The sequence below is a fragment of the Emydura macquarii genome, unplaced genomic scaffold (assembly GCF_026122565.2).
Source record: "Emydura macquarii macquarii isolate MOO-44397 ecotype Brisbane River unplaced genomic scaffold, CSIRO-AGI_Emac_v2 contig_1477, whole genome shotgun sequence".
Classification (NCBI taxonomy): Eukaryota; Metazoa; Chordata; order Testudines; family Chelidae; genus Emydura; species Emydura macquarii.
Genome location: NW_027131614.1, coordinates 5,751,245 through 5,822,703, shown reverse-complemented (window position 1 = coordinate 5,822,703; position 71,459 = coordinate 5,751,245). Strand labels below are relative to the sequence as shown.

Here is a 71,459-nt window from a genome sequence, read left to right as displayed (position 1 = left end):
AATGTTAAAAAGACAAAGGGCTTTCATATTTTCCCAAGCATGGGAACATATGTTATCAACCCAAAAGATAAATGGGGATTAGGTGATGAATTAATTGATTATATTCAACCTGGTGAGTCTGAAAGATATCTAGGTGCAAGAATAGATCCATGGGTGGGAGTGGCTAATAATTCCCCTAAGGAAAAATTAATTGATTGGTGTGAAAGTTTATGTAAGGCTCCGTTAAAACCTGCGCAGAAATTGATAATTTTAAAAGTTTACATTTTAACGAGAGTTTTTTATGAATTACTTTTAATCGAGCCGCCACTTTATATGTTAAATGAATTAGATGTTTTAGTTAGGAACACTCTTAAAAAGATTTTACATCTTCCCCAGTGTACAACTGACGGGCTGTTCTATGCTAGAACTAGAGATGGGGGTTTAGCAGTTACAAAATTTAGTACCCAAATTCCAAACATGTTAATTCGTAAATGGAGGAGACATATTGTCTCCAAAGATGATTGGATAGATTTCTCGTTTTTATATGCTGGGGAAAATTTAGTGGAGAAAATTTTAATATATAGTGCTAAAACGGCTAATCCTAAAACGTGGAGAGATGAAGAGTTTTTAAAATGGAGTAATTTAAGATGTCAGGGAATTGGTATTAAATATTTTAAAAATGATGGTATTAGTAATTCGTTTTTAAAATATCCTTGCTTGGCCAAGTCCTCCTCTCTGATTGCGGCATTGCAAACGAGAGCGAATGTTTTTCCCACCAGGGAAGCTCTAGCAAGAGGACGGAAGATGGAGGAAGGGTTATGTAGATGGTGTGGTAAGGTCAAAGAGACAATTCCTCATATCTCTGGTCAGTGCATAAAAATGAAAGAAGCAAGAATTAAAAGACATAATAGGATAGTTAAAGCACTAATTGATAAAGTAGGAAATAAAGGATGTAAAATTTGGATTGAACCTTACCTTCATAACAAAGAAGAGAAGTTGAGAAAACCCGACCTCATTATTGAAAAGGAAGGAGTGGTAGCCGTTGTGGATGTCACAGTTAGATGGGAAGACAACGCTGACAGTGTGGAGGCAGCCCACATTGAGAAGGAGGCATACTACTCTGAGTTGGAGGAGGAGGTGCTGCAGCTCACTGGTGGGAAGATCATCCACTTCTTTGGATTTGTGGTTGGGGCGAGAGGTAAATGGAGTGAAAGAAATGATGAAATTTTTAAAATTTTAGGTATTGATAAATTTAAAAGTTTTAAAGAAAGTGTGTGCAGACTTGCTATGTATGCTACGACGGATATGTTGGCTCTTTTTAGCGATAAACAGTGAACCCGAACATTCATTTCGTGTATCCTGTGGATTTTAGATATATTTTAGATATAGATATATTTATTCTCCATATTTTAAATTTTATCAATGGGCTTTAGTTTTCATACTATTGACCTGTTGACTATGTTTAACTGTCCTTTCATGTAATTTAATTTAATTTTAAAATTAATTGAAAAATAAATATTACTTATAGGTTAGATCTTGATTTTAGATTATCTTAGCTACTGAATACTAGATTGGACGGCGGACTGGCCGCATAGTAACCAGGAAAGGGCAGGTATTTACGCCTGTACAAGACTAAGGAGGAGGGGTTTCGTTGGCGTACGGAACTATGGTCAGGGAAAGAGGGAGTTCTATGGGCGTATAGAACTGGGAGGGGGGAGCAAGGAAACTCTATCGGCGTATAGAAAAATAAGCCCGACTGGTGTGAAGGGCTTGGAGATATGATTATGGTTTTAAGCTTGTCAGTGTAAACCTCAATAAACCCTTCACAGAGTGCCTTCAGATTGGACTCTAGACTGTTGCTTTCCGGCAAACTGTGTCTGGGAACTGAGAGGGGACAGAGTGGGCAAGCCTTAACACTTAGTCCTGCCTCAGTGCAGAGAACTGGACTAGCTGATCTAATGGGATCCCTTCCAGTCCTGCATTTCTATGATAAAGTCCCAAACAATACAAGAGTAACAAATGTGAGATGCTCTCTAACAATGATTGATATTGTATGTGGAGCTGTCACTAGCTGGTGTTTCTTTAGTGAAATAGATTGTCATCCATGTGTGTGACTGGATAGCAGAACCTACTAACCTATAGAAAGAGGGAAGAGCCCTTTCTAAGGCCAGGTCTGCACTACAAACTTTTGCTGGCATAGCTATGTTAGTAAGGAGTATGAAGAGGTGAGATCCCTGACCGATACAGTTGTGCACACAATAGCCCCTAGTGCAGATGAAATTATATATTATCCTGGCAAAACTGTGCATGGGCCAGTATAGCTTATTTCACTTACGGGGCGAGGGGGCAGAGCACTTTGTTGGTATAGTATACTGTTATAGCTATACCAGAAAAGGGCTGCTAGTGCAGATTGGGCCTAAAACTTATTATTATTAACTGTGACTAAAGTGAGCATATTTGGTACTGAATATTGCTCTGTATTCCAAAATATGGTTTATGTTCTGGATTTCTGAGACAGTGGGTTGGAATGTCAGCAGAGAACACACAGTTCAAAGCATGCCACCTACACAGGACATTCTCTTAGGTGGCCTGACTGTCCAATGGGGGGAAAAACAATCTGAGGCAGAAGGAAGATTTCACATCTGGGCCCTGTAACAAAAGCAATATGGTATTTGAGGGCCAGAGATACACAGGGAGGGTGAGTTTTACTGAGAGAGCCTAGCTTCCCTGAAAGGGAAAAACAGATCCAGAGAGAGAGATTCTCTGGAAGAGAGCGGAGACTAGGGTGGGTCCTAAAAGCTCCTCCTACGATAATGTAAGATGGTTTAGGTTTTTTTGTGTAACTCAAGAGGGAGGTCCACCTAATTTAGCTTGTAGTGAAACATAAGATTAGATGAGACTAAACATGCAGAAAGCCAGTTTACTGTTCAAAATACTTTTTCCTCTTATGTTTTGTTCCAATTGCTAAATAAAAACATGTTGTTTTAAGAAGGCTCTTGGTTACGATATCACTGGTCACAGGTTTCTGAAGGGAGGAAATGCAGATGCCTGAAAGTCAGTTGGATCTGCAGGGTGGTAAGTGTACACAGGATAGTGTAGTGGGGTCCTGGTTTAAGAGTGGAGGAATCAAAAGATTCAACCCTGAGACAGGTAAGGGCAAGAGGCTGAGCATTTGAGGTAGGTGCACTTAGCATACCAGAAAGGAAACTGAGGCACAGCTAGCCACATAACCATGGCAAAAAGTAATTTCCAGGGAAGGAGCTACATCATGTCTAAAAAAACCTAGGATCAGTCAAAAAACAAACAAACAAACCAAAAAAAAAAAAAAAAAAACCCAAAAAAGTCCACTCTTACTGGAATTCAATTTAATAAAATATTTGTCTCTTGATATAGCAAAACTCCCATTTTTGAAACCATCAGTAACTATGGATGTAATTTTAATGACCATTTAAAAATTTCCATTTTTTAAAATAAAATGTACACAGGATGATATTCCACCCCACCCTCCCCATGCAGAGAGGTTGGCCATAGGACCTTAACGTAGTGTTTAAATGGCACCCAAGTGAAACTCAGGTGTTGGGTGGGACCCATGCACATCGATAAATTTCATCTATACTGTGTTCATTGTATTTTAGCAACATATAGAGAGAGCCAACTTTCACATCTTTATTTTTATGAACTGCCTGAGAAATTACAAGTAACCTATTCAAGTGTGATTATGGTGTTTTAGTGTTTGTGGTTAGAAATCAAGTGAAACTGAGCTTTAAATGCACCTATTTCTGTTCTCCCTCATGGTGTGACTGCATTGGGACCTGCCTGTGGAAGTCCCAATGTGCTACAATTCCAGCTGTGTCCCCAGAGGGCAGTTCCAGGAGGGCAACTGCATAGCCTGGGCAGAAGCAAGTTTGCCCTTTTCTCTTTACTCATTCTGAACACTTGGCTCAGAACTGTGTCACAAAGTTCTGAGAGCTGGATTCATGCTGGGAAAAGCTGTGAGGCCTCCCACTCAGGTTGGTGCAGAGAGGGGATCAGAGTTTGAAGACCCTCCAACCTGGCTTTCTCTCTCTCCTTCCCCTCTCCACCTATGAACCCTGTGTACCCAGCTGCAGCTGAGCTGAATCTTGCCCCAGAGTCCCAGCCGAGGGACACCCTATCTCAATCTTAGTCTATCTGGGGGTCTGTCCCAATGTCAGAGTCACCGTCCACTGACGGAAGAGGTGCCTGGAGGTTGCGGAGAGTCTCACTTGCTCAAGTGGAGATGACTCTGTCAAAGGCAGAGCGGCGCTTGCTGACATTCTCTGCTCCCATGGGGTCTGTCCACTAGCTACCTCATCCGTGAAGCCTAAGGGGTCTCTCCTCTGCCCCTCTAGGAGGGAGCCCTCATTGTTCATTGTATAACAGGTGGGTTCCCTCCCGCCCCAGGCTTTTCTGTGGATTTGAAAGTCTAAGAGAGTGTCGCCCCTCACGCCCAGGCTGGAGTGGCTGCATGGCCAGAGTGAAACTGCTGTCTAGACCTGTCCCTAAGGGATAAAGCAGAGGATAGGATACTCAGAAGCTCCTAAAGTGTGATTGGGCACACAAGTCCCATTGATTTTCAATAAACACCTTTGAATTTTCAACCTTTTTTAACGGTTTTTGCAATTCTTTATGTATGATATACTATTGTTATTTTATTTTACACTTTTACATTTTATTTATATATACTTTTAAATTTTTTTAGTGTTTTTTGTAATTTTATTTTTGTTTATATAGCTTTAAGCTTGGCAGAATTTGCTCTTTTTACTAATGTTGACTGATACTGTTGATTTTTTAAGCTTTTTTTCCCAAATTTCTATTGATTTAAATGTATACAATGGCACAAAATTATGTGTTTTTAAGCATTCTTTATTTATGGGTCTTGATTTTGGTATGTTTATTGGCAGGCTGACTAACCTAGTGAAGAGGGCTTTAAACTAGGTTTGCCGGGGGATGGGGACCTAAGCCCGGAGGTAAGTGGGGAAAGTGGGACACCAAGAGGAAGCGCAAGGAAGAGGGTGCAACAGGGGAGGCTTTCTGATTCGTACTGAGAAAGTAGGGCAATCGGCTAGTTATCTGAGGTGCCTGTACACAAATGCAAGAAGCCTGGGAAACAAGCAGGAGGAATTGGAAGTCCTGGCGCAGTCAAGAACTATGATTTGATAGGAATAACAGAGACTTGGTGGGGTAATTCACAGAACTGGAGCACTATCATGGATGGGTATAAACTATTCAGGGAGGACAGGCAGGGGAGAAAAGGTGGAGCAGTTGCACTGTATGTAAGAAAGCAGTATGCCTGCTTAGAACTCCAGTGTGAAACTGGAGAAAAGCCTGTTGAGAGTCTCTGTGTTAAGTTTGGAAGCAAAAGCAACAAGGGTGATGTCATAGGCCACCAGACCAAGAGGAGGAGGCTTTCTTCAGACAACTAGTGAAAGTTTCCAGATCACAGGATTTGGTTCTCATGGGGGGACTTCAATCACCCTGACATCTGCTGGGAGAGTAATACAGCAGAGCACAGACAATCCAGGAAGTTTTTGGAGAGTGTTGTGGACAACTTCCTGGTGCTAGTGCTGGAGGAACCTACTAGGGGCCATGATCCTCTTGACCTGCTACTCACAAACAGGGAAGTAAAAGTGGGTGGTAACCTGGGCAGCAGTGACCATGAGATGGTCAAGTTCAGGATCCTGACAAATAGCAGCATACGGACCCTGGACTTTCACTAAAGCAGACTTTGACTCCCTCAAGGAGCTGATGGGCAGGATCCCCTGGGAGGCTAAGATGAGGGGGAAAGGAGTTCAAGAGAGCTGGCTGTATTTTAAAGAAACCTTATTGAGGGCTCAGGAACAAACCATCCCGACTGTGCAGAAAGAATAGCAAATATGGCAGGTGACCAGCTTGGCTTAACAAAAGTCTTTGGTGAGCCTAAACACAAAAAGGAAGTTTACAAGAAGTGGAAGCTTGGTCAGATGGTTAGGGAGGATTATAAAAATACTGCTCGAGCATGCAGGAGTAAAATCAGGAAGGTCAAAGCACAACTGGAGTTGCAGCTAGCAAGGGATGTGAAAGGTAACAAGAAGGGATATGTTATCAACAAGAAGGTCAGGTAAAGTGTGGGCCCCTTACAGAATGGGGGAGGCAACCTAGTGACAGATGATGTGGAAAAAGCTGAAGTACTCAATGCTATTTTTGCCTCTCTCTTCACAGACAAGGTCAGCTCACAGACTACTGCACTGGGCAGCACAGAATGGGGAAGAGGTGAGCAGCCCTCAGTGCTAAAAGAACAGGTTCAGGACTATTTAGAAAGGCTGGACCTGCACAAATCCATAGGGACAGATGCAATGCATCCAGGGGTGCTGAGGGAATAGGCTGATGTGATTGCAGAGTCATTGGCCGTTACCTTTGAAAACACATGGTGATTGGGGGAAGTCTCGGAAAAAGGCAAATATAGTGCCCATCTTCAAAAAAGGGAAGGAGGAGGATTTGGGGAACTACAGAACAGTCAGCCTCACTTCAGTCCCTGGAAAAATCATGGAGCAGGATCTCAGGGAATCTATTTTGAGGCACTTGGAAGACAGGAAGATGATCAGCAACAGTAAGTATTAATTCATCAAGGGCAAGTCATGTCTGACCAACCTGATTGCCTTCTATGATGAGATGACTCACTTTGTGGATGTGGGGAAAGCAGTGGACATGATATATCTTGACTTTAGCAAAACTTTTGATACGGTCTCCCACAGTATTCTTATCAGCAAGTTAAAGAAGTATGGGTTGGATGAATAGACTATAAGATGAATAGAAAGCTGGCTAGATCATCAGGCTCATGGGTATGATCAATAGCTCATTGTCTAGTTGGCAGCTGGTAACAAACGAAGTGCCCCAGGGGTCGGTTCTGAGGCCGGTTTTGTTCAACGTCTTCACTAATGATCTGGAGGATGGGGTGGATTGCACCCTCAGCAAGTTTGCAGATTACACTAAATTGGGAGGAGTGGTAGATATGCTGGAGGGCAGGGATAGGATACAGAGTGACCTAGACAAACTGGAAGATTTGGCCAAAAGAAATCTGATGAGGTTCAACAAAGACAAATGCAGAGTCCTGCACTTAAGACGGAAGAATCCCTTGCACTGCTACAGACTGGGGACTGACTGGCTAGACAGCAGTTCTGCAGAAAAGGACCTAGGGGCTACAGTGGACAAGAAGCTGGATACAGTGGACAAGAAGTTTGGGGTATTGTTCCAGTTTTGGGCCCACCACTACAGAAAGCTGTGCACAAATTGGAAAGAGTCCAGTGGAGGGCAACAAAAATGATTAGAGGGATGGAGCACATGACTTATGAGGAGAGGCTGAGGGAACTAGGCTTGTTTAGTCTGCAGAAGAGAAGAATGAGGGGGGAATTTGAATCCCCCCCATCGCTTTTCTCTTTTGTAGACTAAATAAGCCCAGTTCCTCAGCCTCTCCTCACAAGTCATCCAGCCCCCTAATAATTTTCATTGCCCTCCGCTGAACTCTCTCCAATTTGTCCACATCCTTTCTGTAGTGGGGGGCCCAAAACTGGACAGAATACTCCAGATATGGCCTCACCAATGCTAAAAAGAGGGAAACAATTGCTGCCCTCAATCTACTGACAGTGCTCCTACTAATGCAGCCTAAGGGCACACTGTTGGCTCATATCCAGCTTCTTGTCCACTATTACCCCCTGGTCCTTTTCTGCAGAACTGCTGCTTAGCCAGTGGGTCCCCAGTCTCTAGCAGTGCATGGGATTCTTCTTTGTTGAACATAAGGAAGTATTTCTTCACACAATACACAGTCAACCTGTGGAATTTGTCAGGGGATGTTATAAAGGCCAAAACTACAACTGGGTTCAAAAAACAATTAGATAAGTTCATGAAGGATAGGTCCATCAATGGCTATTATCTAAGATGGTCAGGAACACAACCCAAGCTCTGGGTTTCCATATACACCTGACTGCCAGAAGCTGGGACTGGATTGCAGAGAATAGATCGCTTGATAATTACCCTGTTCTATTCATTCTCTCTGAAGCATCTGGCGTCAGCCACTGTCAAAAGACAGATACTGGGCTAGATGGACTATTAGTCTCACCCATTATGGCCATTCTTGTGTTCTTATAATTTGGCTCTCCCACAGCAACGCAATTATAACTCTAAAAAAATGTATTACGGAAAACTGGCTTGATAAACTGATTGGCAGGATAATCAGAATACTCCAGACCTGAATGCAAATCAGAATTATAACAAAAAGAAAACAGAACAACGGGCATTTTGCCAGTTCATGGTTTATAAGTAAATCTAGATCATTCAAGGAATTGAACTGAGAAAGTATTTTAGCACAGAAGTAATAATTCTCTGTAGTCCACAATTATCTTTAAATGTAAGATTTTTTTTAAATTGTAAAATACCCCTAGAACAGGCATATCTGAAGCTCCAGGCTGGTTTCATTGCAATATGTATCCATTAGTATGCCACTTTGGGAAATCCTTCCCTATACAATGTTCATTATTAACATAAAAGATGCTGAACAGCTCATGATTTTTAATAAAGATTTTAGTCATTGTTACTAAGAATCAGACATTAAAAGATAGTGTTTCAAATGTTAATTGGCTGTTTATTCTTACTGGACTTAGTCGTTCTGTGAACATTTATACTTGAATGAATGGCACAGCTTTGCAAAGATCCAAAACAAATGACTGTCAAACACCGTGTAGTAGGGCCTACTGTTTCAAAAATAACTAATGATTTTGGGTGCCTCAATTTTGGAGTTCCCAATTTGAGGAAGGATAAAGGGACCTGACCTTTTGAGGATGTGCACTCAGCACTTTCTGAAAATCAGGGCCCTTTCAAGACTAAGGTTGGACATTCAAAATCTCACATCAGTCTTTGTCACAGGGTGACACTGGTCCTTTGGCCTTGCTCCCTCTTAGTGTACCAGTGCCTCATCTGCTATCTCCAATTTGGACCTAAACTAGGGCACCTGGGCCCTAGTGAAGTGAGAGGCCTGATGTGGAGTCAGGGCTGTCTATGAGGAGATTTGAGATGAGAGCTGCCAGAGAGTGTGTGTGGTTCCTAGGGGAAGGTTGGAGAGTAGCAATTTAGGTTTGCTGGCTGCCATCCCCAAACCAGAGAGCCAGGGCCAGAGCGATGGAGAGGGTGGAAGGCCAAGGAGCAGCAAAGAGAGTTGCCTGCAGGCTCTGAGCTGAAGAGCCAAAGCCAAGGGCTGAATGTTGGAGAATAGTGGAAGCACTTACCTGCTGACATCTCCAGGACTAGAGAGCTGGATCTAAAGAAACGGTCAGAGGGCTGGGGGAATGAGAGATGCTTCCAGCGGAGAGATGGGGGGAGGCTGGGATTCCTGTGGAAAAGTGGGGTTTCACTCCAGGTGGAAGAGTTAGGGTGGCTGTCCAGGGACAGAAGAAGAATGACTGAGAGTCCAGATGTGGCCGAAGGCACTGGAGAGTGGTATGTTGTGCCTTGAGGAATAAGATGTCAGGTGGTCTTAATAACTGTTTGCAGTGGGGGTGATATAGGGACTTTTGTTATAGGCTATTTTGCATCAGGTTTTACTAACAATTCAGCCCCCAAGGAGGATCATTATTGAGAGAGGAGAACTTGCATGAAGTTATTGTTTTATTGAAAGGGGAAATTGAGGCAGGAGGCAGCTGACCCTGTTACAGTCTTGAAAAATTTTAACTAGAGAAATAAAGATAAAAGAATCAGGTGTAAATCGTGCTCATACCTATGTATCTTGTAAATACTCTCGTATCATATCTCACAGACTCCAACCCTTTGTTCCAGCAACCATGCCAGTTTTCACATTAATTTGTCTGCTTTTGTCTGTCTCCCCACAAGCACCTATAAGCATGGAATGCCCTCCATGAACTATTCAATAATACTATTACCCTGTCCTCCTTTAAATCCTCCTCAAAAACCACTTCTACCATACTCATAGGAAATAGCCAACTGATAATGGTTAGGTAGATGGCAAGTAGGAGCTTCTGATGTTTATGTTATTAATTGCATTTTATTCTGTGCTTGTACAGTGCCTAGTGCAATGGGGCTCCAATCCTGACTGTGGAATTTAGGTACTGCCATAATATAAATTACCAGTATTGAATCCTACAATCAAGTGAATTGCCAACAAAATACATGTAAGCAAATGAAACATATGACTGAGTAGTATAGGGATAAATCTTTTATCCTTGATATATTTGTTCCCAAGATGCACTTATGTATACAATTAAAATATAATACTGCTATCATTTGTCTATTAATTTATACACTTTTTATTACAGGGCAGACCCAGAAGGTCTATTGAAAGGGGCTTTGCATATACAATGAACTTATTAAGGATAAGAAGAGTATTGCACACTTACAACAAGAGAGCACCATTCTGGCACTGAAGACTCCTCCTATTATTACCAGCTCTGCCACAGTCTGACTGTGACATTGGGTGATTCACTTAACTTCTCTGTGCCTCTGTTTTCCCCATTTGTAAAATGGGGAGTAAAGTACTTTGAGATCTACAGAGAGAGTGTGCTGAGTTCTAATTATTTTTACTTCATCTTCTGTTGTATAATGAAACGTTACTGAAAACAATGTGCCAATGAGATTGTGAATTTTAAGTGATGTACATACAATGCATTAATTGCTTCTTTTAAAACAAGATACTATACAGTTACTAATGAAGCAAAGGTATCTTCTCCATATAAAACAAGTGAACTGACATGGTTCCTGTGATCTGAGCCATTCTGTTAACGGCAGTCATTTTCTATTGTCTTATCAAGACCTGGCAGACAAACGAGTGAGCAAGATTATAAGAATTGTTTTGTGTTGAGAAGTTTATTTGTTTGGTGGAAATACTATCTTTTTCTTGAGTTTACAAATACGTTAATGGTAAACATTCATGTCCCTTAAAAAGAATGGTTATATATAGTAACTATGGTTCTTTGAAAGGTTGTCTGTGTTAATCACACTCTAAGTGTATCTGTGCCCTGCACGTGTAAGATCAGAATCTTTGAATAGCAGTTGGGTCCTGCTTGTGCTATGTATGTCCTTGTGCCTCTCTACTCAATAGCATAAAGAGAAGAGTAGTAAGTGTCCTTCAGTTCACTTGCTAATTCAGAATCCCAGATAACAAAGATTGAAAAAGTGGGGATGAAAAGCAAGTCATGAGATCCACAGAGACAACAAACGTCTCAGAGAGCCACAGTTACTGTAAGGTAAGTAACCATTCTTTCTTCAAGTACGTGTCTGTGTGGATCCCAATTTAAGTATCTGGTACGTAGTGACACATTTGGAGGATGGGATTGCGAAGTCCTGACTGCCACTAACTAAATAGTGGTTGTAACACTGCCTTATCAAATTTGGCAACTGATTTTACAGTCAGATCAATGGCATTTTATTTTCCAAAATTAAGAGGATAATTCTGTGTAGCTACCTTGCAAACTTTAGAGGGATGTTCATGAAGTAGGGAATGCAGCTTGCACTCTAGTGGAGTGATCTTATATACCAGACACCTAAATTGAGATCCACACAGACACATACTTGAAGAAAGAATAGTTACTTACCTTACAGTAACTGTGACTCTTTGAGATGTTTGTTGTCTCTGTGGATCTCATGACTTGCTTTTCATCCCCACTTTTTCAGTCTTTGTTATCTGGGATTCTGAATTAGCAAGTGACCTGAAGGAAAAGGGCTATCAGCCCTCTGGCAGCAGATTGGAATACACTACATAATCCATTTTGATATGCTGTGGGAGAAGTTGGCTTGACCCTTAGAAGCATGAGAGATGGCAATAAAAAGATGGGGAGTCTGTCTGAAAGGCTTTATTCTACCAAGGTAATATAACAGGCCCTTGAAACAGCGAAGCTGAGACATTTCTTCTCTCCCAGAGAGGCAGGGATTATTGGAAAGAAAACAAGTAAATTAACAGATTGGGTGAAATGAATGTCTGGTTTGAACTAGTATATGTAAGCCTCCATGGGGCTGGTACCTCTCCCACATCTCAATTATCTGATGCACTGGGTTGCCTTCAAACTGGGAACATTTTCATTTACTGCAGCTTTTCATATTGTTTAAGATGTCCATAGGTTTAAGCTGCCCAAAAGCCAAATGTGGAATTAACCCCCCAAATGTGTTATAAAAATATGAGAAAATATATAGTATTACTCAAGATAGTTAAGTCCAAAACTGAGTGCAAAGAGTTAAAAAGAGATCTTATCAAACTGGGTGATCAGGCTACAAAATGGCAGATGAAATTCAATGTTGATAAGTACAAAGTAATGCACAGTGGAAAACATAGTCCCAACTACACATACAAAATGATGGTAGCTATCTTAGCCATTACTGCTTAAGAGATCTTGGAGGAATCGTGGATAGTTCTCGGAAAATATCTGCTCAATGTACAGTAGCAGTCAAAAAAGCTAACAGAATGTTAGGAAATATTAAGAAAGGGATATAAAATAAGACATAAAATATCATTATACCACTATAATAATCCATGTTATGCCATCATCTGGAATACTGTGTACAGTTCTAGTTGCCTCATCTCAAAAAAGATATATTAGATTTGGAAAAATTACAGAGAAGAGCAACAAAAATTGTTAGGACCTCCCTAGTCCTTTCAGTTCTTAGTTCGCTGACAGAAGCAGAAGTCCAGAGTCCAGCAGCAGGCAATACAACAGGTATATTGGGATCTTTTAGAGCAAGCATCCACTAGGAACCCTTCCTAGTCCTTTACACCAATGAATCTTCCCCCCTACTTCCTGTTTTACCTCAGTTTTTATAATGTATCTTAACCAATCATTTCTTTAACAATATTACAAGATGATTCTTTAATCAAGCCTAGCATACTGTAACATAATTCTTTAACCAATCATATCCCACCACCTTAACTGATCACACTAAGTTATGCAACAGACAGAAACAATCAAACAGAAATCATTCAAATAGATAATAGAGAATTGGGTACCATAAAGACAAAACAATAAGGAGTGTAGATTTTATAACCACAACTGTTGATAAATAATTCTTTTGCCAGATAGAATGCTATCAAACCAAGTGTCCTTTAAACATTCTAGGATCTTTTATTTATCTGGAGGTGTTAGACTGGATCACTGTCTTAATAGCCTGGTATTAGATGTTATGTTCGGATGTGAGTATGACTGCACACTTCCCAGCTTATGGCCGCCACTCCTGCATCTGAGCCAAAGTACAAGGCCTCAGACTGTCCCAGTGAGAGAAAGCCTGTGGTTTTGATTCTTTATTTTATACCCCTGTAACCAGCTAAATGATAAGGATATACTTAAAAAACATGGGCCTTTACAGGCAGGCCTGAATATCTATATTCTGTATACTAACAAAAATGATTAGCAGTATGGAACACTTTCCATATGTGGAAAGATTAAAAAGTATGGAATGCTCATTTTAGAAAAGAGATAACTAAGGAGAGCTATGATGGAGGTCTATAAAATCATGAATGGTGTGGAGAAAGTGAATAAGGAAGTGTCATTTATCCCTTCACATAACACAAGAACTAGGAGTCTCCCAATAAAATTAATAGGCAGCAGCTTTAAAACAAATATAAGGAAGTACTTCTACTACAGACCATCTAACCAGGAAAAAGAGGTGGATGAGGCTTTTTTAAATAACTAACAAAATCATCCGAAGAACGGGACTTGGGAGACTTCAGCTACACAGATATCTGTTGGGAAAATAACACAGCAGGGCACAGATTATCCAACAAGTTACTGGAATGTATTGGAGACAATTTTTTATTTCAGAAGGTGGAGAAAGATAATGGGAAGAGGTGTTCTAGATTTGATTCTGACAAATAGGGAGGAACTGGTTGAGAATTTGTAAGTGGATGGCAGTTTGGGTGAAAGTGATCATGAAATGATAGAATTCATGATTCTAAGGAATGGTAGGAGAGAAAACACCACAATAAAGATAATGGATTTCATGAAGGCAGATTTAGCAAACTCAGGGAGCTGGTGGGTAAGATTCCACAGGAAACAAGACTTGGGGAAAAACAGTTCAAAAGAACTGGCAGTTTTTCAAAGAAGCATAATTAAGGGCAAAAGAGCAAACTATACCATTGCATAGGAAAGAGAGGAAATATGGGAAGAAACTATCCTGGTTTAACCAGCAGATCTTCAGTAATATGAAACTCAAAAAAGAGTCCTACAGAAAGCGGAAACTAGGTACAGTTACAAAGAATGAATATAAACAAACAGCATAAGCATGTAGGGATAAAATTAGAAAGGCCAGGACACAAAACAAGATTAAACTAGCTAGAGACATAAAGGGCAACAAGAAAACATTCTACAAATACATTAGAAGCAAGAGGAAGATCAAAGACAGGGTGCTCCCATTACTCAGTGAGGGGGGAGAAACAAAACAGAAAATGTGGAAATGGCAGAAGTGCTAACTGACGTTTTTGTTTGTTTTTACCAAAAAGTTTAGTGGCGATTTAATATAGTGAACACCACTGAAAAGGAGGTAGGATGTGAAGCTAAAATAGGGAAAGAACAAATTACAAACTTACTTAAACAAGCTAGATGTCTTCAAGTCACCAAAGCTGGATGAAATACATCCTAGAATATTTATGGAGCTGACTGAGAAAATAGCTGAGCCATTAGTGATTATCTTTAAAAAATCGTGGAAGACAGTTGAGATTCTAGAGGACTGGAAAAAGGCAAATATAGAGCAAATCTATAAAAAGGGGAATAAAGACAACCCGGGGAATTACAGACCAGTCAGTTTAACTTCAATACCCAGAAGGATAATGGAACAAATAATTCAGCAATCAGTTTGCAAACCCTAGAAGATAATAAGGTGATAAGTAACAATCAGCATGGATTTGTTAAGAACAAACCATGTCAAAACAGCTTAATAGTTTTCTTTGACAGGGTAACAAGCCTTGTGGATGGGGAGAAGTGGTAGATGTAGTATATCTTGACTTTAGTAAGGCTTTCGATACTGTCTCACATGACCTTTTCATAAACAAACTAGGGAAATACAACCTAGATGGAACTAAGGGGCATGCATAACTGGTTGGAAAACCATTCCCAGAGAGTAGTTATCAGTAGTTCACAGTCAAGCTGGAAGGGCATATCAAGTGGGGTCCTACAGGGATCAGTCCTGGGTCGTTCTGTTCAATATCTTCATAATGATTCAGATAATAGCATAGATAATATATAGATATATAAAGTTTGTAGACAATACCAGGTTGGGAAGGGTTGCAAGTTCTTTGGAGGATAGGATTAAGATTCAAAATGATCTGGACAAACTGGAGAAAGGGTCTGAAGTAAATAGGATGAAATTCAATAAGGATAAATGCAAAGTACTCCACTTAGGAAGGAACAATCAATTGCACACAATCAAAATGGGAAATGACTGCATAGGAAGGAATACTATGGAAAGGGATCTGGGGATCATAGTGGATCACAAGCTAAGTATGAGTTAACAGTGAAACACTGTTGCAAAAAAAGCAAACATTATTCTGGGATTTATTGGCAGGAGTATTGTAAGCAAAACCCAAGAAGTAATTTTTCCGCTCTGCTCCATGCTAATAAGGCCTCAACTGAAGTATTGTGTCCAGTTTTGGGTGCCACATTTCAGGAAAGATGTGGACAAACTGGAGAAAGTCCAGAGGAGAGCAACAAAAATGATTAAAGATCTAGAAAATGTGACCTATAAGGAAAGAGGGGGAAAAAATGGGTTTGTTTAATCTGGAGAAGACTGAGGGGAGACATGATAACAGTTTTCAAGTACATAAAAGGTTGTTACAAGGAGGAGGGAGAAAAATTGTTCTTGTTAATCTCTGAGGATAAGACAAGAAGCAATGGTCTTAAATTGCAGCAAGGGAGTTTTAGGTTGGACATTATGAAAAACTTCCTAACTGTCAGGGTAGTTAAGGACTGAAACAAATTGCCTAGGAGGTTGTGGAATCTCTGTCAACAGAGTTTTTTAAGAGCTGGTTAGACAAACATCTGTCAGGGATGGTCTAGGTAATACATCAGGGGACTGAACTAGTAGATCTCTCGAGGTCCCTTCCAGTCCTATGATTCTTCATACAATATACAGTCAGCTGTTGGAACTCACTGCCAGGGGATGTTGCGAGACCAAAAGCATTAACTGGAATTAGATAAGTACATGGAGGATAGGTCCATCAACAGCTATTAGCTAAGATGGTCAGGGACACAACCCCATGCTCTGGGTGTCCTTAAGCCTCTGACTACCAGAAGCTGGGAGTGGATGACAGGGGATGGATCACTCAATAATTGTCCCTGTTCTGTTCATTCCCTCTGAAGCATCTGGCTCTCGCATATGTCAGAAGACAGGATAATGACCAAGTATGGCCATTCTTATGTTAGCAGTACTTATATTTTCTTGTACAGATGCACTGAAATTCATTACCAGTCATTAGTACGGATAAGATTTGGAGATCATGGAAGTCACTGAATCCATGACTTCCTGTGACCTCCGTGACATTTTCTGCTTCAGCTGGGAGGAGGGGAGCCAGGGCAAGAGTTGTCAGCCAGTACAGAGCACGGTGGTTCCCTGCCCCCATGGGTGGGGAGAAAAGGAAATCCAGAACCAGGGGTCCCTGGAGCCCCCTGCTGCTGCCCATGGCCTCTGCAGCTCCCAGCCACGAAGAGCAGCTGAGGTTCCTAGCTGCTGCTGGCAGCCCCTGCAGCTATGGTGACCAGATAGCAAGTGTGAAAAATTGGGATGGGGAGTAATAGGTGCCCATATAAGAAAAAGCCCTGAATATTGGTATTGTCCCTATAAAATCGGGACATCTGGTCACCCTACCTGCAGATTCCAGCCGCCGTTGTTGGTAGGGGCCCCCTGGAGCTCCGATCCACCGCTGTGGGCAGTGGGGAGCCCTCGGAGCCACTGCAGGCAGCACTTTGAGCTCGGAGCTGCCATGGAGGGCGTGGGGGCCTGATCTGCTGCAGGTGGCAGGGGGCCTCCGCAGCTCCAAGCCACCGCCGCGGGCAGTGTGTGTGTGGGGACTCCGGAGCTTCCGAATGCTGCCATGGGGAACAGGGGAGATTAAGAGTTCCAGCCGCTGTTGTGGGGGACGGGAGGGACTCTGGAGCTCCCAGCTGCCACAGGGCCCCCAACAGCTACAAGCAGTCCCAGGTGGTGGGAGTCCCCTGCAGCCCTGAGTCACAGGCCCCACAGGGCGGTGGGGGGCCTACAGACCCAGAGCTCCCAGCCCTAGCCCCCAGTTCCCTGTCTCTGCAAGCAGTGGGGGGAGAAGACCCTGCCCCGCTGCCCTCATTCCATCCGCACCCCACCTCTCCAGTCAGTCTCATTTTATCATAGATAGTTATTTTTAGTAAGACAGGGAGAGGTCACAGTGTCTGTGAATTTTTATTTATTGCCCATCACCTCTCATTGACTTTTACTAAAAAGAACCGTGACAAAATCTTAACCTTAGTCATTAGGTACTTTTCTGATATCAGAAAATTTAACAGAAACATTGCTAAAATGAATAAAGAAAGGAGAGGAAAGAAAAATATGTCCAGAAAAGGGGGATTTGGTGGTAACATGAACTTCCAGCAGCTTCAGGTGGGTTATTATCACCCACCATGTTCTCCCTAGATTTTCAGCAGCTCCAAGAGTGTTAATCAGAGTTAATGGTTTAGCTTGCCTCTGCAGAGGGATTTGTTGTATGAAGTAGGAGGGAGGAAAATGATGTAAGGAGATTTGGGATGGAGTGGTACATGGAGAGATAAGACATACAGTGGGATTTAGCATAGAGGGAGAGTTGATGCAGGAGAACAGAATAACATAAAAATGGCCATACTGGGTCAGACCAATGGTCCATCTAGCCCAATATCCTGTCTTCCGACCACAGCCAAAGGCAGTGAACAGAACAGGGCAATTATCAAGTAATCCAGCCCACATCTGGCAGTCAGAAGAGACTTGGGAGGTTTGGAAAAGATTAGCAAGGTACCGAGAGTGGGGGCACAGTAAAAGGTGTGCAGGGATTTGTCCGGTAATACAGGGGAATAGAAGGTAAACTGGATTTCAGGACAAACTGGATGCCAGAAACTTGGGGAGGCAGCAGAGGTATTTTGAGAGATGTAGAAGCTGCAGTTGTATTGGAGGAAAGTAGAGATGCAGAAGGACTGAGGCCAGGGGGGTTTAAGGAAATTGGGAGGCACTGGGATTTGGGAAGGGCTAGGAGATGGAGGGGGACTGGAGGCCTTGGTGTTTGGGGAGCAATTAAGAGAAGCAGCAGATTGAGATGGGAGTGGTGGCAGGGAGGTGCAGGTATTTGGGGAGCAATTCGAGATGCGGGGGCCAAGGGCACTTGGGGCAGTGGAGGGAATGTGGGGTACAGGGGAGAGCTGTGGGGGGGGGGGCAGAAGTCGGGAGGGGGGGAGAAGATGCGGGCGGTGACCGGGGCGCGTGCAGCGATGTCAGAAGGGGGAGCGTCCAGCCCTGCCAGACTCCCCCCGGCGCTGCGCGCGTCCGGGGAAGCCAATGGGAGCGGGGGATGTTAGCGGCCGGAGTAGGGCGGGGCCGTGTGTTGTTGCTACAGCAGCGGCGGCGGCGGCGGCGGCACTGGCAGCCGGGGGAGCAGCAGGCGCAGCGCAGCGCAGCGCAGCCAGACAGAGAGAGCAGAGCAGAGCAGGCCAGGCCAGGCCAGGCCAGGAGCCCGAGCCCGCCATGGAGGAGTTGGAAGGCGAAGGTGAGGCGGGGGAATCAGAGCCCCGCGCGGGCCCGCCGCAGCCCCGGGCGGCAGCAGAGGGAAACCCTCCGAGAGGGGAGCGGGCCGGGCCATTGTGTGCGTCCGGGGTCTGGGCGTGGCTGGGCTAGGAAGGGGGTGGGATTGCAGCAGGGGTGCCTGGGGGATCGTCAGACCTCAACCCTGGGCACCGCCGCGCCCCAGGGGGAGCCGCGGGGGCGAGGTCCGGCCCGCGGGCTCTTCTTTAGAGCTGGACTCCCTGTCAGGCCCTTCCTCGCTCCGAGTCAGCAGAGCCCGCGGGCCGGGGGTGCTGCTGCTGCTGCTGCTAGCGCCTGCGGCTGGGCGCTGCCGGACACCCAGGGGCGCGCTTTGATCTCGGCGGGGCCGCAAGCACCGCAAAAACCCCGTCTCCTCCGCCTTCGAGCGCCTGAAAACCCTCCAGGGGTGTCTCCTTCCACGGGGTGGGGTTTTGCAGCTGGGCTGCGACTGCTCCGCATGGCCAGGTCACCCCCGTTGTCTTCCTTCCCCGGCAGTGACCTTGTAGGGCCAGGGTTGGAACTTGGCTGCAGAGCAGCGCGTCCCGGGTTTGTCTCGCTGTGCTTAAACGTACGTGGCCTTTCAAATCTTAAAAGCGGAGCAAGTCCCTGGTTATCTCTGCAGCACAAGCTCCCATTCCAACATAAGGCTCCACCTTGCTGATGTGCTGCAGCCAGCTGATGTCCTGGGGGTGACTACAGCATTGGTTTGGGTCCTTGTCTGTCTGCCTTTTTTAACCAGAGGATTGGGCTAGAATTGTATTACAGGTTTTAAACACTTGTTTCAGGATTGCCCCAGTTGACTGCGTTTCTGATATTGTACATGGTTGATTATGCCCTGGTCTACATTACAAACTGATGTCAATCTAACTACATTGCTCAGGGGTGTGGATTTTCCATACCCCTGAGCTATAGTTATACTAACCTAACCCCCAGTGTAGACTGGGCTATAGCTACCACCCCTCAGGGAAATGAAGTACCTATGCCAATGAGAGAACCTCTCTCCTCCGCATAGGTAGCATTTCACTCACTAAGTGCTACAGTGGTACAGCTGCACCAGTGCATTGCTGTCAGTGTAGACCAGCCATAACTTGTGGAATATTTGCATCTTTTTATCATGTATGGTTGAATTGCAAATAATATTTTTGTGGGGTTGAAACTTTTCACAAATAATAGAGGTAGCAAATAACTTAACAAATGCCAGAGTATCCGACAGCTGTAAAAGTTTATAATTATTTATGTTGCTAAAAATAACATGAACAGAACTGTTGCCTCAAGTGTAAATATTTATAAATGATCATTTAAAAAGCCTTCATACTCTGCTTTGTCATCATAACCAATTGAATATTTAAGCTAAGAATGATATGGGTAAGCTAGCCTTCCCCAATTTAAGATAATTTTTACTGTATAACAGTTTTTATCTTCATAGCTGGGCTTGGCAAGTCAGTCAGTTGACTGTCTATTAATTGACCACAGTCAAATATTGTGAAATATTCCAGCAAGACATAGGCAGTGGCCTACCTTTTTTATTCCATCCTGATTACGTTCATTCAATTTTTAGAACTTCCATTTCATTATGTTTCACATTTTTCTGAGTTAAAATAATTTAGGCCTGGTCTATATATAAAATTTAGATTGACCTAGCTATGTTGCTGAGGGGTGTGAAAAAGTCACACCTCTGAGAGACTTAATCTGTTACCCAGATGCTAGGGCACCCCAATTTTACCCCAGTCCCTAGGGCTGAAGGCATAACCCAGTTAAGGCACCCTCATCCTTTCCTAATCCCTAGGGCTCCAGGGGAAAGGCACCTTCCCTTACCCAGTTCACACTCTAGGACTCAGGGTCACCCATTTCCAGGCCATAGGATTCTGGGCGTAACCTGGTTAATTCAAGTACCCACCCATTCCCAATTTATAGGGCTCTGGGCGTAGTTCTCTATGGGTTTGCAGGATCTTTTACAAGTGAAGGAGCCTTACACAGTACTATTATTTTCTATTTATTAACAATTACTAAAAATACACGTTATGCATACAATACTCACCACTCCCCATAAAGCAGACAAACTTCTGGTGGCCAATCAGGATTAGATCATCTGGGAACTTCAGCTTCTGTAAATACAGTTGGCAGGGTATTGAGGTCTGGCAGCTCTGATCTTCTTGGGCTGTTTCCTGGAGTTAGGTTCCAAAGAACTTCCTTTTGGACCTCAGTTTATATAGTGAAACTTGAGTCCTGCTTAGCTATAACTTAACTATTCATATTACAAAATAATTCTTTGACCAATCCTAACATACTGCAAAATAATTCTTTAACCAATCATACCCAACCACCTTAATTGATTTAAATATTTCATACCTAATTATGAAACAAAGAACCAGACAGATCATTCAGATAAACAATAGAGAAGTGAGTACTGTAAAGACAAAATGATAAGTGTAGATTTTACAACCACAACTATTGAAAAGTGATTCCTTGTGAGACAGAATTCTATTAAACAAAGTTTTCTTTACACCTTTTAAGATTTGTTTCTTCATCTGGTGGTGATAGATACTTTAGGACAGTAGCACCTTCTTAATAGCTCGATATTACATTGTCTTGATGTAATTTCAGGAATATGAAGTTGTGACTACATCCTACTTATCTTATGGCTGCTGTTACTCCTAATATGGCTGCTACTGCTTAGCCCAAGAAAAAGGCCCAAGCTTAGCCAAAAAACAAGGCCTCAGACCATACAAATCCAACCTAAGCCCCGGAGAAGATACAGTTGTGTTGAAAGAATTATTCTTCTGTTGACCTGGCTTCTCGGGGTGGATTTACTACAGTGATGGTAAAGCCCCTTCTGTTGCTGTAGTTAGTCTCTACACTACAGCGGCATAGCTGCAGTGCAGCAGTTGTGCTGCCGTAGTGCTTGTAGTGTAGACATATCCTCAGTTAAGTAACTTATTTTTTGTAAGTTGGCAGAAGTATATATCTAAGGCTAAGCCTAGTGGAGACTATACAGTTTTGCTCTTTTTTGTTATGCTAATGCTTTAAAATATTTGACCATTTTTAACATTATTTGACCAGTCAAATGCCCAGCCCTATATAGGCTTGGCAGAATTTGATTTTTTTTTAATGGATATCTGTTTATTTGAAAGCATTTTAAAAAGTTTTTATCAATTTAAATTTTCACAGTTGCAAGAAATTATGGGGATCGGGATGAGAATAATTGTTTAATGAGAAAAAACAAGAGTTCTATAGTACTTTAAAGACTAACAAATTTAATTTCTGCAGGCATAAGCCCACGAAAGCTTATGCCTGCAGAAATTAAATTTGTTAGTCTTTAGAGTGCTACAGAACTCAAGTTGTTTTTGCTGTATACAGACTAACATGGCTACTACCCCTCTGGATGTTTAATGAGTAGATACTGAGATTCAAAGGGTTAGTTTTAGAACTGTTAAAACACAAATTTTGAACATCAGGTGTCAAAATATACAATGTAAACTCTTAAATTCTCGAGCAGCATTTTTCTTTCATTACCTGTCTGAAATTTCGATTGTTATCCATAGAAATATTTTTCATCAGTTTGTGTGTGAATATAGTGAAATTCACACTGATGTTTACTGATAAAAAGTTAATTCTTCCAAGGCTACCTGTATAGCATTTATTTGAGTTGCTTGGCTTTGTAAACTTTGTTATCCCAAATAATTTTACTTCAAGGCAAATGTTCCCAGAACTATGAAGAATAAATTCAGTGACTTCTTGACTTGTCATTATAGTGCATTGTACTTAAGTGAATCAGTCCATTAAGAAGCAAATACTTCCTTTGTTTTGTCTGTTTCAAAACATACTAAAATTACTTGCATTTTTGTTCCCACAGTTGCAGGGTACATAGGTAAACAATGCTTTTATTTACTGGAAAGGACAGAGCCAGTTTAAACTGTACATCTTCAGGCTGCGATGACATTGGCTGTAATGAGTTAAGGATCAAGTCTAGTCAACATTTGTATGAGAGGGTAGTCTCCAAAGAAAAGAGTGGAACAGAAAGTACTGGTATTGTTAGGTAGCATTCTCTTTTCTAAGACATTACTGAACCCAGTGCTGCAATGTACTGGTGTTGGAGGTGCCATCTTGGATTAAATGTAAAACAGTGGTCAAAATTTTGGCATAGGTCCCCTCATCTTTGAAACTTGTGGCTTCTGAAGCTCAGTATTGTAACCTGTAAGATGCACCTGTTTAAACTAGCTTTTAATCAATCAGTGAGCAGAGAATTTTCTGATAAGGAGGGCCGAGGGCTGATTGGGTAAGTTGGAGAGTATTTTAGAATATGTGACCATATTGATTGGATCTTGGAGCTATGTTTGTAACATTCAAAGAGTTTAATCATATTTCTTGTATTGTAATTACAGCCCTCAGGACATGTTTCTAGTGAAATTGCAAAACAAATCTTCTCTGACTTCAGATTTTTTTTGGAACTCACTTCCAAATTTCTTGTGAAATGACACCTAGCTCCATTTTGCTTTACTGCTTGCTGAACTGGTTCTGAAAAGCAGTCTTGGAATTTAGGCTGGCTGTAGGAGGATTAGGGCTCAAATATATTATTTGAAGTGATAAATCTGACATAATAGTCTTTTAAAAGCTAATCTAAAACTTCCCAGCTTTTGTTAGTTATTGTGGAATATGTTTGCTGATTAGCTATCTTCCTGAGTACAAATTTGGTTTGTTTATACATTTTTTTAAAGTTACTTTTTAAAGACTACATAAAACCTGACTTTCAGAGATCATTAACTTCAACTGAAGTTGTTGACACTCCGCACTTTTGAAAAGTAGGTCCAAACTTCTTCGGAGTCAGAGATGGGAGCAGTGTTGTTTGGCAAGACCCAATATCAGCTAGGGAGCAGAAAGATTTTATAACGGACTTCATAAAATGTTTTATAACTGCTTACGTGCTTGCATTTCAAGAATTTTTGTGCCAGTTTAAAGGGATACTATCAAATTGAAATCTAGTGATGTTTAAAACATGAGTTAAAAGTATTTTCAGATATGACATTGGCCCCTGAACCCTCTTTCAATTTCTGTGGTTTTTCAATCACATTTTCCTTTTTTAAAATCTTTTCCTTCTCCCATTACTGTATGAAAGACCCACACAAATATGAGAAGCTGTCTGTACAAGAGAAACAGCTAAACTCACAAAATGCTGTAAAATGCACAAAGTTTTTAAAACAGACAATTTTTATTTAGTCTCTGGTTCATAGTAATCTTGGGTGTTTGCAGCAAATAGTAGGTAAAATATTTTCAGATAGAAATATGGTGTGTTTTGTTTTTAAAGCTGATTTTGTACTTTTAGTGAGAGGGAAATATCTGGAGGCTCTTATAAAGTACAGTAGTTGATAGAGTTATGAAGTTTAGTTTTAACAAGAGTTTTAAATCTTTATTTTGTAAAAATTTCATTGAAGTAGCAAATAGAGCACTATTTGAATTTTTCATGGTTGATGAAAAATGAATTGATCCAGAGGAAAAAAATAAGAGTTTAAAATCACCAGCTTTTGCAATTTTTTTATAGATTTTTCTCACTTTTCTTGCAAAAGGATGATAAATATAAAACACTTATCACTGATATTATTATACTGTGTAATAAATAGCTTGTGTAACACACTGGCAAAATATGTGAAGTTCTCCAGTGGCTGGTTTAGAAAGGGACTAGCAATTAATTAATCCTGAAGCTGAAGTGGTAAAGGGTTCTCAAACCTGCTGCTGATTTGTGGAGCAGGAGGAGGAGAGTGAGGGGTTGGTACATCTGCATGTGATTCACACACTGAAAATACTTCTTTAAAACAGATTCTGTACTGAAAAGCTATGACCTGTAAATTTTGTGGGAATCAACAAAATACACATTTCACATATCAGAAATCTGGCACGTCTTTTGCTTGTGTAACCCAATGGTCAGTTGTATGTTAGCCATCCTCTTGTATGCCCAATGCACAGAAGATGTGTCTGTGACAACTCTCATCTTGAGTTCCTGGCTTATCAGTACAACCTCTTAAGACTCATGTGTCTAACGCTGGTGATCAATTGGTTCAATCCCTGGTGTTGGCCAAGATGGTGGCTGTTGCAGTGGTGTCCAACATTGGTATGTTTGTTATGCTTCATACTGTCAGGGTTGCAATGAGCGTGGGCTTCGGGGAAGGGGAAGCACAATAGGCACATGCACTCTGTGCTGCAGCCACTTATCTGTATTCAATTTCAAAAGGGCCATGTGAGAAGCTACAGAATGTTTTTGGAAGAGAGTGATGACAAAGGTTCCCTCCAACTGACAGGTTACATTGCCACTTTTAAACATGGAGAGTTTGGTTTTTTTGGTAATAAGTACAATAAATATCCCAATTTCATCAAACTTTGCACTCTGAGACAAAACCTTAAGTGACTTCAGCAGTGTTAAGGTGGCATAATTCCTTCCTGTCACTGGGTAGCTGGCCTGTTTAAGGGGAGTCAGGGCCCAAGCTACCCATTTTTATAGGGAACAACTCCATCTAGGTAGTTAATTGAGTAACAAGCACCTGGGCCTGATAAAATGCCCTGTGAGCTCATTTAGAAGGATGTGCTCTTAGGGGAGCACCTTATGACTTTAGCAATGGAAGGATGACTGTGGCTCTGTTACCTGCACAATTTAGGGCTCTCACCCCCTACCATCCCTGGACCTGGGGTTCAATGTCCCTGAACTGGTTGGCAGGATCTTTTCCTAGTGAAAGAGCCTTTACACAGTAATAACCTTAACTTGTATTTATTAACAATTAATCAGCAATACATTTGCTAAGCATACAATGCTCACTGCTCCTGATAAGGCAGATGAGCTTCTCCCAGTGGCCAGTCAGGATTTGATCGTCCAGGGCTCCAGCTTCTGCAAAGTATGATCATGCAGGTTATCGATTTCTGGCAGCTTTGATCTTGGGCTCTGTCCCGAAATTAGATTCCAAAGAGCTTCCTTTTGGACCCCAGTTTATATAGTTAAACTTTGGTTAACATACTGTGGCGGGGTGCGCCTGTCCCGCCCTGTGGATCCTGTGCTTCAGTGGCTATGCCAGTGGTGCGGCGGGGAGGGGAGTGCAGGGGGGGACCCGGTCCCGCCCTCTTCCCCAGGCCCCCGACCCAGGGACCCTGCAAGGAGTAGTCTCGCCCTGCTTAGTCCTGGAGACCTACTACCTTCCCTGGGTCGCCTGTCCATGGCCCCCCCCCCAGCCTGTAGACTGCTCCCTCGTACCAGCGTGAAGGGTTGTGGTGTCTTCCCCGGCTGGAGCCTCTCTGTCTCAGTATGGTAGCGGCCGTGGATGATAGTCCCAAGCCCTGCAGCTACAGTGGCAGCAGGGCAGGGCAGCTCCTCTCCGCTCCGCTTCACTCCTCGGTGAGTTGCTCACTTGGCTCTGCCGGCTCTCCTCTCCTCTCCTCTGGCTGTTAACTCCCTTTCAGCCTCCTTGGCCTGCCTGAAATGGAGGCTTTTAACTGCTGGGGCAGCTTCTTTGATAGGCTCCAGGTGGCCTAATTGGCCCAACTGTCTTCAATTAGCCCCAGCTGGGTTACCCAGGGAAGAGAGCTTTCTGGAGCCTGGGGCTAATATACATGCCTTCCAGTACCCTTTCATAGCCCTGCGGTCTGGCCCTGTCACAATACAGATAAGCAGGACCTATCATCATTTTTAACTAAAGTATTACAAAACAATATTTTAACCTATCCTAGCACATTATGAAACAATTCTTTAAGCAATCCTAGCACATCACCCCTTACATACAAGAGTCAATTCAAATATTGTAAAATCAGTTACGCAACAGTCAGAAACAATTGAAGGTGAAACAAAAGGGAATTATAGATTTCCCAGTTGCTGCCAGGCAGAATGTTATCTTGCAAAGATTTTCTTTAAACATGTTTAACGTCTATCTATTGTTCTGGTTGCTGTTAGCATTACATTGCCTTAGGGCTGGATAGCTTTTTTTAACAACCAAATATTCTATTGTTTTCTACAGTTTAGATGGGATGTAACTCCCCACTTTTAGCTAATGGCTGCTGCTGTTTCTTACTTTAAAAAGAAAAGGACTGCTGCTGCTCCCTACTACAAAAAGGCCTCAGACCACAGCCTGTTAATCCCTCCAGGCTGATAGTAAGTATAAATAAGTGAGTAAAGGAGGAGAAGCTGATTGAGGACTATAGGTGGTCTGAAGCATCACCCAGCTCCAGGAGGAGAATTGAGGACTCCTGAACTTGGGAGAGGATGCTTGTTGGCATACAGCCAGAAGAAGGGTTGGACTCGAGAAGCTAATGAAGGAGGGGTTTTCTTGTGTTCTGTAAAAGGAGTCAGTAAATGAGACCCAACAAAGGAGGCATCTTGTTCTCAGTTCTGAGTAAATCATTGTAAAACTACAAGAGGGAGAAAAGAGGGCAGCAGCCCTGCAAGGCCACATTGTTCCACAAGGGAGTGTGCTTGCAGGCATCATCCTGTTTCCCTTTCTCAGTGAATGGAGTGTCTGACAATCAGATGTGTAGATTTGTGGATACAATTAACTTAAAAGCATATGAGATTAATGTTAAGGTTTTGCACTAGAATGTGAAATATATGAAGCTGAGTTACATGTTCCTTTTTGGTATCTGTTGGAGATGGAAAGGAAAGCCTTACAGTATATTGGAGTGCATTATCAATAGTGTCCGCAATATGAAGGTGGAAAGGAATGAACAAGTCTTTCCTCTTTTTAATTCCCTTCTCTTAAATTTTGGGTGGATAAAGTATATCCTGCCACTAAATGTAAATTTTGTTTGCTAACTGCATACTAAATTCAAAAGAACTGGCCCCTAACTAGAAGTATGTGAGAGGATGGGTATTGAGAGAGAGAGAGAGAGAGAACTTATTACTGTGTTTGAAACATGAAGGCTCTTTGCCTCAGAAGTTAGAGGCAAAAATGCTCAATCTAGTGAACAGTTTATCTATACTAGAATGATGGCCTTGATTAAATGAACTATACATTTAAAATTTCTAGCAGCAGCTTAATTGTAACTAACTAACAAACAAACTTTAACAAGTTTATTGTTAGTTGTAGTATACAAAGCATTTTGTATACACCCTTCTCCCTCTTATTTGGTCATATTTTGCAAATGTGAGCATAGACAGCATATGTCTGTGCAAATGGAAAATATGCAAAACTGACAGCCCAGTTTATTAGCCACCTTTAGTGTCCTTTCCTTCTTTTCCTATCTGTCCTGTTGTTTGCTCACTTGATTCATCTCTCATTTTAGTCTTCCTAATCTTTTAAACATGTTTAAATATGCCTTCCCAAGAAATGTTGCCCAGACAGCATATTTTACATTTGATCACATTGTCATTTTTATATAACCATTGTTTGTGCTATTTGTCAGTCTCTGCTTCTGTTAAATAATGTAGTAAAAACATAAGTAAAAAATGGCATCTGAGACAGCACTGATCAGTGGAAATATAATGGAAACAGTGGCACTCACGGGACTGTAGCCAGAATCAATATCACAAGATCTTTCCAAGGCAAAACAATGTGAAGTGCATAAGCACTGAGATTATTTCCCCCACAACTCAAGTAGATGGAAATCTAGTAATAGAAAAGAAAAATGCAAATTGTTTTGGAAAAATTTTGTTAGGAAGCAGTGAAATTTGAAATTGTACAGGAACACACTTTTGTCATCCCTTAAACGTTTATGAATCCCTTTTCAGTTATGGACAGATTAACTCTAATTCATAAAGATAATCTGTTGCATCTACACCATATAAAAAGAAAAGTTTGTGCTAGAAAGTTTCTGCAAGTTTGAACGGGGTGAAGGTCAACAGTTTTGATTGCCATGACTCTGGAGTGACCAAGATTTTGTTGCGTCAGCGGACAGATACATTTTAAAGTGCAACCAATGGCATTTGACAGGAATGTCAAACTGCTATTAATAAATACAGTACTTGTATTTTTTCGGTTTATATAGACTTTAAAGAGAGAGAACTTGTAATACAGTTTCAATTGATAAAAATTGAGTGACACCAAAGACTCCCTCCTCACAAATATCAGATCCAACCATTCAGTCTACCTCATCAATAAAACCATGGGCAAACAGGGCTGGCATTGTGCCCTTTTAGTAAGCATCCTATGGCAAATTGAAGATATAACACATTCTAGAAGCAAGGCAGGTCATTTTCTGTGAATGTCCTGCACCATGAAGGATAAATCTAGGAACTGTCAAGTCAAGAGTACCAACTTATCTCAGCTGCTGTATTAGTGCATGAGAAGAAAGGTGGTCTCCAAGTTATAACTAGCTGTAATACGTAATGAGGTCTAAACTAATTCAAAGTACATTGGAAGTCAGAGTACAGGCATCCTAAACTCCATGTGAGAAATGCCGGTAAGTAAGCATACAGCCAAATTCTGAAGATTTGGAGAGCTCCACAAAGAAGGTATTGCAGTAATCCAATATCAAGGACAGAAAAGTATGGATAACTGGCTAGAGCCACATCCAAAGGAATGCCTGTAACCTCTTAGTCATATGCAGATGGGGGAGAAAGCACTTCTGTTTATTGTTGCTGTAGTTGGAGGCAGCTGAAAACTTGGAGAGGATTCTCCAAACACAACTGATAGGAATGTAAGTACCATTTGTGACTTTGAAGATCTCCTGGAGTGTGAACTTTTATTAACCAATGGTAATATAGCCGCTCAACAACCACCTCTGATTTGTTTTATGCAGCCAGCCAACATCTTATCAAGATTGAGCTCAGCTAGCTTGCTCTTTTTCAAGACCCAATCTCTGCCAGACTGGGAAAACCAGGTGACTACAGTCTGGCTTCAGTGAAATGAAGATTTAGAGCAGTGTGGCATACGCATAGTGGTGCCACTTCAACCAAATCATCTTGCTAGATCTTTCCGGTGTCCTTGAATATATCTTGAACAAGATAGGTAAGGATGCAACACTGATTCTCTGCACAAGAGTACTCCAGGTAGATCATTTCTTGGAGAGAAGTATATCAAGTCATTCAACTATGATTCCATTTCCTGCTACACGTTGCAGATGTGTTAACAGCTGGTGGTCAGTCGTATTAATGAAAGCTTAGAGAATATAGATCTTTTAAAAAACAAACAAACCTGCATGGGTGCTGGATCTTTATTCAACCCTAGGAGGTTAACCAAGGAGACTATTAGGGGCTCCGTACCATTCCCAAACCTCAAGCTAGTCCGAAAGGAAATCTGAATACTGTCAGAATTGCTTTGCTATAACCTCATTGATCTTTTGTGTGATAAGTGGTAGGCATAAAGGCATAGTTACCAAAGAAAATAAAAATTAAACACACAGTCTAAATCCTGAACTTTTAGACTAAGCCAGAGTTGAATTAAGCAGTTTTTCTCACCCCACTGGATGTTGCAGGTGGGTTGCAGTTCTCAATACACAGACTGACTTTCTTTCTCTGCCTGGGACCAGTTACCTCAGTTCGTCTTTATCTTTCCAGCATTCTTGTTGCCTTCAGCACAGGTGGGGGAGGAGAGAGATGGCCTCAAGATGCCACTATCCCTTATTTTATACTCTTAGTCCATGTCACCGGAAAGAAACTGATCCAGGCATGTCCTGTTGGTTCTTGCTAAGTCACAGATTTGAACAGTCTCTATTGTGCGGCTTGTGCAACTGTCTCTTATTGAATTGTAGACCTCTTGTTTACCATTCCCCTGCTGATGAATGGTAGTTTAATGCCTGTCTGGGTGTTGGTTACCTCCTTTATCACTGGAGAACTAGCAGTGGGCAACTCCCAAACTGACAACATATTTCAATAACAACCATATAGCAAAATCTCAACTTCATACACTCTAATGACATATGTATTTTGAAAGAACTATGAGTTTCAATAGATCATGACCTTCCATATCCTATCTTGCAAGGCATGCCGTATGTGAAATATCACAACCATATACTGATGATGAATATGTGGGTTACAGGGTGCTACTTTGAGGTATAGCATGTCATACACGAACTGCAATATATTTTAAGTTACACAGAAAAATATACATCTCAGATAGTGTTGAAGAAAACACAGTCTTCACTTCTGTTTGGGTGGGCAAGGAAAATACCTTTATTAACAAGGTAATTACCTGGGGCAACAGCTTTAGCTGAACTGCGCCTCTGATCTGTGTCATGTGAGGGTTTTTATATAGCCTTATTACCAAGTCATTGTTGTTCAGCAAAATGCATTAAGCATGCATAAAAAGAGTGAGTTTGCACAAACAGTGTCACGTATACAAGGAACTTTCCATATTTGGTTATAAAGGAAGGCATGCGCATAGCTTATTGTTAAAATGGAAAAATACAACTTCAGTTAAAAGAAAGAGACAGTCGGGCAGTTTACTTATCTCATTTAGCTTCAGAGAAAACTTTTGCCCATGCCTTGTTGACCATGCTTATCGGTCAGTGCATTCCTAACTGCTTCTTAGCTTTCAGCTACATGCTCAAACTGTCTTTGTGACAAACTTCATGTTTCCACAACAGAAATATAAACAGTTTTGTAAAGGTAACAATTGAGAGAATGAATCAGAAGAAAACTTGCAGAGAGCATGACTAAGAATAGGGAGAGCTCAAAGGTATTTTGAGTGTCTGAAATTTATTTAAGCAGTTATATTGCTTAACATAGTTTTATCAGTGATCAAAAAACGCTGTAATTGCGCCCATCCACACAGCACTCATTTTGTCACCAAAATGCATCCACACTTGGTGCTGTAGCATCAATAGTGAGAACAGTGCACTATGGGCAGGTATTCCACTGTGCAACTTGTCACCTTTTGCAGCTAGGAATTGTGGGAAGGGGGGGGGAAAGGAGCATGGTGCAGCATGGATACTGGTTCAATGTCTCATGATGCATTGATTTGCGTCCTGTTGTTCATTGCGTTCCTGGCTGCGTTTGGCACCATTTTTCAACAACCCCCGTTTCCTGCATGCCCACCACCTGTGTCTGAAAGGATGGATCCTGCACTGCTCTCCACTCTTGCGTCAGTTTTCTGAACACATCATGGCTGGTCGCGCAGTATATCATGAGCTCTGAATCGGAACAGGAATCCGAGGTGCCTGACCTGCTGAGTGACATGCAAAGAAAAATTCATGGAACACCTGCACCCAGTGAACCGCTGCTTTTGGGCACGTGAGAGAAGCACTCAGTGGTGGGATCACATTGTTATGTAGGTCTGGGGTGCCGAGCAGTGGCTGCAGAACTTTCAAATATGCAAAGCCACCTTCATTGAACTCTGTGAGGAGTTCACCCCTGCCCTGTGGCACAAAGACACCAGAATGAGAGCTGCCCTCTCAGTGGAGAAGTGTGTGGTGATCGTCATGTGGAAATCAGTTTGAGTCGGCAAGTTTACCATTGGAACTGCGTTATCACAAGCGTGCAGGGCCATTAATTGCATTCTGCTGCGAAGGACTGTGAAATAGTGGATGGCTTCATGGTGATGGAATTCCATAACTGTGGCATGCATATCCCAGATTTGACCCTGGACCATCTCGTGACGGAGTACATCAGTAGAAAGGGGTAGTTCTCTGTGGTACTGCAGGCACTTGTGATCACCATGGGCGTTTCACTGACATCCATGTGGGTTGGTCAAGGAAGGTGCATGACGCTCATATCTTCAGCAACACTGGCCTATACAGGAAGCTACAAGCAGGGACTTTATTTCCAGACCAAAAGATCCTAGTGGGAGATGTTGAAATGCCCATAGTGATCCTGGGAGACCCAGCCTACCCAGCCATGGCTTATGAAGCCTTACATGGACAACCTGGATAGCAGCAAGGAGTGCTTCAATTACAGTCTGAGCAGGTGCCGAATGACTGTTGAATGTGCGTTTGGTAGTTTAAAAGTGCGTTGGAGGTGCCTTTATGGCTGGTTGGACCTAAATGAGGACAATATCCTCATGGTTATAACCGCCTGCTGTGTGCTCCATAATTTATGTGAAGTTAAGGGCAAAAAGTTTCCCCCTGGGTCGATCGCAAAGGTGAATTGCTTTGCATCGGCATATGAACAGCCAGATGCTAGGGATATTAGAGAGGCACAACGGGGGACCATATGGATCAGGGAGGTATTGAGGGCCCATTTTTAGAATGAGATCTCTTAAGGTGTTTTGGTGAACAGCGCTGTGCCATTCTCCACTGCCATCCAGCTTGAGCTGTGTTTCAGTGGCAGGTGAAAGTACCATTTGCAACACAGAAATAAAGAGTGCTTATTGTTCTCAGAACTTGCTTTTATTACACGCAAAACGGTTAACACAACAAACACAGGGCTGGAGGGGAGAAAGAGTGGGGGCCAGTATGAGCTGACAGCTGAGTGTAAGTCCAGCTGTCATTCTCGTAGCTGTCTCAAGGGGCGAAGTGTAGTAAGGGGTTGCAAGACTGACTGGGAATTTGGTAGGAATGTGGGGGGGAGGGGAGGTTGGGGAATGCAGTGAAAGCAGTTCTGTTGTGGCTGTGGGGGGCAAGCATACATGAACTGTGGCTGCAATGACACTCCATCTGCTCCTCCATGGCCTTACTCATTTGCTTATGACCTGCCATGACATGCTCCTAGTTCTACTTCCTTTCCTGTCTCTTCATCTTCTGGCTTTTGGACAGTGATTGTCTCCACTCCCTTTTTTCTCTTTTGGCTGCCTCAGGACTAGAGGAGTTCCTGGAACAGCTCTTCCTTGCTTCTCCAGGGTCACTTCCTTATCATCCATAGGTGGTCCGCTGGTGTACAGGTTTTAGCAGCGAAGGTCACATCTATGGAAGCACAAGAAACAATGCACAGAAACATTATTGTGCGTGACATAACACTATAGATGCATTACTGTTAAACACACCTCTTTCTCACTATCGCCTAGGCAGAGCACATCTCTCTGATCAGCCTAGGAATGGTGAGTTTGGCCGAAGGTGGTGGTGGATCATGCAACTAGGTCGTGGTTCTGGGTGGATGTTTGGGGCATAAATGCAGGTATAGAGGAAAAAAAATTTCAAATTGTGCCACAGGCAGGGGCCAGAGAAGCAGATATCTCACTCCTGAGAGTTAACAAGGATGCTAGTATGCATCTTCTCCATGAGAGCAGCTTCAAACCGAGTTCCTATGTTGCCTGCCTGTGCGCTGTTTGTTCCCCACACAAGTATTTCCGATTGCCATGGGAAAGTATCCTACAAGGGGGGAAGGAACAGCGCTGCTCTGCCAAGGAATCTGAGGTAGAGAATTGGAGAATAACTACAGGAAAGATTCCTGAAGATCTCACTGGAGGATACCCATGAAATCTCAGCATGCATTAACGTGCTTCTCAGCCGTAGTGCCTAGCTGTGCAAGGGAATGGGAAAGCACATGGAAACACAGCTACTCTTGTGCATTTCTATCCCTTCAACTACCTGTATGTTTTAGCAAACTTCAGTACCCAGTGCCTCCCGAACACGAGCAGCATCTGTTTCCAAACACTTACCAGAGCTCCTCTCTCCTGCATCCTAAATGCCAGAGCTGTGGGGTTGGGGATAGCAGCAACCTTTCAGGGTCGAGAACAGCTCCTGACTCCCAACCTCACCAAATGAATTGTCCCCAAGTCCAGTCGTCCTCCAACTCCACCTCTTCGTTGACTACTTCTTCATCAGGTTTGATTCCCATGTTCGTAGGCTCCAAGGCCGTAGAGGTATTGGCGGATGTCTTGGGAGTGGATGTATGGTCGCCGCTGAAGATTGCTGCCAGCTCTTTGTAGAAGCGGCAGCTCTTTTGGCTCTGCACCAGAGTGACAGTTTGCCTCTCTGGCCTTCTGGTAGCTCTGCCGCAGGCCCTTGATTTTCACTGCCATGGCACAAGAAATCTGGCCGAATGTATCAGTTCCTTCAGCTGGAGCGGAGTTGGGACTGTACTGCTAACTCTCCCCAATTACTGATCAGGTCCAATTTGGTGTGCTCCAAGCAGGAGAGTGTTCGGTGCTTGGAGCTGCCATGGTCAGCTGGGAAGATGAGATGTGAGCTCTCCATGCCGACCAAGCAGGAAGTGGAATTTCAAAACTTCCCGGGACTTTAATGGGGGGAGGGGCGGGTGGCTGTGGAGCAGTGGAGTTCAGACTGATGGCCAGAACGGTCATAATGGGCATTGTGGTATGCCTCCGGATGTTGTTTGCTGTGACATAATCAAACAGTAATGTCTACACTGACACTTTTTCAATTCAATTGGGCAAAAAAAGTTCTATGCCACTCGTCGAGGTGTTTATTTTGTTGACAATTCTTTTTCTATTCTATTAGTCTATTCTGTATTGGTTTTTATATTGTGCTCATCACTGTATTATCTGAGTGCATTAAGTGGCATGACTAACAACTCATGCTGTTTGTTCTCTCATTCTCTCTCCCAGTGGAGAAATGTGTGCATTGGAGTCTTGTTTGGGTAGTGTTCATTTTTTTAAAAATATACAGGTTGCTGTGTGGTTGTTTTTGTTTTTTATTTTCAGACAAAGTCAAAGAAATGTGCCATGTAGTAGGAGTGGAAGGTGGTGAAATTTATGTTGCTTCTTAGTTCTGTGGGAGTTCATTCCACAGTCCTGAAGTGGCCCCTGAGAAAGCACTATCTCCTGCACAGACAAGCTTTTTATCCTTATTGTAGAGAATTTCATTGTGCCACAGGAGCAAAGTTTTTGACCACTTTCTTTTGGTGGTCTTTTAGATGTCATGACCCCAGGCATGGACAGCTTTGAAGATAAGGACTGAGACCTTGCACTTGATTTGATCATCTAGGGGAAGTGAGTGCAAAAAGCAGAGGACAAGTTTCATGTGCTTGCTGGGGAGATGCAGTGCAGCATTCTGTACTAATGGAGTATTGAATGCTACTGAGAGGTCCAAGAGGATGTAGATGGGTGTCTGCCCTCTATCCATTGGCAGGAGATCATCCGTCACTGCCCCTAATGCATTTTCAGTTCCATGCCCTGGCTGGAATCCAGAATGTGCAGGTCTATGGTAATAGCTTAAATTGGATGAACTTGTACTTGACCTCTGGGTAGCTTTTCTCTATGTGCTTGTTCAGGAATAGGAAGTTTGACACTCAGAGAACCTGGAGGCCTGGGAGAAAGTGCCAGAGTGCCTGGGGGGGGGGGGGGAGGGGAGGCAAGGCAGTGGGGAAACCTGTTGGGAAGAAGGGTTTCCAGGGAAAAGCACGGGGAGGTAGTGCTCAGTTTAAGCAGCATAGAAGAATTCTGCAGGGCCCAGAAATAGAGGGCAAAGAGCAGGGAACTTCAGCATAGCCAAAAGGCGTCAGAAGTATCATTTATTTAAATTTTTGTTTAGATTCAGTTGGGCTTCTGTTCCCTTGGAAGAGAACTTAAGAGGTGACCTGGCTGAAAGGCTGGCCCTGAAAGACATAGACAAGTCCTTGCAAGGGGAAAGAAGTTGACAGGGGCCCTAGTTACAAAGACCTCTGCAACGCTTTACTCTGACACCGGGGTGCTAAGGTGGTAAGTGGAACCACTTATACCCAGGCCTAGATTAACCAACGTGCACTTGGTGCGCTTGAACAAGAGCCCCTCTCAGGGGGCCCCCTGACCACTGGGTGCAGGGGGAAACACAGGGCCGGGGCGTAGTGTCATCCGCATGCTGTGGGTGAGAGCCATGGGCTGAGGTGGAGAGTCAGGACAGGATCCACAGCAGGGTAGTGCAGGGTGCGCTCATACTCCAACCTCCCCTTCCTCCCCAGGAGCTGGACCGCACCTGGGGAGCCCCCAATTGCCATTGTGCACAGGGCTGCAAAATCCTCTGGCACCCTCTCTTTCTTATAAATTCATAGAAGGATGAAAACACACCTGTTTCAGGTGGGTGGGATTCAAAATTTAGCTGCTGTCATCGTTTCATGGGCTCAGTGCCTTCATGAGTTTGGTTTTAGTAACATCTTCATCTCATTAATTTGAAGTTATTTAAAGCATATGCAGTATGCTTCTAACTGCCTTTGTTCTTTGTGGTTGGAAGTTCTCAGAACCATCTTTAAAGGTATAGTTTTATTTTTTTTCTTTTATTCAATCTGCTTTTTGAGAGAATTCTTTGAGTTGTATAAATGTTTAATAGGACATAAAATTCTGCTTCATCCTTATGTCAGATACAGAAACTTCCAGTTCTCAAAATAATATTTTTAAACTTCATTACTTCTGAAAAAGAGTTTTAAAACTTGTATAGACATTAAAGTTCTTCTTAAAAGTTTTCATAGAGGTGTGTCTCTTTTTTTTTGAGTTTGGTGAAGAAGTGGCTAAAGTATCGTCAGATAACTGATTCCCCAATTAGTATAAATACTCCGTACTTAAATGGCTTCTTGTTATATCTGATTTAATTCAAGATCATTGGGCTCCATATTGGCACAAAAAACACCTTTCAGTTTACATAGCAATGATATTGGGAAGTAATTGCATTAACTATTTTAAATGAAAAAAATGTTTGCAATTATATATCGCAAGAGATTTCTTCAATCTTTAAGCATCTAAGGAGTTACAAGATTTTGCACCACTGAGAGAAAAGAGTTAGAAGTAAACAATAACATCTGTAAAACATTTTTCAACCATCAATGTTTTTCTTAAAGTTTGAAGGCCTTAGAATGCTTATAGAAGAAATTATTTTCAATAAGAATTTTGTAGGAGTTTAATTGAGGTTTTCGTCTATGAAGATGGAGGGGGTGGGCAGAAAGCCTGCTTTTATGACTTAGTTTTATAACTTTCATAACAGTTATTATTAGTAATGATTATTTTAGTAACCAAGGATGGGGCCCCACTGTACCAGGCACAGTACAAACCATACTAGTAGACAGTCCCTGCTCCAAGGAGCTTACAAGCTAAATAAACACATTCCTCTTTGTTTATGAAAAGAACATACTTGTATTCTGTTAAAGTAAGGACTCTTTCTAAAACAATTTTGAGCTTTTTTTCTCTCCCCCAAAAGGCAAGATCATCTTGATACCAGTTATTGTATACAAGAGTTGTATCTTGTTTTCAATAAGACTCCTTCAGGTTTTGTTTGCCTCTTGGTGCAAATGGTCCTCAGATTTACAACATGCCATTTACAATATATTTACGACTTGAAGCTAAAGACTTTTAATAAATATTTTATACAAATCACAATAACCAATGCGTACAAACACTTGAAAAATATAGCATAAAAGAAAATAGAGAATTAAAGCAAGATATATATTTAAAATGCTGCATTGTAGGATCTGTGTAAATGCAACTGGGTGTAATAAACATGGTTTTATGGTCAAGGAAGTTTAAAGTTTGAAAATGTCGACATGTTTTGGCTGCACAATTTGAGATGCCTAGGATCTGATTTTTTTTCAGAGCTCTTAGCGCTCTGTAGCACTTACATTCAAAGCATAGCTCCCATTGACCTCTGTTGCTGCTGTGAGCACTAAACAGTTCTGCAGATTAGGCCCCATGTCTCAAATCAGGCATTCGAAAATGAGGAACATACAATTAGTGAGCACCTGTGATAAGTTTGGTTTTAGGACTTGCCTAGCACCACACAGGAGCTCTGTGGCATTGGCAGGGATAGAGTTTAATTCCGTGGGGTAGCATTTAACTTTCTTCACCTCCTTTCTCTTCCTGCGATCTCCTGCCTCATTCATTACACACCTTTTGATTTGTTTGGAAGAGATGAAACAGAGGTCCTATAGACAACAGCTTCCTTCACTACAGAACCATGACTCATCCCCAGTGCAGGGCCATCCTGTGCACTGAATGAGGCAAGGGTCATGTGGAAAAACAAGTATGTATATTCAAAGACTGCATCATAATGCACAACAAGGGGGTGCAAATTAAGATTGCACAGGCATTCTTCATTCTAGCATTTCCTAACTTCTGAATGCTTTACAATTGACTTCACAATCTTAATTATGTTATTCTAAGTTATTTTTTTGTGTATTGTCCTATGTTTGTAAAAAGGCAAACTGAAAAAAAACAAATTCTATCAGGTGGCTTCACATAGACACATGGTTCATCAGTAGGGTTGGAATCTTTAGATGCATTGCATAGGCATCTGCCACTTAAGCTAATGGAATAACAGATAACAATAGTAGGTTGTCATCCTCTGTGAAGTAGCAACTAGAGAACAGTGGGACACTGTCAGTGAGCAGTATGCGTGTTTGCTGATATCAGAGGTATGGTGAGATTTTGGGTTCCATTCCAGACTTTGGAGGGTAATATACTCTAGTGGACACACTCTTCTGCCTGTTCCATCCGCAGGGTTGAGCCCTTCTGCTCTGTCTCTTCCAACTTGTTCTTGCCCCCCTCCTGGTCCCTATCCTAGAATCCCCTCTCAGGCTTCTAATCTGAGTGCTGATCTTCTTACCCAGCTAGTCTTAGCTCTAGGCCAGAGGTCTTCAATCTGTGGGGTGCACCCCCAAGGGGGGGGCATGGAGGAAAGTTGAGGTATGGGGGAGCAGCTGAGTCTAGGCTTGCCCTCCTCTCTCACTGGCCATAGTGCCCAGCCTTGGGCCCTCCTCCCTCCACCTCAGGTTGTGGCACCTGCCCTTGGCCCCCACCTCAGCCCGCGGCCTCGGTACCTGTCCAGGCAGAGCCTCAGTCCCCAGCCTCAACCACAGGTCCCTGACCTTGGCCCAGCCCCAGCCCTGGCCTGACCATGGCTCCATGCCCAGCTGCAGCTGGGGGGGAGCGGAGGGCACAGTCAGCGGTAAGAGGGTGTGGGGGGTCAAACATTTGAGGGTCACTGCTCTAGACTTCCTGTCCAAGTACGGTCCCTGCCATTCCCAGTCTCTGCCCAGCCAGTCCCAATGCCCTCTCACCTTGTCTGCTTGTCCCTAGTATCCTTACCCAATGAGTCCAAGTTGCCATCTTTTGACTCCTTGTCTGATCTGTCTCTCCCCTCCACCTAGCTCCCAGCCCCATCTTCCCTCCTACCTCCACAGGCTCTCTGTCAGTTTTTCTCTCCCATCCATTCCAGTCTCACTGTCACACACCAAGATGTAGAGCGTGAGATGTAGTGGTCAGAGCAGAATCAGAGGGCAGAACTGGAGGCGTGGTCAACACACAAGCCAGTGATTGGATCCAGGAGTTAGGAATCAGGAGTTCAGCTGTAGGCAGGGACTAGGGCTGGAGTGGAGCAAAGACTGGACAGGAAGTAGGCCTGGCACAGCTGTGGATGTGGAATGCATTGAGCAGCCACTGTGCTGCTGCTGCTGCTCCTACAGTGTTTAAATGATGAAATGTTGGCTCTTCTGACCCATCGGGGAACACAGTCACTTAATGAGAGTTTATTGGGCCTTGTGAGTTCATTGGGTTTCTAAGCAACCGAGCAGCTAAATTCATAGAATCATAGAATATTAGGCTTGGAAGGGACCTCAGGAAGTCATCTATTCTAGTCCAACCCCCTGCTCAAGGCAGGACCAACCCCAACTAAATCACCCCAGCCAGGGCTTTGTTAAGCCGGGCCTTAAAAACCTCTTAAGGAAGGAGATTCCACCACCTCCCTAGGTAACTCATTCCAGTGCTTCACCACCCTCCCAGTGAAAATGTTTTTCCTAATCTCCAGTCTAGACCTCCCCCATTGCAATTTGAGACCATTGTTCCTTGTTTTGTCATCTGCCACCACTGAGAATAGCCTCGCTCTGTCCTCCTGGAACCTTTCTTCAGGTAGTTGAAGGCTGCTGTCAAATCCCCACTCACTCTTCTTTAGACTAAATAAGCCTAGTTCCCTCAGTCAAAGAGTAGGTCTACACAGCAATTGAAGCCTGGGTGTGAACCCTGGCTCAAGCCAAATCCCTCTTGTGTCCACACTGCAATTGTATTAACCTTGGGCTCAGATCCAGCATCTCAGGACCCTGCAGGGCTGGAAGGTCTGAGCCCATGTTAAGCTGGACCTAGCGTTTGAGCCCTATTGGTTTCCTTTGTACACTCAGCCCTGACTTGACTTGGGACTCAGGAGTCCTCTGGCTGTGTCCCACAGTTCCTAGCAGCAGAGCTGCAGGCAGCCAGGACAACTGGCTGGAAGTGCTATTACTGCCTGGCTGAGCCATTTCACCCTTCCTGCTCTTTCCATAGCAGCATCTCTTGCTTCTCCTAGTTGCTGTGTGGAGCTTGCCCTGCACATGAAGCAAAGTTGCCAAGTGGCTCCTGAGCACTGGGATGTTGGGGGTCATCCCTCCCTGGGCAGGGCTGAGCCAGGAACTCTGCCATTCCCCCTCCCTGCAGGGTAGCACTTGGTCCCTATTCCTTTCTCTGGTCCTTGCTCCAGTGCTTCCCCTGCCCTCCCTGGGGCTGGATGTGCAGGGGTGCTTGGGCTGCATGCATTGTCAGGGCAGTGAGTGGGAGCTAGCCTCAAAACTTCCCTGCAGCCTCCTGGGGTGCAAGGGCGGGGCAGGGATAAGGGATCCCTGGGGTGTGCTGGAGGACACTATCCTGAGCCCTGGGAATGCACTTCACTGTTCTGCAGCCAGTCTGGGGTGTGTGTCTTTTATTTTATGTCAAACTTAAAAACACAAAAATAAATAAATAAAAATACCTTCATTAAACATTCCATTTTAAAATGAAACTTTACAATTCTTAATTTTTAATAGTTTGACAGCCCTGGAGACTGATGTCCTAATTATCCTCAGAACAGGTGCACATGGGCATTTTCCTGCCAGTGTGACTCAGTCTAGAACCAGAGTCCAGTTCTCAGATTAGATGGTCATTCAGTATAAAGCCTTCTCAAAACTGCGGTCATTCTACTGAGACAGCCACCAGAGGAGCTAATTATGTAGTTTATGTACTCATGGACTCCTTGTGGGCACCTGAGTCCCATCAATAGCACCGCCACAGTTAGGAAACAGGGTGGGCAATAGTGTTTTCCAATAGTGCATCACATTCCTAAGACTAGAGTGTTGACATGAGGTGTGGGGCATGCTAGGCACTCTGTAATATGGTTACTTTGAATTGGGTATGTGCACTGCAGCATGAATGCTAGAACTGTAGGCTTGAGCACCGGTCAGAAAATTCTTAACCTAGGGTTAAAATGCAATGCAGATGCTCAAGTCCAGGTTTCCCTGACATGGGTCTGCTGACTTGAGTCCCACTAACCCTAGGTTTACATTGCTATGTAGATATAGCCAAAGGGATGGGCAGCCAGGAAGCATGGAGGAAGAAGCTGTCTGATTTGAATGCAGAGGGGTCAAGAACCAGCTGGAGAAGAAATTGCCTGGTCTACTGGGATAAATTCAGTTGGAGTATACTCCATCATTCTGTAGAGGTGGCACATGTGCAGTTCAGTCAGCACATAGGAACTGAGAGGAAATGGAGCATGCTCAATGGAGGACCCAATTTTCAGAGACTTTTAGATACTAAAATTCAAGTCTACTGAATATATGCAAATGAATTTTTTTCAAATGCTTATTGCAAAATTTGCATGGATTTTCACAGCATTGACAAAAGACATTCATGATATACAGGCTGCACTCGGCCTAATTGCAAGTCTCTGCTTCAAAGCATAGGGTGCTAGAACTTTTGAAAGTAAAGGTTACCAGGATTTTTTTCACTGGTAAAGCAATGTGTTTTTCCTTAGCCTTGTTCTCAGAAGCAGCAGAACTATTTTGGCTGAAATTTAAAAAAATCAGTCTGAGGCAAACATCTGTCATGGAAAACTAGTCAAAGTTGTATGCAGCTGAAACAAGGTCTTAGTCTGGAAAATGTTGGGCATCCATGATACTAGGTGGTGCTACCAACCCTGCCTATAGTACTTTTATGTCAAATTGTTTTACTTACTGCTAGTTTAATACCTTACATCACTACTGATGAAAGGTTTTTTTTTGTTTACTGTTGTGGATTTGATAGCACTTATTGCCAGCCAGTTTTCCCTCTTGTTTGTGTGGCCTTTTCACATAGCAACAGGAGAGATGAAAACATTTTTTAAAATAGGAACGTGATTGTACAACTACAAAAATCGGAAGTGGCCTGCAGACTGGTGTGTGTTTATTTTTAAGTGATTAGATTACAAATTGATGGTATGGCTTTTACCTTTACTGAGTAGAGAGTAGGAATAGTAGCTTGTTTGAATAGTAGTGTCTTTGAATAGTAGTTTGTTTAAAGAGGAGAGGGAGGCACAAGAAGTTGAGATGAGTGGGAGAAAGCACAGTTGTAAAGTGGCTAATCTGTCTACTTCAGAACTTCTGGAAATTTCCTTATTGGTTTAAAAAATTGCTTTTGTTTTTGTGTGATTTTTAGCAGAAGAAATTGTTCTTGGCAAATATTGTTAGTTGGGTGTGTAGACACAGTGGAATGTTAGGCATGTTAGAAAGAAATTCAGTATTACTGATTCTGCAGCTACGAGTGCTAATTGGTGTTCATTATGTAGAGCTATGTTATTTTGCCATGCGCTTGTAACACATGCTTCTAGATTAACTGAGCATGTCCAACCTAGTCTGTTGTTTATAATGGTGAACTTGAGCATCAATTTATGGTGAATAGTTGGTTACTGAAAAGTATTTATTCTGCTATTGGTAAATGTGGAGAGGAACTGGATGGCTCAGGGAATTGGTAAGGGAAGACAAAATATGATTTCAGAGTCACTGGTTCGTTTTTGTTCCTGCTGACTTATGAAAGAAAAAATGCTTCCCTCAATCCTTTTTTCCAGTGAACAGCCACCCTCACATTTGGCACGCTTGATGGCAGCTTCAGCAAAAAGGGCTGAGGAGTACACTGGAATGTGGAGTCAACTACTTTCTCACGATTCCCTTGGGTCAAGGTTGAAGTATATTGGCAGGCAATATGGGGAAGTCTGAACTGTGGCTAAACATACAACTTCAATATTTTGTGCTGTCAATTAGACTAATTCACTAAATTTAAAAAAAATCAAAGGAAAATGAGACTTGTATTTTCCATATTATTGAGTGTCAGATTCTGGGGAATGGAGAGAAACCTATATAAAAAGAACTTAGCTGTCTAGCTCAATGTGAAAAATGATGAAGGCTGATCCAACCATCTAGACGGCATATGAATAAGTTGTGCACATGCTTAAGTGTTTGCAGGATCAGGCCCCTAGAAAATTGACTAAAATTGTTTGTGACTGATGTGAAGACAATTTTCATCTGGTTTGCAACAGTATTTTTGATCAAAATCAAGCATCCTAGTTACTGTTGTTGCTGTTTGTGTTACTTGGTGGGAGTACTATGCTACTGCATGGGATTTTTGTGCTTATATTTGCTGTTATTCAGCTGAAATGCAATTGTATATTTTTTAAATAATGGAAAAGGAAGTTTGATTAAGACTTATGTCATTAAATATATCTCAAGGTTACTTTCAAAATTAGTTTTACAATAGGAAACGTGGGCCGTATTATGTTGTGATAAAGGACCTGCTCATGCATGGCGCCCAAAAACGTTGTTCCTTTCCAAAAGGTAGCAAAAATTAGTGAGCTGAAAATGTGAGATATTAGAATCATAGATATGTAGGACTGAAAGGGATCTCAATAGGTCATCTAGTACAGTCCCTGGCACTGAAGCAGGACTAGATATTATCCTAGACCATCCGTGACAGGTGTTTGGCTAACCTGTTCTTAAAAACCTCCAATGATGCAGGTTCCACAACCTCCCTAGTAATTTGTTCCAGTGTTTAATAACACTTAAAATTAGGAAGGTTTTCCTGATGTCCAACCTAAATCTCCCTTGCTGCAATTTAAGCCGATTACTTCTTTTACTACCCTCAGTGGTTAAGGAGGAAAATTTATCACCTTCCTCTTCATACATATTGGAAGACTTACCATGTTTCCCCTTCTCCAGTCCCCCCTTTAGTTTTCTCTTCTTCAAACTAAACAAACCCAGTTTTTTTCAATCTTTCCTCATAGATCATGTTGTCTAGACTGCAGGTTCTCAACTTTTTTCATTCGGAGGGCCCTCCCCAACATGGTATAAAAACTACACGGCCTGGTGGGGAGCGCTCTGGGCTTCAGCGGAGAGGGGTGTGCTCAGGAGCCATGTGGGGGGAGGGCAGGGTGGGTGTCTTGAGGCTTCAGGAGGGTTCAGGGGTTTGGAATAGTGAGGCTCCGGGCTCCCGGCTCCAGCCCTATGGGATGGCTTCTGCTGAGGCTCCGGGCTCTAGCCCTGTGGGGCATCAAGTTTTAGCTTCCACCCCACAGGGTGACAGTGCTTGGGGCTCCAAGTGGCCCTGTTTGGCACTCCCCCTTAAATGGCTTGCGGCCTCCCAGCGGGCTACAGACCCCTGATTGAGAACTGCTGGTCTAAACCTTTAATCATTTTTGTTGCTCTCCTATGGACTTTCCCCAATTTGTCCACATTTTTCCCAAAGTGTGGTGCCCAGAACTGGAACACTACTCCATTGAGGCCTTATCAGCACTGAATAGAGTGAAAGAATTACTTTTCCTGGCTTGCTTACAACACTCCTGCTAATACAACCCAGAATGACATTTGCATTTTCTTTTTTTTTTTTTTGGGGGGGGGGAGGCGCAACAGTGTTATGGTGTTGACTCATATTTAGTTTGTGATCCACTATAACCCCCAGATCTTTTTCTGCGGTACTCCTTAGGCAGTCATTTCCCATTTTGTATTTGTGGAATTGATTATTCCTTCCAAAATATAGTACTTTGCATTTGCCCATATTGAATTTCATCCTGTTTATTTCAGACCATTTCTCCAGTTTGTCCAGATCATTTTGAATTCTAATCCTGCCCTCCAAAGCACATGCAATCCCTCCCAGCTTGGTATTTTCCATAGACTTCAATTGTTTGATTTGCTCCATTATATTTGAGGGTACTGAAGTTAAGTTGACTGATCTATAATTCCCCTTTTTATAGACAGGTACTATATGTACCTTTTTCAGTCATTGGGTATCTCTACTATCCTCCACACAGTCTCAAATATAATCGCTAATGGCTCAGAGTTCTCTTCAGCCAGTTCTTTAAGTATACTAGGGTCTATTTCTCCAGGTCTTGCTTTATACATATAACTTCTGTAAGTAATTCTTAACTTGTTCTTTTAATATTTTAGCCTCAATCCTACCCCTTAACATTGATGTTCCCTATGTTGGTCATCCAATCACTATTAATTTTTTTTTTTTTTTTTAAAGAAAACAAACAAAGTCATTTAACACTTTGGCCTTTGTTGCGTTTTCTGTTACTGTCTTTCCCTCCTCCTTGAGTAATGGGCCCATCCTGTCCTTGGTCTTTCTTTTGCTTCTAATGTATTCGTAAAATGTTTTCTTGTTACCCTTTGTCTCTAACTAGTTTGTTTATTTATTTATTTATTTTACCTTAGCCTTTAATTTTGTCCCTATATGCTTGTGGGTTTTTTTTTTTAATATTCATTCTTGGTAATTTGACCTAGTTTCTATTTTCTGTATGACTTTGAGTTTCAGGTCATTGGAGATCTCCTGATATGAAATCAGATGGATATGTTTTACCTACCAAATAGTCTTGATATAATAATTAACTGTCGCTAAAGCATCATGTGCCCCAAACTGGTAGAATAGTGTGACTAAATTTTGCCTTTTTTCCAGTGGTCTCCCTGTATCTGATGTTCTTACCAGTGGCATTGACTTTACACTATTTTATTCTCTTACTTAGAACTTTCTAAATTACTTAAAACATAATTGTTGCGTTCTGCTTGTGCTTCCATTGAAGTCTTTGGCACATTTGCCATTGGCTTTCATATTTTCCCCTATTGATACAATGGATAAAGTGATACTCTAAATGCAGACTCCAAACGCCCTCTTTATAAAAAGCAATGAAGCAAATTAGTGTTCTGACTTTTATGTTTGTAGTTTGCTGTCTTTATCAGCTTTTAAATTTTCAAAAAGAGAAATAAATTAAAAAATGTTTGTCTTGTAGTTAGTGTTCTCAGATGGAGATGTTTTTGTATAATGAAAATATTGCTAAATATATAAGGTCAGCAAGGTCAGGAAATACTTAGTGGAAGATGAGATATTTTACATAGCTTAAGTGTTGGTCAAAGATTGAAAAATGCAGTTTACTTATAATAAATATCCATGTTTTATTTTCTTTTTGTTAGAAAATGATATTATAATGCCAGCTGGAGATCTCTTACCATGCAAGATTTGTGGAAGGACATTCTTTTCAGCAGCACTGGTGAGTAGAATGAGCATCTTCTCTATTTGCTTTTGTAGTGGGTATATCAGTCTGAGAGCACTGTATTGATACCTCAGATGGTTAGTGCAACAAAGCATATGGGTCTAAATTTTCAAAAATTACTAATGATGTTGAGTTCCTTTTTTTTTTTTTTAGGTGCCCAACTAGAAACAGCTTAAAAGGACCTGATTTTCAGAGTTGCAGTGCCCAGCACTTTGTGAAAATCAAGCCTCTTAAAATGTACTCATAATCACTACTCACTTCTGAAAATGTAAGCACAGATATCATCCTGTACCCAGCTAATGAAGGGGGAACTTTGTCAACTGTCCCCAATCTGCCTCACCTTCCAGTGTCAGCATATCCTCTTAACTACTTTATTCTTAATTTTATTATGGAGAACTTAATATCAGGCAATCCCTCTCATTTAGAAATGTCAAGAAGTAGCTGCTTAATGTAATATTTGAATACATATTCATGTGTAATTTTTAGAAAACATGAAGATTTCAGTGATACCTGACTTAATTTTCCTCCTCAAAACGCTTTTTTCTTTACTCATAGTGCTCCTGTGAACCTGAATACTATGCATAAAATTTTGAAAATGTCTGAGGTCCACATGCAAACTTGCTGTACTCTTTATATTTGATTGTGCACATCAGGTATTTTCTTGTCAAAGGGTAGGTAGATGTCTATTCATTTGCAGAGACAATCATCCAACTTGTGTGTGAAGTGGCAGTAATTATGTGCATGGGCCTTGTGCCTTTTTTCCTCAACACTTGGTATGATTGTGTGTTTTAAAGAGAAGGCTGGGAATTTAACAAGAAGTGGCGGGCATAAAAATGTTTAAGTGAGAACATTCCAATTGTCTTCAGTAGCCTTCTTTTTCTGCTTATTTTTCATTTGGTGATTGAAATAGCTGATTAGGAAATACTTAATGCTGTTGTGTAGCCATATATAAATATTGCATACAGCACATTTCTTTCCTCCTCTTCTCATAGAAAAAGCATGCACCCATTTGCCAAAAAGCTGCTACCAAGAAAAGGAAGGCATTTGATTCCAGCAGACAGAGAGCAGAAGGAACTGATATTTCCACAGTAAAACCTTTAAAGCCACGGGTAGGTAGATAACTTCTGAATATTATCATTTTTGACAAAATACCATACATGGGCATGTATTATGTCGTTAGTGCTAACTCACAAAAATTCAAGATTAGGTAGAAACAGACCCAGGTTTTCAGTGGAATAAAGTAGTAACATGTAACATTTAATAAGACATTGCCTACTAAAATCATATTGGAATTGAAATGTAGGAAGAAAAAGGTTCTAATCAGAATGACATGATTCTCACCAGTGCAAATGTTTTCAAGATTAGTATACTATTCAAAGTGCCACAGCTGTCCCATTTCCCTGCTGGATGAAATGAGTGGACTCAACCACTGGGTCCCATATGACTAAGTTAATGGGGTCTGGGCAGATTCTGGTGTCTGTTCTAGGTCTGGGTCGGTGAGACACACTCTGAAGCTCAGACCCCTTGTCTGAATGCTTCATTAAAATGTGGGCACTCTGCCCAAGACACTGGAACCAGTGCCTCAGAGTTCCACATAGCTGTGGGAATAAACTTTTCAGGGACAACATAACAGGAAAGCAAGTAACACAGGCTTAGCCAAGGAATTTCTTAACCACAATCTCTTTTCTCTTAAAAAGCACTAGAAATATACAGATCTTTGCAAAATAAGAAGTCCTGAGGTGTACCCCTGCTCTGATCTCTCCTTTCTAGGAGATCTCTCAGTGTTTGAGGTTAGGCAGCATCCATTCTGCCTTAAGTCTCTCTACTTTTGCCATCTTCCCTGTCTGAGCAGCTGAAGATCTACCAGCCATGCTGATGCCCTTACACAGAAAATCCATTGTTCCGTGGAGTTGGGCCAGCAATTGAGAAACAATCAAAATTGCTCACCCTAGATTGTTCTGTGATGGTCTCTCAGTGATGACAATCCTTCAGCAAGACAACAAACACCTTTCCTGGGCAGCATTCATCATAATAACTTGTCTTGGGCAAAGTTATACATGTGTTTAGAACATAGCACATAATAGAAGTTAGAATATATAATGGAGATCACTGGTTCTGGATTAGGGATCAGAGAAAAAAGTGTCAGAGTGTAACGGGCTTGGCAACGGCCTCTTGCGAGTGCCCCCACTTCTGGTCGATATGTGCCTGCAATTACCTTGTTTTGGAATGGGGCAGCACCTACCTCTTATGGGTGTCCCCTTTCTCGTCAGGTGTGAACCTGCTTTTCTTCCAGTTCTTACAACGGGGTGGCACCCGCCTCTTGCATGTGCACCTCCTGGCCGAGGTTGTTCGGCAGGTCTTCAGCGACTCAGCCCTCCAGCTGAGTCTCACACACTGTCCCCCCTTCTGGGGTATATAGTCTCTAGTTCTTTTCATGGCTCTCATATGGGGCCACAGCACTAAGACTTCCTTCTTGGAGGCGCTGCCTTCTTCAAAATCTTGGTACCCTCAGTTGGTCTGTTCTTTTGGCAGCCCTCCCTGAGATCAGTCTGCAACCAGACCAGCAGTGCCCATGATGGTACCCTCTCCTGGGCTGGATAGGTTCTGGGCTCAGTCCCCTGGCCTAGCCTACCCACACTGACCTGCCCATGTTACTTTTCCAGCCAGGCACCTGGTTCTCCTCCTTTGAGCACCAGACAGCAACTGACTGCTCTGCCTCTGCTGCTTCTTTTTACCTGGCCCTTCTGGCCCCCCTGATTGGTTGCTTCAGCAGCCCCTCTGATTGGCTACTCCTCTGCAGCCAATCTAGGCTGCTTGGAGGACTTCTCTTCTGCTCTGTCCTGGGGTGGGGGGAGGCAGGGCTGTGAGACCTTCAGCAGGGGACTCTGGACCTAGTCTACCTCATCACACAGAGATCAAGTTTTCAGGAAATACCAATCATGTTGCTGATAAAAGTATTTTGTATTTCTTACACACAAACTTTTGACATTTTGCTGAGATTGAATTTCCAAGCCTCTTTTATTTGGGGTGGCGGGACAGGAGGGTCTGCTAAAGTGTCGGTCATACTCTTCTTTGCAAACACTGAGAGCTGTTTGTCTTTCCTGAAATAGAACTTAACGTTAGGATCAGTCAGGATTTAAATGTAATGGTACTAAATATTGCAGAATAAAATCAGAAATGTATTTATTATAAAATGAAAGAACCTAAAACCTGTAAAGGGTTTTTTTTTCTGCTTGCTTCTTAGCCAGAACCCCCCAAAAAGCAGTCCAACTGGAGACGAAAGCATGAGGAGTTTATAGCAACTATACGAGCAGCCAAAGGACTAGATCAAGTTCTCAAGGATGGTGGAAAACTTCCTCCACCTCCTCCACCTTCATATGATCCAGGTATGTGAAATGGCAAAGTTCTTTAGATGCTTGTAAAGAATTTTGATAGGTTGTATGTGTTGAATTGATAAGGAATGTACTGGAATAAGATGCTCATGAATGCTTTCAGAGAACTGTTGTCTGATAACAGTTAAGCAGGTGTGGGATGAGTTGTGGCTACTGATTCTGACTGGTGGAGATTTGTTTACATCCTATTATTTTGGTTATCCCATCTTTCGTGACTTATTTTCACTTTTAATAAATGTATGTCAGATTGTTCAATAGCACTATCTGACAGTTGGCATAGGAGTAAAAGAGGTATGTAACTTTTATGAGATTTCTCAAGTTTTTGTTTCCTTTCTTTGGGAAAGGCCATCTTTCTCTAAGAAGCAGACCCCCTACAAAGTATGAGAATCATGCTAAGAAGGACAATACGTAGATTTTCTGATAGCTGCCTATAGTCAAGTGAAGACTTAACATTTATCTGATAAGATATGTGTTTTGTCCCAAAATTTGGACTGTCATGTTATACTCTTCTGGACTACTGTGCCAAATTTAAAGTAAAGAGATTTTTAATTAACGTTATGCATAATGTACATCTTGTTTGAAATTGAGATCATGCAGAATATCACTGGTATAGACCTGTCGTAGTGTTTCTTCCTGTTGAATGCCCATTTTGACTGACTGTGTCTACAGATGTATTTTGTTACGGTCCCTTCAACAAGCCAGTACACAATAACCTGATGGGGATGAAAAAGCATCTTTATTTGAGCCATGTATTTGTATCTGCATCAAATCCAAAGTGTTTTGCTGCATATATTTATGTCTGTTTGTTTTGATTAAGTTACTTGTGGAAAACACACAATCAACCACTGCAGTGCCTCAGGACAATGAGAACTGTATTTCCTCATAGCCAGGTTGTCTGGTACTTAAAAACTTCAAAAAACAAACCCACCAACCACAGTTTGGAAAGGATAGAAACACGGATGCTTAAAGACATAAGCTAACCTCTAAGGGCAAGCCTGCACAAGAAACTTAAGTCAACCTATGTTAGGTTGACCTACAGTGAATGCAGTAATTACTGTGGTGGTTCATGTCCACACTGCTCTTCTTCTGTTGGTGCTGTGCATCCTCACCAGGAGCATTTCAACTGACTTAAAAGAAGCAGTGTGAGGGGCTGAGAGCCTGAGTTCTCAGCTCTGCACACAGCTCCCCACGGGGTGGACTGCCCCAAGGCTCTCGGCTCCCCGCTTCTCGCTGGGAGTATGGCAGCCCTGAATGGGTTGCTGAGAGCCCGGGGGTGCAGCCAGGCTCCCATCAGGGAACGGGGAGCTTGGAGGCTGGGCAGCAGCCCAGCTCAGAGTGGGGAGTCAAAAGCTGGGACCCCCAAAAGGCAGCCCAGCCTGAAGTCGGGAGCTGGGACTCCTGGGCGGCAGCCTGGCTTGGAGCGCTAACATGGATCCATGAAATAAATAAGAATGACAGCCAACTGCCAGTGGAGTAACTGCAGTGTCTACACAGACACTGCATCGCCCTAGCTACACCAACATACTCCCCACGCCTGTTGTGGAGGTGGAGTTATGTCAGTGTTGAAGGGCACTTACGTCGGTGAGAGTAGACTGTAGTGTAGGCACTGACATAATTAGGTCGATGTAAGATGCTTTACGTCAACCTAACGCTGTAGTGTAGACCAGGCCTAAGAGTCTGAATTAAAGCCAAGTGAAGTAAATGGAAGGACTTCTGCTGAGTTTCAGATCCCCTCTGAGGAGGTTAGAAAGAATTCTTCCCTGTGAGCAGTTTCTTCTGTAATTACCCATTCTGGATTTCTGGCACTGTCAGTACTGGCCACTGTTGGAGACAAGACACTGGACTAAATAAACTACTAGTTTGATCCAGTATGGTAATTCTTATGATACAGTGCTTGTGCACTGCCATCATTTATTGTAGATTTGATGGTATCTAAGTGTAATTTTAAAAGTAATCACCAATGTAGGGCACTCTCCTTTCCCTCCTCCCACCTGTGTGAAGAAGCCTACCAGCCTGTTAAATTGTATGTTGCCATATTGGACTAGTTCTCTTTTTGTTACTATTCCCCTATGTAAAGTCAAAACATTGAAGCTATGTGAACATTGACTGCTGTAGCCTGTTGAATCTGGCATTCATATCTCAAATGGCAGTTTCAGAAACACAAATCTGAATGTTTTGCAGCTTACTACTAAAGACCCAAATCCAAGTATATTTACCCCCTTAAATTGATCATCTCTAAGGAAACATATTTGAACATAAGGGCCAGAATCGTCTTTCATTGTTTTAAATTTTTGCATAGATTTTTCTAGCTTTTGCAAAACTAACACAAGCTGTTGCTCTCACAAAGTAAGAGAGATTGTTGTCATAGCGGTGATTAAGTCCATCCTGAATTATAATGCGCTCCCAAATTATCCTGTTTAAGATTGCCTCTAATGTGAGCGACATTCTCCCCTTGATTCAGTTTCCCCTGTTCCATATGTGACATCATTTTTTAGTGTTGCCTTCAATATGCACAATGGATTGTTCACTTGCCTCAAAAGTATCAGTGAAAACTTGAAGTTGCTGCTGTTGTCTTTTAGGACTCACATTTTCAAAGATTTTACTATTTATTTCAAACCCCAACCATAACTAAGAGCCATCAAATGCAAAGGGCCCTACTGGCTGCAGGGGATCTGTTGACATGATATATCTTGAATTTTAATTAGGCGTTTGACACATAGGACATTCTCATAAGCAAACTAAGAAAATATGGTCTAGAAGAAATTACTATAAGATGAGTGCACAACTGGCTGAAAGACCAGTCATTGTTTATGTCCCCACTTTCAAGTTAAGGTGTTTGTTTGTTTGTTTGTTTTTAAGATTACATTCAATGCCCATATTGCCAGAGAAGATTTAATGAAAGTGCAGCTGATAGGCACATCAATTTCTGCAAGGAACAGGCAGCACGTATTAGTAATAAAGGAAAATTGGCTGCTGATGCAAAAGGGAAGCTGCCTACTCGAACACAGGTGAATTATAATACTTTCTTTAACTGGTGATTTATTTTATGTCCTTGTTATTGTTAAGCCAAGTCAGTTAATTATTTTAGATGTATCACAAAATGCTTTATAGAATTAAATTATACAAGTCCAGAATGACATAGCTGTGGGAAAGAGAAATCAAGAGGCATAGGCAGGGGAAAAGGTTGAGTTTTTGGATGAGAGTTAATGAGTCTAAAGATGCAGGAAGACTGCTCCAGATGGTAGGAGTCAGAGAAAAGAAAGCTGTCTCATAAATATAGGTGAGATTATGGGAAATGACAGAGAAGTTGCTCTCCAGACTTCTGCATAGACAAAATACTGAAGGTTTGTGGAAGAATCATTGGGAAGTTGAGTACAGAGAAGCCAGATTTGTAAACTAGGTTAAAACAAGTCCATAGAACATCATAAAAACAAGAAATGCAATTTTGAACTAACGGGATTCTGAAACAACTGGAGCGCAAATGAAAGTACACTAGTGTATGACAGTTATGGTTCTGCTTCATGGGACATGTGAGAAGCTGGACAGCAGTATTGTGTATATCCATAGTCTGAAGAGCTTCTTGAGCAGACTATTGAAATGGAGTTCCACTTAGTTATTGGGAGAAGATGGAAGACCTAGATCAGGATTTTAGTAGACACAGTAAGGGAAATAACTTACATATATATACAGTGATGCCGAGATGATGGTAGGCAGATTTCTAAACATGACAGATGTAGGTGGAAAAGGTAAATGCTAATGGTCAAGAATGATGCTAAGTTTACAGCACAGGAAGCAAATGGGAGATCAGAGTATATGTATTATGTGTATTGTTTCTTACTATAGTACCTTCATCATGGGGGCAAGGTGCTTTAATTTCAGAGGGTAAAATACAAAACAAGCACAAACTAAAACAGTTAATAAAAGGCTAAATAAAATTACATCATCTTGCTTTATGGCCTAATGGTAACTAGGCTCCAAATCTCTTCAGAAACTGGTCCAGTGCACAGATGTGTGAATGGAGTTTGGAGCAATGAAAAGAGGCTACTTTCCTGAGCATTCTGCTAAGCAAGGAAAATTGTAGTTGTGGGGTGATAGAAGAGATGAGCAATGGGAGATATTGGGGGGGGGGGGGGGAAGACAATGGGATACAATTTAAAAGTTTCTACTAGCTAGAATTTTTTTAACCTTTTCTACAAGTATTTTACATTATATGGATAGGAAATGTCTTTCAAATCAGCAGAAACAATTTCTTCAACCACTGTACCAGAAGCAGTGGAGCTGCTATTTGATGATAATTTCAGGAACCAGCGTGAGATGACAGGCTAACAGTCTTTCACCTTATATTAATTACTTGATTAAACAGCTAAATAATTAATTATATTATAGTTGAGTTTTATGTCCATTGTTACAGTACAAGCCTGCTACAGTTAAAAAGGCACCTTCTACAGGATCAACACCATCCTCATCACGCTTACCACAGCCAAGTAATGTTAGCAAAACTGTTGTAGGTATGAACTGACATTTTGAATTATGCATCTACTTTCTAAATAATTGATTTCAAACTATGAAATCAAGATAGCTACTAAAATTATACAATCGAGAGAGTTCTACAAGTGGTGTACACAGATAAAGGCAGGACATAAAAGCTTCATATGGGGAACCCCTAGAACTCAGAGTGGCATGTGAGTGAGTTAAATGGCGGCTCGCTTTTACTTGCATACTATTTCCGGGTGCTTTTACTAGGGTTTTTTTTTTTTTTTCTTTTCAGTATTAGGCCTTTGGCTACATTTGTGATGGCCACATATTCTGATGTTCAGTTATAAAGTTATTTACTTAACAAAAAATCAATTAACGTAAAGATTTAGTAAATGCCCTAAAATAGGGATTTTAGTCCCAGTTCATCAAGACACTTTAGCACATGCATAACTTTGTGTGTAGTCCTACTGAGGTCGCTGGGACTGCTTTTACACTTAGTTACACATGTGCTTAAGTACCTTGTTGAACTGGGACCTCTGTGAACTGATCAGTGCAATATTGTTTTTAATTTCAGCCTTTTGAAGCCAGATTTTTCTTTTGGTTGGTGAATTCTCTAATAAATTTGTACACTGCATATATTGGTAAGCAGTTTAAAAATAGATGTATAGTAAAGCAAATTCTATAAACTTTGGGCCCTATTCTAATCACAAATAGATAGGTGCTTATCATTTATTCGATATTGCAGTTATGCAGGCCCTGTGTACTACAGAATTTTCTTTAAAATTCAGAATGCACCAACCTATGCCCCATATTTCTGAGTAGAATAGACCTTATGGTCTCACTGGGCTTCTGTGAATTTTCTAGGTAATGATTAGTACTCTTGTTAATGCCCTTATATACTTAGAAATTATTCAAAAATATTTTTGTAATGGTTTTAAAGTCAGCTATACATGTTATCATACAAGAATACTTTTTTTTTTAACTAGTAGCAAAATCTAATATTTGCTTCTTTATATCATAAGGTACACCTACGAGTAAAGTATTATCTACAGGTGGGCCTTCTGGAAGCAAAATTCAGACCTTATCTCCAGCTCACAAAAATTCAGTGAGCATGACAAGCCCACAAGCAGGGTAAGTCCACATTAATTTTGTAGTTAACGTTTGATTTGTTCCTGATGTTGTTAGTTTTAAAAATGTTATTTGTTCACTGTGCTGTCGATAATTATAATTACAATTATTATATTATTATTCATTACTACTATAATAACTATTCTTTCTATTAATGATACAGGTGAAATGAGCCAATTTCATCCCTGATTTAACTCTGTTAACTTTTCTGGATATAAACCAAAGATGAATTTGGCATGCTATGATTACAATTTATGCAGTGATGAGTTTAAGGGCCATCTAGATTGGCAAATACCTCCTTGACTGTGTAAACAAAAGGATTTGATGTGGAGAAAGCTGTACCACCTGAGGAACATCTCACTTCCCAGCCATTTCTGTAGCTCCACTCTCCTGACTCACCTCAACACAGCTTCTCCTCCCACATTCTGTGGCAGCCTTTCCTATTCCTTCCCTCCTCCAGCAGCTAGTTTCATCTGCTCCCTGCTCCCCAGAGTGCTCCTGCCACAGCATCATGCAGTTCAAGAAGCAGGGTTGGATGTGTTTGTGTATGCCTTAAGGGGAAGGATAAGCATGTACTGTGAGGAAGATGGTGGGAGAAGCAGGCCGGGATGTATGCAAGAAAGAGAGGAGAGGTAAAGACCAAAGAGATAAGTAGGGATACAGGAAAAGGTAAGAAAATAATAAGTGTGAATTAGAAAGTTGAAAACAGAAATATAAAGGGAAAAGAGAGAAGAGGAGAAAGAAATAAGCAAATAGAGGGAGAAAAAGAAAGGAAAAAATGATTCCCAAAAGTAAAGCTATAAATTGTTGCTTTTATATTATTATTATTTGTATTACCATAGTGCTTAAGAGTCCCAGTCATGAACCAGGACTGCATCATGCTTGGCACTGTAGAAACGCAGAACAAAAAGATGGATCCCACCCCAAAGAGATTACAATCTAAGAAATAAGACAAGAGACAGATGGACACAGACAGACGGAGGAGTACCAAGAAACACTGAGACTGTATTGGTCATCATGATAGGCAGTGGTATCAGCACAGTAGTGGCTTAATTGTTAAGTTTATTTTTGTAGGCATCATGGGAAAGGAGGGTTTTGAAGGAGGATAATGAAGTTGCTTTGTGGATGTTTACAGGGAGCTCCTCCCAAGCATGATGGGCAACATGGGAAAAAGCACCAAGGTGCTTGTTTGAAAATTTAACAAGTGAGCAGTGAAGGTTGACATCTTAGGCCAATCAGAGACAGGCATTGAAGTTTTGTTAATGAATGAGAGATGACCGTACTCAGAGTAGTTATCAATGGTTTGCTGTCAAACTGGGCGGGCGTATCCAGTGGAGTCCTGCAGGAGTCAGTCCTGGGTCTTGTACTAGTCAATATTTTCATTAATGACTTAGATAATGGAATGAAGAGTGTGCTTATAAAATATGTAGATGACACCAAGCTGGGAAGGGTTGCATGCACTTTGGAGGACAGGTTTAGAATTCAAAAAGACCATGACAAATTGGAGAATTGGTCTGAATTCAACAAGATGAAATTCAGTAAAAGACAAATACAAAGTACTTCACTTAGGAAGGAAAAAACAAATGTACAACTACAATATCAAGGAATAACTGGCTAAGTGATAGTACTGCCGAAAAGAATCTGGGGGTTACAGTGGATCATAAGTCAGCAATGTGATTCAGCTGCAAAAAAAGGCTTATATTTTGGGGTGTATTAATAGGAGTGTTGTATTTAAAACATTGCAGGTTAATTGTCCCACTCTGCTCAATGCTGGTGAGGCCTCAGCTGAAGTACTGTGTCCCGTTCTGGGCACTGCAGTTTAGGAAAGATGTGGAGAAATAGGAGAGAGCAACAAAAATGATAAAAGGTTTAGAAACATGATCTCTGAGGAAAGGTTTAAAAAAACTGGACATGTTTGGTTTTGAGAAAAGAAGATTGAAGGGCGACCTGATAAGTCTTTAAATATGTTAAAGGCTGTTTTAAAGAGGATGGTGATCAATTGTTCTCCATGGCCCCTGGAGATAGGACAAGAAGTAATGAGCTTAATCTGCAGTAAGAGAGATTTAGGTTAGATATTAGGAAAAACTTTCTAATTAAAGGATACTTAAACTCTGGAATAGGCTTCCAAGGTAGGTTGTGGAATCCCTGTCACTGGAGGCTTTTAAAAATAGGTTGGACAAACACCTGTCAGGGATAGTTTAGCTCCACCTAAACCAAAACAGAACCAGACTGCTGGCACATTGCCGAGGTGGTTAGAGAGACAAAAAGGCATCCTTTAAAAAATTGCAAGTCAGATCCCACTGAGGATAATAGGAAGCATAAACTCTGGCAAGTCAAGTGTAAAAATATAATAAGGTAGGCCAAGAAAGAATTTGAAGAGCAACTAGATAAAAACAAAAAACTAACAGAAATTATTTTTAAGTATATCAGAAACAAGAAGCCTGCCAAACAGTCAGCCATTGGATAACTGAGGTGCTAAAGGAGCACTCAGGAAAGACAAGGCCGTTGGAGAGAAGCCACATAAATTCTTTGCATCAGTCCTCACTGCAGAGGTTATAGGGGAGACTCCCCACACCCAAGTCATTCTTTTTAGGAGGAGGAACTGTCCAAGAGTGAGATGTCAGTAGAGGAGGTTTTTGAACACAGGAGTAAGTCACCAGGACCAGATTGTGTTCACCCAAGAGTTCTGAAGGAACTCAAATATAAAACTGCAGAACTGTCGTACGTAATCTATTATTTAAATCAGCTTCTGTACTTGATGACTGGAAGGTAGCTAATATAATGCCAATTTTAAAAAAGGCTCCTGAGGAAATCCTGCCAATTACAGGCTGATAAGCCTAACTTCAGTACCAGGCAAATTGGCTGAAATCATAGTACAGAAAAAATTATCAGACACATAGATGAACACAATGTGTTGGGGAAAAGTCAGAATGGCTTTTGTAAAGGGAAATTGTGCATCACCAGTCTATTGGAATTCTTTGAGGAAGTCAACAAGCATGTGGACCTGGGTGATCCAATGGATATAGTGTACTTGGACTTTCAGAAAGCCTTTGACAAGGTCCCCCAACAAAGGCTCTTAAGCAAACTAAGCAGTCTTCTCATGAATCAGTAGCTGGTAAAAAGATAGGAAACAAAGGATATGAATAAATGGTCAGTTTTCACATTGGAGGCAAGTAGATTGTGGGATCCCCCAAGTACCCCTAGGTACTTGGACCTGTGCTGTTCAACATATTCACAAATTATGTGGAACAAGGGGTGAGTAGTGATGTGGCAAAATTTGCAGACAACACAAAATTACTTGAGATAGTTAAGTCCAAAGCTGATTGTGAAGAATTACAAAGAGATTTCACAAAACCAGGTGACTGGGCTACAAAAGGGTAGATGAAATTCAATGTTAATGAATGCAGAGTATGCACATTGGAAAACATAATCCCAACTATACATACAAAATGATGGGGTCTAAATTAGCTGTTGTCACTCAAGAAAGAGATCTTGGGGTCCTCATGGATAGTTCTCCAAAAACATCCATTCAATGTGCAGCAGCAGTCAAAAAAGTTGTTGATGTTTAGAACCTATTGGGAAAGAGAGAGAAGATAAAACAGAAAATAGCATAATGCCACTATATATATATCATCTCCATGGTATACCCACATCTTGAAAACTATGTGCAGTTCTGGTCACCCTATCTCAAAAAAAGATATATTAGAATTGGAAAAGGTACACAGAAGGACAATGAAAATGATTAGGGGTATGGAACAGCTTCCATACAAGGAAGATTAAAAAGACTAGGACTGTTCATCTTGGAAAAGAGATGACTAAAAGGGGATATGATGGAGGTCTATAAAATCATGAATGGTATAGAGAAAGTGATCAAGGAAGTGTTATTTACCCCTTCACAGAACACAAGAACCAGGGGTTACCCAAGGAAATTAATAGGAGCAGGCTTAAAACAAACAAGGAATTACTTCTTCACATAATGCACAGTCAACCTGTGGAACTCAATGCCAGGGGATGTTGTGAAGGCCGAAAGTAAAACTGCATTCAGAAAAGAATTAGATAAATTCATGTAGGATAGGTCCATCAATGGCTATTAGCCAAGATGGACAGGGATGCAACCCCATGCTCTAACGAATCTCAGCAAAATAGTAAGATGATTGATTATTCTTTTTAAGCTCTAGGAGCACAAATGGAACACTAGGAAAATAAGAGGAAAGCCCTAGATCAGGCAAAACTCCTATTGACTTCAGTAGGAAGTACCTAGCTCTTCATTCATAAAAATCTCAGGGATGGAGAAATTGAGGAGCCCAGCGAGAAAGTGGTTTGCCCAGGGTCAGCCAGTAGAACAGCTGAGAATAGAACCCAAGTGTTCTGAGTCCCAGTCCAGTGCCCTAGCCAGTAGGCCATTCTGCCTTCCTAGTTGTTTTTGACCCTTTCACAATTTAAGAAATGGAGAAAGTAAATTCTAAATTCTAAATAGGCAGTAGACAGATTCATATTTGGATAGTGATTCAGGCTATTGAAGCCCAGAGTTAGTTCCAGTGCACAGTTTGAAAGAGCTCTAAGTAGTGCTGAATTACATCAGTTTCTTCATTTTAGGAGAGGAGGAGATTTCTGGTAATCTTCTTGGATTACTCAAATCTCCAGTAAAGCAAACTGCATTGGTTCCAGACTTTCATACCACCTCAGGGCTCAAAAATGCGAGTTCTTGCGTGACGAGACGTGACACCAGATGTGTGGGTAGCCAGCCAATGATCTGCTTGTGCAACTGCATATTAAACTTTTACTGGATTTGTGAACTGGGGTTTGAAAATAAAATGATGGTAGGATTAAAGTTTACTATGTATTTAGGATTAGAGCTGGGTGGGAAACGGTTTTCTCATCCCATGAGAATTTTTGACACTTTTTTTGACAATTTTTCCCATCCCAAATCAAGACAAAAGGTTGAAATCTCAGTAATAATCGTGATCCAACTTTTCCTCCTCCCAATTTCAGATCAGGTCAGTAGAGACATCTCATGTAGATAATTTTGAAATATTTAATTTTGATTTCAACCTTTTTTATTGTTTTTACATTTTTTTTATATTCACTTATATTTTGAAACCAAAAATTGTTTCTGCCTAAGAAATGAAACCTTTTCATTTAGAAAATGTCCAGACAGGACATTTCAACATCTTGGAAACTTTTTCCAAATATTTTTCAGATTGGGAAATTCTTCAGATTGATCCATTCCAGCAAAATGTTTAACTTTTGGTAAGTTGACATTTTCTGAACAAAAAAGTGTTGGTTAAAATATCTGATTAGCTCTATTTAGCATGTCCATTTTACAGTGATAACAGGCAGGTCTTTTGGGAGTCATGCCAGATGCTGACAATAACGCTTTCTGTTGTGGCTAAATTTTACTGTGTGTTCATTCCGAACTCAAGATCTGTCCTGTACCAGAAATGTCTTCTCAAGCAGTTCTACCACAGTCTTTTTTTTAAAATCCCTTTGTTTCTGCCAGCTATTTTAGTTAGTCTTTTTAAAATACATTTATACACAAGTCTTACACAGCTTTAACTCTGCATTGAGATCTACTGAATACATACACTTCCTGATCTTTTCCACACCTCAAAATATCATCTTTCCGACTGTGCTGACTTCAGGTTCCCACCAACAAATTAAGGGGCAAAATCAGCTTAGATTTTTAAGGTCACCTATACTACCATGGCAACTCTAGTTTTAGTATTGTTGATTTAGTATTGTTGATCTTGTAACTTATTGTATAGACATTTCTGCTGACATTGCGTTGTGGTAATGTTTCAAGAGCTGTGCAAAGCCTTAATGCACTTCTGTAGTATCTTGCAAATTTAATGAATTCAGCATCTTTAAGATGATACGGTCGAAATGATTGAAGGATAATATTCATGTCAAAGAGGTATACAGGGTAAATAACTAATTTTCATGGGTTATTAAAAGCTAGAGAAAAGTTGAGGGTATGTTGATGAATTAAGAGGCTGTGAAGCCAATATTAGAAGTACAGTTCAGTGCCATGAAATTTATTTTTAAAAATGTTTTGGAATTTGCTGTCTCTCTTTTTTTGGCATATAACAGAAATAAAGTTCTTCCCCCTGTCCAAGGCGATTTTGGAAATTATGTGCTTCTGTCTTCTTAGACTTTCCAAGACATCATTTTGAGGGCAGGGCTTATTATAGACAGAGCATGTAGCAACTTCTGTACTAAAGGTTACATAAGCATTTCCATTTTAAGAGGTTACTTTCAATTGTCTATTCCCCCCGGCCCCCCCAGACTTTTATCTCGATAGCTGAAGTTTAGAATATATTCTCTGACCAGGGATGTTTTGGTTTGTTTGTTTTGGTTTTTTTTAATTTGGGCCTAAAAATTCAACTATTTTTGAGAATATAGGGATGGTGATGGGGAACTCTTTTTCATCGTTTAAAAAAAAAAAACCACATGACTTTTTCTGAATAGTTCTAGAACATTGTGGTAGATGATAGCAACTTTAAATTTTACAGGGACATATTCCCTATGTCTTAGATGAGCCTTTTATTGATCTGATGAAAATTGATTGTCAGTTGATCATTATATCTTTGTCAAAGATATAAAAGTTTTGCAATGCAATCTCTTAACATTATACCAAGATTTGTTTGTTCTGGGAAGGCTGCATAGCTTAAGAAAAGTAAGTAATGCCTGTTTTCTCAGGACTAGTTTTCCACTAAATCTGACTTTGAATTTCTAAAACTTTGGATGGGAAGACAGGAGGCCTTTTTCCTCTTCGGATGATGGGCTCCTGGTTTGCCTGACGCTGTGAGAGGGAGAAGAATAGAAGACATATTGCATTCTTTTGGTGTCATGCTCAGCAAACTTTTGGAAAGGGGGAGAGAGGACCGGCCACTTCTCCCTTTTCAGGTAACCCTGAACTGGAAGAAGATAGCATTTTCCTCATGCCTTCCCACCATCTTATCCATTTGTTTTCTACAAAAACGTTTAGTTTGTGGCAAGCTGGGGTGTGAATCTGCCCCTCACTCACCTGTTTCACATCAGCTGTCGTGCACTAACTGTTCCTCTACTCCTATTTCAAAGCAATGTACATCAAAGCGCATTAAGGAATGGTTTGTGCATGGCAGCAGGTCCACACAGAGAGTTAATGTGCAGCAGCCTAATATGGGATAAATTCATACTCCAGTTTGCTGCGAACAAATGTTTAGATAGACAAGCCCTCAGTTGAGTTCTTCCAATTAACTCTCTGTTCTGCTTTGTTGCTGTGATGAATTTTACTTTATAATATGAAAGGCCATCCAGTTTATTGGGAGATTGTCATTCAGTAACTAATATCATTTGGGATGACCCAGTTTTTTAATAATCTGCATGACTGTATTGGAGATGCTAGTTCCAGTTAACTCTGTGATACGTGTGAAGGAAGTGCCTTTAGATAGACCAAGATTGTAAATGATTTCCTGAAATTTAATTTGTTTACTAAAAGTTTGAGGTCTGACTGTACCAGATAAGATTAATACAATTTAAATGATAGAGTTCTGATGAGCAAGACAAATGTTTAATTGTGACTACTTGTTTGAAATACTTGCAATAATATAAATAGCAAACTAGCAATCTCCTTATGGGTACACCTTTATATATTTTAATAGTAAGATGGACAAGTTAGGCCCACCACTGCGAACTGGAAGAGATGTGCAAAGGTTGTATGACAGTGATACAAAAACAGACAGTACCATCAAAAGACCTAATGAATTGTTGCCCATTACCAAGTAAGTATTGCAAATCAATGTGGTGTATCTATTTTTTAGATATGTTCCCCCAAAAAAGGTTGGAATGCTAAAAGCCCGTGGTGACTTTTGAAATATGCAAAGCTTCTTTCTGAAATGGTTACTGATGACATTGTAATAGACTTGCTGCCCCTTTTTTGTGTCACTGTGAATGTCCCGATAAACGAAAACCTACTGCTTTGTGGGAAGGAGGAAATGAATAAGTAACTTGACTCATTTTCTATATAAGTACGGCTTGTGTAACTGTTTCATATTGGATAAAATGTTTTGTGGTAGGACAGAAAACACAATATGGTGCTTGCATCTGAAGACCTTTTCCATCAGCTATTTCTTCCTTGTTGATTCCAGTTTACTATATTTATGTATTTTATTTTATGTTTATTTATGTCCTATTTTATGTTCACAGTTCTGTTATAAATCAATTAAATAGTAAGTGTTTGAACAGATATAGAACAATAGAAAAGCATACAACCATGGTCAGATCACATAGATAAGTCTTTAAGACAAGATATTTTATTTGTTGCATTTAGCTTTCAATAGCTATTAAAAGTCAACACATATATCATTGCTTCAACATGGTATATGAGATATAGCAGTATTTCTCTATCTCTTGAATGGAAAACAGATGCAATGTTCTAGATACCACTTTGAGGTAAATGAGCAAGTGCTGACTTTTAAATGGCAAACACTTCATTTTGTAATATTTTGAGGTAAATTGATAAGAAAAAGTTGGTTCTTTTTCGAGTGCTTGCTCATGTCCGTTCCATTGTAAGTGTGTGCATGCCTCCATGAATGGTTTCTGGAACTTTTTTCCCTTTAGCAGTACCTGTAGGGCCAGCTCCGGTGCCCCCTGGAGCCCCGTGCACATTCCGCGGTATATGAGGCGCTGCCAGTCCTATGCCACCACAGTTTCTTCTTTCCACCTGTGAAAGTTGCTGAAACTTCTACGACTTGCATCGCAAGTGTACTCAATCCCTTTTGTTCTTCTTAATCATTTGTTGTTTGTGTAAGTTAGGTAGATTAGTCCTTAAGTGTTGTTAATAGTGGTAGTTAGTCGCTTAGGATAGTCCCGGCTGGAACTTTGCCAGGAATGGGGCATGCTCCGGTCACCAGGCTTCAAACCTTGTGCCTCCGTGGGAAGACCTTTCCACTGAGCCATGCCCATGATAGTTACCTAAGGTGCCTGAGAGAAGCCCATCATAAGGAAAAATGCAAGATTTGTAAGGCTTTCAGACCTCGAACCCAAAAAGACAGAGAGATCCGCTCAAAAGCCTTACTAATGGAGGCAGCACTCAGACCGGCCTCCAAACCAACCAGTTCTACCTCCGTACCAAGCATAACATTGATGCAGAGCATGCCATCGGCACCAACCCCACCTTGGCACTGGACTTCTTCCTCTCCATCAAGGAAGAAGCAGCGAAATCAGCGCACAGAACAGGACTGCTTCCCTGCACCGTCCAAGAAAGTGGGGTCGAGCACAGGACCGCACCGAGGTCAGACAGTGGAGACTAACTCACCACTGCCAGAGCCTATGTCTCCAACCAGAGAGCCACCTCTGACTCCTGGGAGTGGGAGGGCATCTCTGCACCTGCCGGCGCCATCGACAACAGAGGCGTTTCATGTGGTACAGACATTGTTGGCCTTGCCCAGGCCACCCCCACCCTGGCCTCTTCCCAGAGAGAAGGTGCCAGTGTTGCAGGGAAAGCCCACATCGGGACCCCCTGGTTGGCTTAAGCGATCCCCAGAACCTGGGGGATGATTTCCAACAGCCCAGTCGCCTGGAGTGGGAGGGTTGAGGTGGCTCCACTCCCCAAGAAATCACTCTGGGTCACAGTTGCTGGAGCTCCCTGCATCGGCGGGGTACGGAGGGAGGTTGCCCTCTCAGCACCGGTTGCCGTCCTCAACACTGGGCAAAACTCGTTCCAGGAGGTGGAGCCTGTATGGATCACCTGCAAGAGGTCATTCCCCAGAAGGAAGTCGGTCCCTGGCATCGAGGAGTTCACCCGCACTGGCATGGTGCAGAACCAGTCGCAGGAGGCAGACTCAGCAACGAGGGGGAAGCATCACCGTAAGTCATCAGTGCCCAGGTGCAGCTCCAGGCATTCCAGTTTGTGGTCGGAGCATGATTTCCCGCGTCGGAACTGGTTGTGCCACCTGCACCGCGGTTTGCTGTCATCACAATCGACGCCACTGAGAGATCATTCTCCAGAGCGCTGGAGCACCCACAGATCGGGTCATTGCTCCCCCTCCACTCGGCACCATACAGTGAGAGCCTCCGATGCAGTCCCACCGTGGTCATCTGATAGTGAGTCGATGTCCTCTCGAGAGGACAGCCATTGGGAGAGTCGTCACTGCCAGCCAAAGATGCCCTCTGCTCAGGCAACCCCGGGATGGCCGCAGGGGCAGTGGCCATCCCAATGGCCATATTGGGGACCTTGAGGGTTTCCAGTGGGGCCAGGTCCACAGTCATTCAGGTCATCTGGGGTGCAGTATGCACCACCAGCGCCAGAGGAGGGCCATCATTTGGCCTCAGATGATGATTCGGATGCCCAGGAAGGGACCTCTATTGGCCTCTATTGGGGCCCCTTGTCAGCCGTAAGGGATGCCACTACCAACTGCGCCCCTCCAGTCCTCCTCCTCTTCCCCAGATGAGGTGGCCATCCAGGGACCATCGGCGCCCCTGGATGATTTCAGGGTGCATCAAGAGCTTCTCAAGTGGGTGGCTTCCAACTTGGGGTTGGAGGCGGAGGTGCTGAAGCAGACGTCAGTCTCTTTGTTGTCCTGGCAGTAGCCGCTTCAGCCCGGGTTGCCCTCCCCATGCATGAGGGGGTATTAAAGATAGTGAAGGCCCTGTGGCAGACCCCGTCATCAGTGGCCCCAAACTCTAAAGGAGCCGAGAAGAAATATTATGTCCTGGCCAAAGTATTTAAGTACCTTTTCACTCACCCCTTTCTTGGTATCCTGATGGTAGATGCTACCAGTGGTGGCCTGAGCAGTGCAGCAGACTCAGTGGGCAGAGCCATGGCCTCCGCCATCTGCACGTGCAGATGCTTATGGCTGCAATCCTTGGGTCTATCCCAGGAGCTTCAACAGTCCATCCAAGACCTCCCCTTCGATGGGTCGGCCTTGTTTTCGGACCAGACAGATGCGAAGTTGCATAGTCTGAAAGATTTGAGGGCCAAGCTCAGCTCCTTGGGTCTTTATACGCCACAGGCCTGTAGGTGCCAATTCCGTCCTCAGGGCCAGCAACAGCAGCGATACCAGCCACAGCAGTTCACGCCCTACAGACAGCGGGACAGACAGCCCCACAGCAAGGGTCATCTAGGCGATCCGGTAATCCAGGGCAGTCATTTTGAAGATGCGCCCGAGGAGGCATTCCAGCCTGTTCCCTAGCTCAGGATCAGCTCCCCTGTTCAGGTACCTGTTCCTCCCCGTCCCTTTTTGAACCGCGTAGCTCCCTTCCTGTCCGAATGGTCCAAGGTCACTTCAGACCGCTAGCTTCTTGGCATAGTTTCGGCAGGCTATGCCCTCCAGTTTGCTTCTATCCCTCCCAACAACCTCCCTCCCCATCCCTCTTCAGGGACCCCTCTCATGAGCAACTCCTCAGAAGGGGTTCCACCGGACATGAAGGGAAAAGGTTTTTACTAAAGGTACTTCCTCATCCCCAAAGCAAAAGGGGATCTAAGGCCTATATTAGACCTGCATTGTCTCAACAAATATCTCAAGAAACTGAAATTTCGCATGGTCTTCCTTGACTCCATCATTCCCTCCCTGGATCCAGGAGACTGGTACGCTGCCCTCGGCCTAAAGGACGCATGCTTCCATATTTCTATTTTTCCCAGCCACAGATGTTTCCTCCGTTTCCTCCGTTGCTCTCACTACCAGTTCTCAGCATTGCCCTTTGGCCTTTCCTTGGCCCCAAGTGTGTTTACAAAATACGTGATGGTAGTGGCGGCACACCTGAGGCGCAAGGAGATCCAAATTTTTTCCCTAACTAGACAATTGGCTAATCAGAGGCAGGTCCGGAGCCCAGGTCCAGAACAGTGTAAATCTGACATGCGCCACCTGCTGCCGGCTGGGCCTGCTAATAAACGAGCAGAAGTACCCATTAACTCCGGTGCAGCAGATAGAGTTTATCGGGGCGGTTGTGGATACTTCCCAAGCCAGAGCCAAGCCTACCCCAGCCACATTTCAAGGCGATGTCCACCATCATCGCTCACCTGCACCTCTGTCCGACTACAACAGCCAGGCACTGTCTGCAGCTGTTAGGCCACATGGCGGCCTGCACTTATGTGGTGAGGCTAAGACTCAGTCCACTTCAGTCGTGGCTTGCCTTGGTTTATACTCTGAGCAAGCACTCCCTGGATCAGGTTGTCACAGTCCCCCCCCAGATCCTGGCTGCACTAAACTCGTGGCGGAGCCCCCGGTCAGTGTTAAGGGGTGTGCTGTTCGAGGAGCTGGTCCCCTCGGTCACTCTGGTATCGGACGCATCGGACGTAGGGTGCCAACCTCGGCACACAAGGGGTCTGATCCAGGGAGGTGAGGTGCATGCACATCAATGTGAGAAACTTACGGGCTATTCGCCTAGCCTGTGGAGTGTTCCTCCGCTTTATTGTGGGCAAGGTGGTGCAGGTACTGACAGACAATACAGTGGCCATGTATTACATCAACAGATGGGGGGAGCCTGTTCCTTAGCCTTTTGCAAGGAAGCAATTTATCTGTGGGACCTGGCAGTGAGGCAGTTTTCACATAATAGCCTCTCACCTCTCTGGAGCAAGGAATGACTAGGTGGACCGCCTCAGCAGGTCGTTCTTACCCCACCATGACTGGTTACTTCACCCGATGTGATCTCTTATGATTTTCCAACAGTGGAGCTCTCCACAGGTGGACCTGTTTGCGTCAGCATGGAACAGGAAATGCCTGCAGTTCTGCTCCCTCCATGGTCTGGAGGCCAGGTCGCTCTCCAACGCCTTCCTGCTGCAGTGGTCGGGGAGCTTTATGTATGCATTTCCGCCCATTCCTCTTTTTCACAAAGTCTTGCTGAAAATTAAGAGGGACAAGGCAGATGTTATCTTAATTGCACTAGCCTGGCCACGCCAGCACTAGTTCAACATGCTGCTGGACCTATCAAGGTCCTCAAACCTTGCTAATTTTGCTAGTGCTCTTCACTCGGTCATTGGTGGGGTAATGAGGTTCTACTGTTCTTACAAAGTATTCTCAATGTTGTGCCTCGGTGGTTTGTTGAAACTGTTTGTTTAATTAACTGAATATCTACTCTCTTCCAGAGGCACCGTGAAAACTCGAATATCAACCCCTCCGAGTATGGCAAAAAATGCAAGCACAGGTGCTCTAGCAAACAAAAGAAAAATCTATAATGCAGAAAGTTACTTAAGCAGGTAGTTTTTAACTCTGTAATCTTGTAAATAAGTAGAAACATTTTAGAGGAGTACTCTTTATAGGAAATGATGGGAACGGTGGTACACAAACAGTTATGAGAATCTCTTAATTCAGTATTCTTTGTTAGACTTAACATTTTTAGTATGCTTTGACTGTAGATTTGGTGTATTTAGTACTCTAGCTTAGTATAAAAATAAAATTTCACCCATCCAAGGATATAAGGCTGAGCATTAGAGGTTTCATACACTTGTGAAAAAGATTGAGAATGGGATGGCTCTTTCAACCTAAATTTAAGGTATATTTAAATCAATTACTGATCACTGAAGAAGTGAAAATGGGGAGTTTGTAGTTCTAAGTCCACAGGGTGATACTGGGGGCCTCATTTTCTGAGGTTCTCAGAGTCATACATTTCCTCTTAAGTAGAGTTGTATGTGCTTAGTGCCTCTGAAAATCAGGCAGGAAGTCTGTCTTTTAAAAAAAAAATACAATGCTAATATTTGTTTGGCAATATACTTTCATTTTTTTAAAAGATATTTTTAGGGTTAATTTCCAACGAAACTATTGGTGGGTCAGTGATAAAATGTCGAGTTGGACTGACTAGTGACTCGAATGTTTCATCCTGCTTCTAGAATTCTGGTGTTAGAATGGATAATTATACTAAGCTGCACTGTATTAAATTATACTGTGAACATTTGTTATCTGAATTTTCAGGTCTGATGGTAAAATTGGGTATGATAGTGGAGACTACTCATCCTCAATCAATGGAGGAAGTACAAAAAGCAGTGATGGAAATTCACCTGTACAGTTATCAAAATTTTGCCATGAATGTGGAACCAGGTACCCTGTGGAATGGGCAAAGTTCTGCTGTGAATGTGGAATTCGAAGAATGGTTGTGTGAATACATTCTTAAAAGCAAAGAAAGCAAACCAACAAAACAAAACAAAAAGAAGGAAAGAGAGAGAGAAACCCAGCACTTCAGTTGCATATTGCATCATGGAAAGCTAGAGCACTCCTTCCAATTAGATTTCATGCTGCAAACATGCTGAAATACCATGTTGTAGTAGTTTTCTGAGTGCAATCCTTTTGGTTACAGAGTAATTTATATATAAATATATATAATGTATATAAAAGTAACAGGTACATAAAACTGTGCCATTCAAGGACTCTTTAATCTCTGTTGGAAGATATTTTAAACTAAAGTAGAAATGTGTTTTTGGTAACTTAGCAAATAGAAATGGATCATTCTGTATAACCCTACTATGTAAAATATTCTAGCTACGAAACATTTGGGCTGAAAAATTCTTCTGAGAAGGAATCAGATACACTTATGGGACACTAACTTAGAAACTGCTTTTGTAAGTAAGTATGAAAACTGCACAAACAAGCTCCTATAACTTTCTAATTAAAATTTTAAAAAATAGTCTTTGGTTAAAGAGATGAAACATACTATCCTAATTAGCTTCCATGGTTATTTTCTGGGACGGTTTCTAAAAGATTTGTTGAAACAGATGGACTGAAGTCCTATGTGAAAGTATTGTTCACCTATGTAAAGAATAATAGGATTTCTCTATATAACTCCACACAGCTCTTCTTCAAATAAGAACCAATTAAAGTTATATATTTACAGCTAGGGAGTACAGGACCAGGCTTTTTTTTTTTTTTTTAAAGCCATGTTTTCAGAATGACATACTTTGTTTTCCACCACTGTCCACATTACTTTTATCCAACTACTACCAGCTCTCCTTCCACAGATTTCAACCAGTTCATGCTCCCTACACTTTCTCCAGAAAAAAAGACAAAATAATAATTTATTCCATAATTTTAAAAAAAAAGTTTATTGGATATGTATAGGGATTTTCCATAAATGCTTTCTTATGGAAACTTGTGGATGGTTTTAATGAATGATTATCATAGAGGATGAAAATAAATTGTACATCAATTTTTAAAACTGTCCCTATAATGTATCTGAGATGATAGAGGTCCATCTAGTTATATGTAACTGGTACTGTAACTTTTGATAGAAGTAGTCATCACTTCCCTTATTCTTATCCCTGTGCAATAGGCACAGCCATATTTATTATGGAGCAGTTATGCTTCATAGACAGTATGTGAATATTTAATAATTCTGTCTGCAATTACTGCATACTCCTGGGCCGTGTACTGCAGCCATTGAAGTCAATAGCAAAAGGCACATGAACTTCCAGGGGTGCAGATTCAGACACCTTGACTGTTTAACTTTTTAATATGATAACCAGAAGGGCAGTTTAAATAACCAGTCAAAAGCTGAGTTTCTTAGTCTGTATCTGAATTTAAATGTTCTGTTATGTGACATTTGTTTTGAAGTATTTAAATTATTTTGGTTTCCCATGGAAAAAAGATTTTCAGATTGAATTGTGCCTTTCCCAAATTAATTGTGCTATCTTGTCCAAAATTGTTACTCTTAACTCATTGCCACCACCAGTGTAGCATGTGTATGATTTATGTT

At 42.0% G+C, this 71,459-nt stretch overlaps 1 protein-coding gene across 3 annotated transcripts; it reads left to right on the top strand.

Annotated features, from left to right (window-relative positions):
- The first annotated feature begins 18,650 nt into the window (after positions 1-18,650).
- ZC2HC1A (zinc finger C2HC-type containing 1A) lies at positions 18,651-70,420 on the top strand. Of its 3 annotated transcripts, XM_067553581.1 has the most exons (10): positions 18,651-18,718; positions 46,721-46,797; positions 47,793-47,909; positions 50,045-50,186; positions 53,052-53,200; positions 54,604-54,700; positions 55,691-55,799; positions 63,440-63,559; positions 68,863-68,973; positions 69,686-70,420. In XM_067553581.1, exons 1-10 carry the CDS (start codon positions 18,697-18,699, stop codon positions 69,870-69,872), a joined length of 1,131 nt encoding a protein of 376 aa, XP_067409682.1. In that variant the 5' UTR covers positions 18,651-18,696; the 3' UTR covers positions 69,873-70,420. The 3 variants fall into 3 exon arrangements, with proteins under 3 accessions (XP_067409682.1, XP_067409681.1, XP_067409683.1); XM_067553580.1 differs by lacking the exon at positions 18,651-18,718 and having other exon boundaries at positions 46,604-46,797; XM_067553582.1 differs by lacking the exons at positions 18,651-18,718; positions 63,440-63,559 and having other exon boundaries at positions 46,604-46,797.
- Positions 70,421-71,459: the final 1,039 nt, after the last annotated feature.

Coding starts and splice junctions, on each gene's coding strand:
- ZC2HC1A (XM_067553580.1), top strand. CDS start 46,672: ATGCAGTTTACTTATAATAAATATCCATGTTTTATTTTCTTTTTGTTA. Junction 55,800..63,439: donor ATGACAAGCCCACAAGCAGG/GTAAGTCCACAT, acceptor ATATTTTAATAG/TAAGATGGACAAGTTAGGCC. Junction 68,974..69,685: donor GCAGAAAGTTACTTAAGCAG/GTAGTTTTTAAC, acceptor CTGAATTTTCAG/GTCTGATGGTAAAATTGGGT.